The 72,089-nt window shown below is 38.6% G+C and overlaps 3 protein-coding genes across 3 annotated transcripts in view; 1 reads left to right on the top strand and 2 right to left on the bottom strand.

Annotated features, from left to right (window-relative positions):
* The window catches only part of LOC121385064 (atrial natriuretic peptide receptor 1-like), an 18,049-nt gene extending 4,240 nt beyond the window's left edge, over positions 1-13,809 (bottom strand). Inside the window, exons 1-4 of the mRNA XM_041515600.1 lie at positions 13,653-13,809; positions 12,085-12,262; positions 5,493-5,633; positions 4,477-4,600 (exon numbers count right to left, since the gene is read on the bottom strand). Of these exons, the coding sequence (XP_041371534.1) occupies positions 4,477-4,600; positions 5,493-5,633; positions 12,085-12,262; positions 13,653-13,809 (600 nt within the window). The remainder of the gene's footprint in view (positions 1-4,476; positions 4,601-5,492; positions 5,634-12,084; positions 12,263-13,652) is intronic.
* A 15,522-nt stretch (positions 13,810-29,331) lies between these two features.
* Positions 29,332-29,853, top strand: LOC121385063 (tigger transposable element-derived protein 6-like). Its single transcript, XM_041515598.1, has one exon. It carries the CDS (start codon positions 29,332-29,334, stop codon positions 29,851-29,853), a length of 522 nt encoding a protein of 173 aa, XP_041371532.1.
* A 1,865-nt stretch (positions 29,854-31,718) lies between these two features.
* LOC121385062 (atrial natriuretic peptide receptor 3-like) lies at positions 31,719-59,117 on the bottom strand. The gene is made up of 10 exons (XM_041515597.1): positions 59,105-59,117; positions 55,155-55,408; positions 54,265-54,361; positions 41,169-41,339; positions 38,473-38,576; positions 37,834-37,969; positions 36,030-36,138; positions 32,766-32,851; positions 32,258-32,339; positions 31,719-31,728 (listed from the first exon to the last, which is right to left on the bottom strand). Exons 1-10 carry the CDS (start codon positions 59,115-59,117, stop codon positions 31,719-31,721), a joined length of 1,062 nt encoding a protein of 353 aa, XP_041371531.1.
* Between the last annotated feature and the right edge of the window lie 12,972 nt (positions 59,118-72,089).

The following is a 72,089-nucleotide window of genomic DNA, read 5'->3' as shown; positions in this document are numbered from 1 at the left end:
ACATCACACACAACGTGGTTAAAACACACCAATAATCACCATCAATACATCACACACAACATGGTTAAAACATACCAATAATCACCATCAATACATTACACACAATGTGGTTAAAACATACCACTAATCACCATCAATACATTACAATGTGGTTAAAACACACCAATAATCACCATCAATACATTACACACAATGTGGTTAAAACACACCACTAATCACCATCAATACATTACACATAATGTGGATAAAACACATGACTAATCACCATCAATACATTACACACAACGTGGGTAAAACACACCACTAATCACCATCAATATATCACACACAACGTGGTTAAAACAGACCACTAATCACCATCAATACATTACACACAATGTGGGTAAAACACATGACTAATCACCATCAATACATTACACACAACGTGGTTAAAACACACCACTAATCACCATCAATACATTACACACAACGTGGGTAAAACACACCACTAATCACCATCAATATATCACACACAACGTGGTTAAAACAGACCAATAATCACCATCAATACATTACACACAACGTGGGTAAAACACACCACTAATCACCATCAATATATCACACACAACGTGGTTAAAACACACCACTAATCACCATCAATACATCACACACAATGTGGTTAAAACACACCAATAATCACCATCAATACATTACACACAACGTGGTTAAAACACACCAATAATCACCATCAATACATCACACACAACGTGGGTAAAACACACCACTAATCACCATCAATATATCACACACAACGTGGTTAAAACAGACCACTAATCACCATCAATACATCACACACAACGTGGTTAAAACACACCACTAATCACCATCAATACATCACACACAACATATTTAAAACACACCACTAACTACCATCAATACATCACACACGTGGTTAAAACACACCACTAATCACCATCAATACATTACACACAACATGGTTAAAACACACCACTAATCACCATCAATACATCACACACAATGTGATTAAAGCACACCACTAATCACCATCAATACATCACACACAACGTAGTTAAAACACACCACTAACTACCATCAATACATCACACACGTGGTTAAAACACACCACTAATCACCATCAATACATTACACACAACATGGTTAAAACACACCACTAATCACCATCAATACATCACACACAATGTGATTAAAGCACACCACTAATCACCATCAATACATCACACACAACGTAGTTAAAACACACCACTAACTACCATCAATACATCACACACGTGGTTAAAACACACCACTAATCACCATGAATACATCACACACAACCTGGTTAAAACACACCACTAATCACCACCATGTGGTTAAAACACACCACTCATCACTAACAAACCATATGAATCACCTTCTAAAGTACAACATACACAATGTACTTAAAACATCCTAATTATTACTTATTACATAAAATACACCATATACAAAGTCGTAAAAAGAGAACATTTGTATATATTGGTTGCACCCATTTTCATTTCATTTAAACTTATTTTCGTGCTTATATCCAATTAAGGTTCAATCACGCTGTCCTGGGTACACACCTCAGCTATCTGGGCCACCTGTCCAGGACAGTGAATTAGTTAGTGGTTACACCCAATGGGGATTGAATTGCATTACGTCAATATACATTTGTATTTACACACTACACAATAATGTGTAGACAAGGAGTTTAACCTGTAGTATTTTAACTAGTACGTTTGTGCTGTTCTCTGGACATTGTAAGATGTTTCCGAAAAATAAAATATTTCTACGATTAAACTTACATATTAAATATATTTTCTTGTTTAGAATATCAGTGTCTGTACATTCAATGTGTTTCTGGTCGTCTTAATATTTGTAAGAAGCCCAAACTGGATTTTGTCTTCAAATAATTTTGTACGTACGAAAAAATATATTTTAGGAAATAAAATGAAATTTAACCTAGTACAAATAGTAGAACGATCAGAGACACGTTTAATATACAGCCACTAATATTTTATGCAGAAAAATATATTTGATATGTAATTACAATCGTTAAAAAGTCTCCGTTAGTCGATAACATCTTAAAAATTACAGCAAACTCAGGAATGTCCCTTTAAATGAATAACAGAAGTTACACATTGTTGATGTGGTTTCTATTTCACTTTCCAACATGAAGCACGATTTACAAGTTGGCAACATGGTGATACAGATAATATAAGTCTAATCTCTTATAAATCCATAAATCCAAACCTAAACTTGTGGATTGCATTCGGTGGTGAAAAGCATCAGCAAATGCTTCACATCAGTCGACTCCATCAGAGCATTGGCCCAGAATGCTGCCTTGCATTGCCAATGTTCCATGCCATGTCAGGTTGTGATACTACGAGTGGACTGAAGAACAAGGGAAAACGTATTTGCTGGAACACCTGGAACAAACACCCTGAGGTTACAGAAACATTTGTGAAGATCTCACAGCACCCCTTCCAGGTTTTGTTAGGTGATGACTTCGCTTCCGTGGAGGACTTTGTGTGTCGACTCTACGACAACACATCGACTACGTCTGAGGTCAATGTTCTGAGAATGAATATGTTCTGTCAAAGAAGTCCAGACTTCCAGCGGATTCCACCAACACAGGACGCACTAATGCTTCACCTTCGACGAGCTGTGTACCAGGCATCAATCTAGTACACAAGTCATCAGCCAGTGCTCCCAGAAGAGGACCCATGTTCTTTCGGCTGGCAATAATCCAACAACAACCTAACATCCAGGTGGACCTCGCATGGCACGGCCACTGAAGTGTTCAAACTGACAGTAAAACGTGGTTGCCGTAAACCCTGTACCGCCTCCTGCTATTGCAAAAAAGAACATCTTGACTGTACACCACTGTGCAAATGTTCCTGCTTAAAGTGATCTAGAGGCCACATAGTTAACCACAAGACATTTAACCAGCAGCAAGTTGTTTTGAGGAGAGCTTTCATTTGATACCATAAGCGACAATCCTAAAGCCGCTGCTTGATGTTCTCGGACTTTTGACCTTACATGGCCTTTCATGACCTATAGGGGTCAAACGGTTGATAGCACCACTTATACTCTGAAGTGTAAGTGTTTTATTTTGATGAGAGCTTTCATTTGACACCATACACGATCATTATAGTATCATCTTTTGGGGTATTGTTTTTTTTTAAACAAAAACAACCAATATTGACCTTTATTGACCCCTAGAGGCCACGTTGTTGACCCTATCAATTTACATCACTGAATGAAAGTTTTTTGGTTTGACCAGAGCTTTCATTTAACACCAATATGACCTTTGTATGACTATCCATTATTGATAGTTTTTTTTTTTACCCTATTTGACCTCTATGACCTTTCAAGGTCACCAAAACTGACCTTACTCGGGATCAAATTTTTGTGGCACCTTCAGATATTTGTTCCTTGGGTCGAGTCCTATAAGATCCCATTGAAAAAGTAACATGGTAACGAACATGGTTTCGACCCCACTATTAGATAAACGATAGAGTTGACTCCAAGGGAAGGAACAGCAGACTTGTCCTCCTTGGGTCCCCGCTTTGGTTCTCTCTGGGTTTTTCCTTGCTGTTTTTCTCATGGTCTATTTTATAGGAATCGGCTCAAATGGTCTTAATGTGCTTTTGGAATTTATTTCTGTTCAGTAGTGATGCCCTAGGCAACATACTTAGGCTAAGACCTTTTTTTGTAAAGTGTGTCGTTAGTCGGAACATAACGATTATTTTGTCAAATGATAAATTGCAATCTGCAAAGGCTGGTACGCTTATTATTGGTAGAATGGGTATCAGCTGGGGGCAACAATTAAATATCCTTAGTGTCCTTGATTGCTGTAATTTAGTTTCACACTAATTGGTCTGATTGCTAGCCCTTAAGAAACTAAAGTGTAAGTTAATTAATAATTAATTAGCAGGTGACACCATAACAAGTAATTGAATTTATATGCACAGGTAAAATATAAATTACTTTTGAATATAGTTGTAAATGTTCCACTATGACAGTATGAAAATGTGCTGGCAAAGGCTCAGACGCTAGTTTCAGCCTGTGAAAATAGACACTATGTTTGGTCAAACCAATAACACATCTGGATAAAGTTATAATATAGTGAATCAAAAGTCTGTGGTGTTTAAATCGAGAAATACTGTCTAAAGTAGACTAGAGCTTGGCTAGATAACCGTTATCTCTACGAGGAACGTGTGTTTTTAGACTTATAAAATATATTCATCGGGGTATTACATAAAGCAGAATAACCAGAAGCACTTCGGATGTACTGATACGTATATTCTGAACAATAAAATGGAAGTAACTTCTAATGAAAATTGAAAAATACGTCGTGGTGTTTAATAACTAGGGTATGTCACTTTAAGATCAAACATTACCTGTGACAATCTGAAAATTTAAAAGTTTTATTATATTTAAAATCTACACTACCTGGTGTGGTGTACTTTCTGCTGCAATCTGGGTAAAACCGATCACGTCAGAGAAGAAAACAGTGACACACGTAAATGATTCGGGTTCAACAGTCTTTCCAGATTTCAGTATCTCTGATACTGCTCTATAACAATAACAATAATAATAATAATGATACTACTACTACTACTAATGATAATGATGATAATGGTGATGATAATAATGGTGATAATAATAATAATAATGATGATGGTGGTAATGATGATGATAATAGGAATGATTATGATGATGATGATGAAAATAATGATAATAATACTGATAATAATAATGATGATAATAATAATAATAATGATAATAATTATAATAATGATACTCATAATAATAATAATAATAATGATGATAATAATTATGATGACAATAATAATGATGATGATAATAATAATAATAATAATGATAATGATGATAATAATAATAATAATAGTAATAATGATATTAATGATGATGATGATAATGGTGATGATAATGATAATAATAATGATGGTAATGATGATGGTAATGATGATGATGACAATATGAATGATTATGATGATGATAATGAAAATAATATTAAAGATGATGATAATAACACTGATAATAATTATAATGATACTGATAAAAATAATGATGATAATAATTATGCTGATAACGATGATGATGATGAGGATAATAATAATAATAATAATAATAATAATAATAATAACCTCCCCCTGCTCAAGCAAATTTCCTTTCTTATCAACACATGTCTCGAACCCCCACAAACTTCGCTCGCCGCAATCTAGACCCCATTTGAAAATTCCTTCAGATGCACCTGGATGATGATGATAATGATAATGATAATGTGCTATCCTGACTGTTGAATGGTGCATATATAAAAGATATCTTGCTACTAATGGAAATAGGTAGTGGGTTTCCTCTTTCTATATATGACTATATATATCGGAATTATCAAATGTTTGACAACCAATAGCCGATGATTAAGAAATCTTTTATAAACTTACTTAGGTAGAAGGTAGCAAAAGACTTCTTCAGATCTCTTCTTCTCTTCCACCAGTTCTGTGGTTCTCTCCTCTATCATCTCCTCGAGGTGGTCCGAATACTTGGACATCATGTGTATCACGTGGTCCATGATGTTCTTATTTCTGCTTAAAATATAAGAAAAGGACCCGTAACTCAGTGTATTCGATCATCTTTTCGAAGGAAGGAACTGTTTTATTTAACGACGCACTCAACACATTTTATTTACGGTTATATGGCGTCGGACATATGGTTAAGGACCACACAGATATTGAGCGAGGAAACCGGCTGTCGCCATTTCAAGGGCTACTCTTTTCTATTAGCAGCAAGGGATCTTTTATATGCACCATCCCATAGACAGGATAGTACATACCACGGCCTTTGATGTACCAGTCGTGATGCACTGGCTGGAACGAGAAAAAACCCAATGGGCCCACTGACAGGGATTGATCCCAAACCGACAGCGCATCAAGCGAGCGCTTTGTCACTGGGCTATGTCTCGCTCCATCATCTTTTCGAGGTCGGGATCGATCCCCGTCGGTGGGCCAGTGCACCAAAGTTTGATTTGTTTAATGACACCACTGGAGCACATTGATTAATTAATCATCGGCTACTGGATGTCAAACAGTTTTTAATTCGTAGACATCAGAGGAAACCCGCTACATTTTTCCTAATGCAGCAAGGAATCTTTTATATGCACTTTCCCACAGATAGGAAAGCACATACCACGGCCCTTGACCAAATGTGGTGCATTGTGTGGAACGAGAAAAAACCCTAATCAATTGAACTGAGGTGGTTCGATCCTGTGACGCAAGCACCTCAAGCGCGCACTCAACCGACAGTACATCACGACTAGTATACCAAAGGCCGTGCTATGTACTATCCTGTCTGTGGGATGGTGTATATAAAAGACCCCTGCTACTAATGAAAAATTTTACCAGGTTTTTTTTATAAGACTCTATGGCAAATATTATTAAATTTTTGGCAAATATTATTAAATGTTTGACATCCAATAGCCGATAATTAATAAATCAATGTTCTCTAGTGGTGTCGTTAAACAAAACAAACTTTTACTCTTCGAGGTGGTCCGAATACTTGGACATGGTGTAAACCTCACGATCCTGGTCATGATCCACATGTTTGCATTTTTTGATAGTTCTCATTTAAAGTATTCATAAATAAAATGTGTTAAGTGCGTCGTTAAATAACGCATTTCCTTAATTTAAAGCACCAAAGAAGTGGCAGTCCTCTTACAAAGTACTAAACGTATATTGTTTAGGTAGTGACAGTCCTCCTAAAAGTACCAACGGTGTATTGTTCAGGCAGTGGCAGTTCTACAAAGTACCAAAGATGTATTGTCCAGGGAGTGGCAGTTCTACAAAGTACCAAAAATGTATTGTCCATAGAGTGGCAGTTCTACAAAGTACCAAAGATGTATTGTCCAGGGAGTGGCAGTTCTACAAAATACCAAAGATGTATTGCCCAGGGAGTGGCAGTTCTACAAAGTACCAAAGATGTATTATCCAGAGAGTGGCAGTTCTACAAAGTACCAAAGATGTATTGTCCAGAGAGTGGCAGTTCTACAGAGTACCAAAGATGTATTGTCCAGGGAGTGGCAGTTCTACAGAGTACCAAAGATGTATTGCCCAGGGAGTGGCAGTTCTACAGAGTACCAAAGATGTATTGCCCATAGAGTGGCAGTCCTACAGAGTACCAAAGATGTATTGCCCAGAGAGTGGCAGTCCTACACAGTACCAAAGATGTATTGCCCAGAGAGTGGCAGTCCTACACAGTACCAAAGATGTATTGTCCAGGGAGTGGCAGTTCTACAAAGTACCAGAGATGTATTGTCCAGGGAGTGGCAGTTCTACAAAGTACCAGAGATGTATTGTCCAGGGAGTGGCAGTTCTACAAAGTACCAAAAATGTATTGTCCAGAGAGTGGCAGTCCTACAAAGTACCAAAAATGTATTGTCCAGAGAGTGGCAGTCCTACAAAGTACCAAAGATGTATTGTCCAGAGAGTGGCAGTTCTACAAAGTACCAAAGATGTATTGTCCAGCGAGTGGCAGTCCTACAAAGTACCAAAGATGTATTGCCCAGGGAGTGGCAGTCCTACAAAGTACCAGAGATGTAGTGGCAGTTCTACAAAGTACCAAAGATGTATTGTCCAGGGAGTGGCAGTCCTACAAAGTACCAGAGATGTATTGCCCAGGGAGTGGCAGTCCTACAAAGTACCAGAAATGTATTGTCCAGGGAGTGGCAGTTCTACAAAGTACCAGAGATGTACTGTCCAGGGAGTGGCAGTTCTACAAAGTACCAGAGATGTATTGTCCAGGGAGTGGCAGTCCTACAAAGTACCAGAGATGTATTGTCCAGGGAGTGGCAGTCCTACAAAGTACCAGAGATGTATTGTCCAGGGAGTGGCAGTCCTACAAAGTACCAGAGATGTATTGTCCAGAGAGTGGCAGTTCTACAAAGTACCAGAGATGTATTGTCCAGAGAGTGGCAGTCCTACAAAGTACCAAACATGTATTGTCCAGAGAGTGGCAGTCCTACAAAATACCAGAGATGTATTGTCCAGAGAGTGGCAGTCCTACAAAGTACCAGAGATGTATTGTCCAGGGAGTGGCAGTTCTACAAAGTACCAGAGATGTACTGTCCAGGGAGTGGCAGTTCTACAAAGTACCAAAGATGTATTGTCCAGGGAGTGGCAGTTCTAGAAAGTACCAGAGATGTATTGTCCAGGGAGTGGCAGTCCTACAAAGTACCAGAGATGTATTGTCCAGGGAGTGGCAGTCCTACAAAGTACCAGAGATGTATTGTCCAGGGAGTGGCAGTTCTACAAAGTACCAGAGATGTATTGTCCAGGGAGTGGCAGTCCTACAAAGTACCAGAGATGTATTGTCCAGGGAGTGGCAGTCCTACAAAGTACCAGAGATGTATTGTCCAGAGAGTGGCAGTCCTACAAAGTACCAGAGATGTATTGTCAATAGAGTGGCAGTTCTACAAAGTACCAAAGATGTATTGCCCAGGGAGTGGCAGTCCTACAAAGTACCAAAGATGTATTGTCCAGGGAGTGGCAGTTCTACAAAGTACCAAAGATGTATTGTCCAGGGAGTGGCAGTTCTACAAAGTACCAAAGATGTATTGTCCAGGGAGTGGCAGTCCTACAAAGTACCAAAGATGTATTGTCCAGAGACTGGCAGTCCTACAAAGTACCAAAGATGTATTGTCCAGAGAGTGGCAGTTCTACAAAGTACCAAAGATGTATTGCCCAGGGAGTGGCAGTTCTACAAAGTACCAAAGATGTATTGTCCAGGGAGTGGCAGTTCTACAAAGTACCAGAGATGTATTGTCCAGAGAGTGGCAGTTCTACAAAGTACCAGAGATGTATTGCCCAGGGAGTGGCAGTCCTACACAGTACCAGAGATGTATTGTCCAGGGAGTGGCAGTCCTACAAAGTACCAGAGATGTATTGTCCAGAGAGTGGCAGTCCTACAAAGTACCAGAGATGTATTGTCCAGGGAGTGGCAGTTCTTCAAAGTATGAAAGATGTATTGTACAGCGAGTGGCAGTTCTACAAAGTACCAAAGATGTATTGTCCAGAGAGTGACAGTTCTACAAAGTACCAAAGATGTATTGCCCAGGGAGTAGCAGTTCTACAATGTACCAAAGTTGTATTGTTCAAGGAGTGGCAGTTCTACACATTACCAAAGATGTATTGTTGTCCAGGGAGTGGCAGTTCTACAAAGTACCAAAGATGTATTGTCCAGAGAGTGGCAGTTCTACAAAGTACCAAGGATGTATTGTCCAGAGAGTGGCAGTTCTACAAAGTACCAAAGATGTTTTGTCCAGAGAGTGGCAGTTCTACAAAGTACCAAAGATGTATTGTCCAGAGAGTGGCAGTTCTACAAAGTACCAAAGATGTATTGTCCAGGGAGTGGCAGTTCTACAAAGTACCAAAGATGTATTGTCCGTAGAGTGGCAGTTCTACAAAGTACCAAAGATGTATTGTCCAGAGAGTGGCAGTTCTACAGAGTACCAAAGATGTATTGTCCATGGAGTGGCAGTTCTACAAAGTACCAAAGATGTATTGTCCAGAGAGTGGCAGTTCTACATAGTACCAAAGATGTATTGTCTGGGGAGTGGCAGTTCTACAAAGTACCAGAGATGTATTGTCCAGAGAGTGGCAGTCCTACAAAGTACCAGAGATGTATTGCCCAGGGAGTGGCAGTTCTACAAAGTACCAAAGATGTATTGCCCAGGGAGTGGCAGTCCTACAAAGTACCAAAGATGTATTGTCCAGGGAGTGGCAGTTCTACAAAGTACCAAAGATGTATTGTCCAGGGAGTGGCAGTTCTAGAAAGTACCAAAGATGTATTGCCCAGGGAGTGGCAGTTCTACAAAGTACCAAAGATGTATTGTCCAGAGAGTGGCAGTTCTACAAAGTACCACAGATGTATTGCCCAGGGAGTGGCAGTCCTACAAAGTACCAGAGATGTATTGTCCAGGGAGTGGCAGTACTACAAAGTACCAGAGATGTATTGTCCAGGGAGTGGCAGTTCTACAAAGTACCAGAGATGTATTGTCCAGGGAGTGGCAGTTCTACAAAGTACCAGAGATGTATTGCCCAGGGAGTGGCAGTCCTACAAAGTACCAAAGATGTATTGTCCAGGGAGTGGCAGTTCTTCAAAGTATGAAAGATGTATTGTACAGCGAGTGGCAGTTCTACAAAGTACCAAAGATGTATTGTCCAGGGAGTGGCAGTCATATAAAGTACCAAAGATGTATTGTCCAGAGAGTGACAGTTCTACAAAGTACCAAAGATGTATTGCCCAGTGAGTGGCAGTCCTCATACACACTAGTAAAGATGTATTTTTTCAGAGAGTGACAGTTCTACAATGTACCAAAGTTGTATTGTTCAAGGAGTGGCAGTTCTACACATTACCAAAGATGTATTGTTGTCCAGGGAGTGGCAGTTCTACAAAGTACCAAAGATGTATTGTCCAGAGAGTGGCAGTTCTACAAAGTACCAAGGATGTATTGTCCAGAGAGTGGCAGTTCTACAAAGTACCAAAGATGTATTGTCCAGAGAGTGGCAGTTCTACAAAGTACCAAAGATGTATTGTCCAGAGAGTGGCAGTTCTACAAAGTACCAAAGATGTATTGTCCAGGGAGTGGCAGTTCTACAAAGTACCAAAGATGTATTGTCCAGAGAGTGGCAGTTCTACAAAGTACCAAAGATGTATTGTCCAGAGAGTGGCAGTTCTACAGAGTACCAAAGATGTATTGTCCATGGAGTGGCAGTTCTACAAAGTACCAAAGATGTATTGTCCAGAGAGTGGCAGTTCTATATAGTACCAAAGATGTATTGTCTTGGGAGTGGCAGTTCTACAAAGTACCAAAGATGTATTGTGCAGAGAGTGGCAGTTCTACAAAGTACCAAAGATGTATTGCCCAGGGAGTGGCAGTCCTACAAAGTACCAGAGATGTATTGCCCAGGGAGTGGCAGTTCTACAAAGTACCAAAGATGTATTGCCCAGGGAGTGGCAGTCCTACAAAGTACCAGAGATGTATTTTCCAGAGAGTGACAGTTCTACAATGTACCAAAGATGTATTGTTCAAGGAGTGGCAGTTCTACACATTACCAAAGATGTATTGTTGTCCAGGGAGTGGCAGTTCTACAAAGTACCAAAGATGTATTGTCCAGAGAGTGGCAGTTCTACAAAGTACCAAAGATGTATTGCCCAGAGAGTGGCAGTTCTACAAAGTACCAAAGATGTATTGTCAATAGAGTGGCAGTCCTCTTATATACTAGTAAAGATGTATTGTGTAGGGTACGTGGCAGTGGCCCGGATGCACGCTTTCTTGACAAATCGGCAAAAAGCATGCAGCTACGCACGTGCTCACGGTTGACCAAATTTTAACCAAAGATTCTACAGTACAATGATGTAGCTATGTGTCAAATGATACTACATTTGGTATACGGATAAAAAAGTATTTTACCAAAACTGAACTTGCGTTTGTTTTTCTGTCAGTATATATATATATATATATATATATATATATATATATATATATATATATATATATATATATATATATATATATATGTAACCAGGTGTTAAATTAGTAATTATCAAGGATTTCAATTAAATATTAATTATAATATATTAAGTATTTTTAAAAACTAATTTGTAGGAGTCGATCTTTAAATATAAAATAGTTAAAGAAAGGTGTGTTGTCTATTTCATCTTTTGTGTTAGCAGTAGTCATTGTTTATTGTGTTGGGTTTGTTAGTAGTTGTTAATTCACGTGCGATGATGACAGTTCACGCAAGACTAATGACTCGACACCGAGACATGCACTGCATGCTTTTGGACTACGCCCTTTATAACTAGATTTTTCCTAATTGTCAGATTACGATCAGCTTTCATCAGAAGCAGACAGTCCATACTACTGTATCAAATTATTCTACAGAGAATAAGTGGTTAATTATTATATCTATTTTTTAAACACTGCTGCATTTCAGGTGTCTGATCAAATAGACATTGTGGATGTCTGGAATTATTTACCTTCCCTTTTTCACCTTCCTGAGCAGGACGAGAATGTTATCAAACATGGGTCTACTTGATGGAAGTTCATGCCAACACAGTCGCATGATTTCACCCACAAACTGTTCTCCCAGCTGATACTGCGGCACGTGAGGTCGAAATGGTGGAATCTGAACGTTCTTCAGTTTTTCCAGGATTCCTGGTGTTAAAAATACAGTGAAAATAATTCAGTTATGAAGTGAAGGCCCCAGACTCACAGGACTCGTACTTAGCCAAAAACTAACTAGCGGTGTGTGGTGGTAAAAATAGTTATTGCACAATAATATAGTGTTATCTACAGGAGAAAAAAAAGAGGAAAAAAACAACTGATAACTCTCCCCCCCACCCCCCCAAAAAAAGAAGACCATACAACAACAAAATATCACAAACAAAAAGCAACACCCCCCCCCCCCCCCCCCCCACACACACACCTATATCAAAATATAATACTATTAATATAGATGTTACAACCCGTTGGTGGTTGGGGTATTACACCATAATAAATAGATAGACTATCTCTGGCGTAAAAACCCATTAATGAATCATACTCCCTACACGTATATAATTTGGAATAGGCACGTTACTCTGGTCCATAAACACACTAAATAAAGGTACCAGGCTACAACACACTGTGTGCCAGACTATAACAAAAATACAACCATATGTACCATATACCCTGCCGAACCATAATAACGTCACCCCATAACATCAGCTCAACTCCTCAAGGGCTCCTGATCACATAAATCTAGACCGCCGACAATTTAATTCCACACGGGCCGCCACACTTGGTGCTCTCATCTCCCAATCACATATAAATCTTCAAACCGCTACCTCAGTGACCTCACGTAAACTTTCAAACCGCTGACCCATTGACGTAACTAACTTTGATAACGGTCGGTTAAGCTATATATCCCAGAAGTGGACGTGACAGAAAAAACCTTGTCGTAATGATGGCTCACAACGTTCTAGGCGCTAATTGTCCTAAGTTGCGTTTGTTTAATTAACATATCTGGTAATTAGTAATCCCATTCCTGGTGTTAGATAAGGATATGATGCATCCAATTAAACTGTCAGCCGTGACGAATACAGCTATCAAAACAGTAATTATTAACAACTAAAGGTAAACATGTATTTAAAGGATAACTCTTGTGCAAGGCCCAAATAAGCAATAATTTACTTGATTAACTAATTAGTACAACTTAACTACAACTCCCAACTAATTTCCTTTTGCCAAATTACTCTACAGTGGGGATTGGCATAAAGTACATATAAAAATATATTAAGAAAATAAACTAGGAAGTTATACAATTTAGCTAAAATCAAATACTGGTATTCCTAAACTCAGAACGATTCCCTTACATGTATCACACTCACTCACTCATTCCCTCCCAAAACAAACCCACCCACCCACCCACCCACCCACCCACCCACTCACCCACTCACCTCACTCACTCACTCACTCACTCACTCACTCACTCACTCACTCACTCACTCACTCACTCACTTCATTCATTCATAGACAGACATTATTTCTCAGACACTACACCTACCCTGGATTGCTTCGTCGTCGCAGCGGTCGTGCAAGATGTTGTCGTAGGGCCAGTTCCTGGTGGTGATCTCCTCGATGATGATGCCAAACGAGTACACGTCGGCCATCTTTAGGTCTTTAGCGTCTAGAACCACGCCTCGAAGTACCTCCGGAGCCATCCACAGGTATCCTGTATAGAGAGAACGATACATAGAGAATAGGTAAGATCATAGGTTTTAACTAGCCCGAGTACTCTGACTGTAAGAGAGCTAGACGGACATTTGGACGGTTATGACGCTCCCATTATGGCCAGAGACCAAGCTATGTATTTTTTTCACAATCGCTGTCCATCAAACAATAGTCAAAGATTTCCGCTCTTATATCACAACAATCCTATGTTTGACGTAAAATACCTTTACATCGATCATTTTCGAGTTCCTTGATTAAAAAAAAAATCCACATATTACTCACTATTACACACACTACAGAAAGAAACCCGATTGCACCCACATTCAGCTAAACTTCGGGAAACTCCGATAGCAGTTTACTAAGGTCGCTGACCAATATCGTGATTTAGCGTCACATGATCGCCCACTCGGTGATTCCGTCCAAATCTCCGTCTAGCTCTCCTACAGCCGGGCTAAGGTTTTAACATGCATATTCAGAACAAGCTGTTGTAGCAAACGCTTATCATGGGTGTAGGTGTCGACTTTCGCTGGCTCATCCGTACAGGACAGGAAAATAAAGATTAACTTGTTACCATCTTAAGATATCAGCTTTATTATATCCTGCGAAGGTTAGAATGGTGAATGGCGCGAGGTTCTGCAGGATAAAAGATATACCCGGTGAGTCGCTCCATCGCTTCAAACCTTATGCGTAAATAACACTTTATTTTACCTGAAACACCATGGTCTAGTCACTGCATCATCGAAGCCAGTAATTGATAATACATCACCGCTGCTTGCACAATTTCGCACATATCATACATTAGTGGTTAGTTTGATATGATTCAAAAAGAAACGGGGACATCAACTGACTTTATTTTTAAATATTTCTGTTTGAATCCCATAATTGTTTTATGTTCGTTAAAATTATCAGTCTTGTGAACCCATTCACACCCTTTTTGGTCTAGTCACTGTACCGCCGTAACCAGGTAGTAGATCATGACTGCTTACATAACTACGAACTTCTCATATATTAATTGCTGCTTTCTGATTTTGAGATAAGATGGGGTGGTGTTTTACATCCGTTGTTATTTACCACATCTGCATACTTACTGAAAAAATGTGACCTCTCTCCATCCTTCTCATTCTCCCCATCTCTTGTGACTGGCATATTCATATCTCCCACCCTGCACCCCCAGTGATTATTTACGAAAACGTTGGTCGATTTGAGCCGGCCGTGATTCCCCACAATTGAACTGTGAATGTATGCCATACCCTGAAAAACATACACACACATACACATATTAAAGTGACAGACCCTAGTTTTACACTCCAAAAACTGACACACACATACACATATTAAAGTGACAGACCCTAGTTTTACACTCCAAAAACATTACACACACATACACATATTAAAGTGACAAACCCTAGTTTTATACTCCAAAAAATTACACACACATACACATATTAAAGTGACAGAGCCTAGTTTTACACTCCAAAAAATTACACACACATATACATATTAAAGTGACAGAGCCTAGTTTTACACTCCAAAAACATTACACACACATACACATATTAAAGTGACAGAGCCTAGTTTTATACTCCAAAAACATTACACACACATACACATATTAAAGTGACAAACCCGAGTTTTATACTCCAAAAAATTACACACACATACACATATTAAAGTGACAGACCCTAGTTTTATACTCCAAAAACATTACACACACATACACATATTAAAGTGACACACCCTAGTTTTATACTCCAAAACATTACACACACATACACATATTAAAATGACAGAGCCTAGTTTTACACTCCAAGCAATTACACACACATACACATATTAATGTGACAGAGCCTAGTTTTATACTCCAAAACATTACACACACACACACACACACATATTAAAGTGACAGAGCCTAGTTTTATACTCCAAAAAATTACACACACACATATTAAAGTGACAGAGCCTAGTTTTATACTCCAAATACATTACACACACATACACATATTAAAGTGACAGAGCCTAGTTTTATAGTCCAATATTTTTTTTTAGATACGTTTCTTTAATATACAAACCTATAACACAATTGGATAAAGTTAAGATAGAGTGAAACAAGAGTATGTGGTGTTAAAATGGGAAAATATTCTCTAAAATATGGACTAGAACTCGTTTCCATAATCATTACTTCTCAGAGGTATGTGCGTTTTTAGAATTATGAAGATTACATTTCGTAGTATCACAAACAGCATGATGATCAAAAACACTTCGGATGTTTGGGAATGGATAATCTAAGCAAATAAAATGAGAGTAATGTTTAAGTACAATCATCAAAAACAGGCTTAGTAGTGAAACATAGGTGGTAGAGTTTAAAGGGACAGACCCTAGTTTCAACCCGTGAAAATTAACACTAAGTTTAGTTAATCTACAAACCTGCAATACATTTGGATAAAGTTTCAATCCGTGAAAATTAACACTAAGTTTAGTTAATCTACAAACCTGTAATACATTTGGATAAAGTTTCAACCCGTGAAAATTAACACTAAGTTTAGTTAATCTACAAACCTGTAATACATTTGGATAAAGTTTCAACCCGTGAAAATTAACACTAAGTTTAGTTAATCTACAAACCTGTAATACATTTGGATAAAGTTTCAACCCGTGAAAATTAACACTAAGTTTAGTTAATCTACAAACCTGTAATACATTTGGATAAAGTTTAAATCCGTGAAAATTAACACTAAGTTTAGTTAATCTACAAACCTGTAATACATTTGGATAAAGTTTCAACCCGTGAAAATTAACACTAAGTTTAGTTAATCTACAAACCTGTAATACATTTGGATAAAGTTTAAATCCGTGAAAATTAACACTAAGTTTAGTTAATCTACAAACCTGTAATACATTTGGATAAAGTTTCAATCCGTGAAAATTAACACTAAGTTTAGTTAATCTACAAACCTGTAATACATTTGGATAAAGTTTCAATCCGTGAAAATTAACACTAAGTTTAGTTAATCTACAAACCTGTAATACATTTGGATAAAGTTTCAATCCGTGAAAATTAACACTAAGTTTAGTTAATCTACAAACCTGTAATACATTTGGATAAAGTTTCAACCCGTGAAAATTAACACTAAGTTTAGTTAATCTACAAACCTGTAATACATTTGGATAAAGTTTCAATCCGTGAAAATTAACACTAAGTTTAGTTAATCTACAAACCTGTAATACATTTGGATAAAGTTTCAATCCGTGAAAATTAACACTAAGTTTAGTTAATCTACAAACCTGTAATACATTTGGATAAAGTTTCAACCCGTGAAAATTAACACTAAGTTTAGTTAATCTACAAACCTGTAATACATTTGGATAAAGTTTCAATCCGTGAAAATTAACACTAAGTTTAGTTAATCTACAAACCTGTAATACATTTGGATAAAGTTACAATTCAGTAAAACATGAGTCTGTTACTTTGAAATGGTGAAATACTCTCGAAAAACAGACTAAAACCATAACTCCATAACTGTTACTTCCCAGACGCAAGTGCGTTTTTAAAAATATGAGAAATGCATTTTGGGATATTAAAAACACTAGGATGTATGGAAATGGATAAACTAAACAATAAAATCTAAGTAAAGTATAATTTCAGTTATCAAAAACAGTTGTAATAGTAAAAAATAGGCTTTAGTGTTTAAAAACTAGGGTATGCCCATTTAAGAACTAGGGTGTGCGAATTTTATTGATAAATCAATCATTTTATTCATGTTTTCAAAAATATAACAAACATAATCTTTGTGTGATCTTACACACCATGGATTCAAATGAAAGAGCTGTGCATGTGTGTGCATCAAGATGGGGACACAAAAGTCTTAAGGTCAATTTATACTTTGATTGTCGACCTCATGCGCAACAGAAATTTAATTTTTTATTAGGTAAACTAAAAATCGTTGACGATCGCGCACGAAAATTATTTAATGTGAACTGTGCTAAAATCATACTGAATTGACTAAAAAAAAAGAGAATTAGGTTCGAACCGAAGCAGAACTGGGTGAGTCACCTACTGCTCAACAAGAGTCTGCGGTGAAGTATACATCTAGCTTTATTCAGAGATTTTCTCTGTTAAATGTACCACATAAACGTACAAATGGTATGCACAATTAGTTGCACGTATGAGAAGGGGACACAAGTCCTATCCACACAGATTTTCTCTGTTAAAGTTACCACATGAACATACAAGTGGTATGCACAGTTATTTGCACGTTTGAAGTAGGGGAGACAAGACCTATTCACACACATTTTCTCTGTTAAAGTTACATGCATGAACGAATTAGTAGTATGCACAGTTATTTGCACGCTTGAAGGAGAGGAAACAAGTCCGATTCACACACATTTTCTCTGTTAAAGTTTCCGTATAAATGTACAAGTGGTACGCACAGTTATTTGTACGCTTGAAAGGGAGACAAATCCTATTCACACAGATTTTCTCTATTAAATTTACCACATGAACGAAGGAGCGATATGCACAGTTATTTGCATGCTTGAAGGAGGGGAGACAAGTCCTATTCACACTGTTGTTCTCTGTTAAAGTTATGGCATAAACGAACGAGTGGCATGCACAGTTATTTATAAGCTTGAAGGAGGGGAGACAAGTCCTATTCACACACATTTTCTCTGTTAAAGTTACCCCAAGAAGGTACAAGTGGTATACACAGTTATTTGCACGCTTGAAGGAGGGGAGACAAGTCCTATTCACACATTTTCTCTGTTACAGTTACCACATAAACGTACGAGTGGTATGCAGAGTTATTTGCACGCTTTGTGGGCCGAATTTACGAAGCCTGTTTATGACTTACACACGTGTAACTACATGTATTTACAATGCTTAAACACATAGGTGGTATGCGCTCCTGTTTTTGTAAGGGGTCAGGCTGGCTTTTGCCCTAATTAAACAAAAATACCTGAATCTGGAATTTAAAAAAAAATCATATTAGCATTACTACCAAACAGCTATATAGGGATGTAAACGAATCACTACGCATTTTACTTGTATTACAACTAATTTTGAGTGTAGAATGATGGAAATACATGGTAAAAAGGTCTCAGGTTAGCACATTTTGCCTCAATATCTCTATCATTTTTGCCAGAATTTGGGGTTTTACAGTTGCCCCCCCTCCTCTGCCACATGTCTCGTACCCTTATGCTTCAACACCTGCGTTTAAGCAAAATAGGCTTCATAAATTAAGCCCTAAATGTTTTGATTGACAGCAGATAGTGGGAGGGGGGGGGCCCTAAATTTTGCGATAGTTGTAATTTTATTATATATTAATTAAAAGCAATTTTACGATCCCCTCTAAACCTCCCAGGGGTGTGTGTGTGGGAGGGGGGGGGGGTCGGGGGTTCGGACGACCTTTGGTCCACTTTCAGAACTAAAACATACAGGTTTATACATATGGAGTTTCTGGTGGTGCAAAAACAAAATAGAAAAGGTCCACTTGGTTCATATTCGAACCCCCCCCCCCCCCAGGTCCAGCTCACGCTATGCCCCTGCCTCCCCCAAAGTTCCTCATGTCACTGCCCCCCCCCCCCCCCCCCCCCCCCCCCCCCCACGCATTCCACAAGTACGTTTATGCCGTAACTGGGGCCTATTTCACTGAACATCTTGGACTAGCAGTTATACCGGCCGTGAGTTTACTAGTGTTTGACATCTATTTCACGCAGAAAATTACATCATTACAGAAGCTGGAGTATTTTAAGGACAAAAGAAAAGGAGATATGTGTTCTTCAAACTATATTAGTTGAACTATAATAATAAGAAGAATTGTGGTTTAGTCGTAGATTTACGTTTACGTGCAAAACTAGGCTTATGATGTTTAGTGAAATTAGGCTCAGACTTCTACCACACCCAAATAGTGACGTTGCATGACGCGATAAAGAAGTTTAATCTCGGTGAGAGAATAGGGTTTAAAGAAGAATTGTACGGTTTATACAGAGTTATTGCATACTTTTGTCAATTGGGAAAACAACCTTAGCGTAGCACAATAAAATGTATCCTTACACATTTGCTGTAAACTCAGGTGTATGTGCACGAATTTTAGCGGGTGTAATAGACTGTAGCGACCAGAATTTATAGAAGGGGGTGGGATCGAGTCATGTTCAACCGGAAAATACAGAAAAAAGAGAAAAGATTTGTTTGAGCAGGGAGGGGTTTTGACCCCCCATACCTCCCCTCTGCACACACGCGCCTGAAACCATGCAAATATTCGCATCCTTTATCCATTTGTCACTTTTACACATGATCCATAAATCACACAACCATCCCACATCCCCAAATGAGAAATCGTCTGAATTTCAAAGTTACTAACCTCTGCTATATCGAAACTAAAGGAGACATTGAAAGTCACTGGGATATAACTAGGATGAGGTGTAAAGAAGAAGGAAAAGAAGCAGAAAGAATGAAAAAAAAGAGAGGAAAATAAAACAAAAGATTTAAAGATGCAGTCCCTAGTTTCAGTCCGTGAAATAGACACTAACTTTAGTTAATCTACAAACTTGCAACACACATTTTAAAGTCTAAAATAACTAGAGCTTGTCTGGATAACTATTATTTCTCGAAAGAACATGCGTTTTTAGAAACTAGGGTCTGTCAGTTTAAAATGGCGGAACAAGAGGATGAGGATAATGAAGAGTATAAACATGATGATGACGAATAACAAGACGAAGAACAAAGAGATGACTAGGAACAAGCTGTAGAATATAAAAAAGAATATAGATATTAAGGGTTTTTTTAAATCCAAAAGCTACTAACCTCTGCTATATCTGAAATAAAGGAGACTTTGAAAATCCAGTCCAGTTTGATGTCATCATTGAGTAGCACGTCCTGGAGACTGCCCCTGGTGCACTGAACCCAAACGAGACCGTTCCTCCCTGGTTCTATGAAGGCGCCGATGAAGATGTTCACGTTCGGGTGGGACAACAGACGAATCTGCCGAGATAGCAAAAACATTATAAAGTAATCGAAAATACATAATTGTAGACCATCATCCAAAACAAAATAGACAGCATCAATATTATAAGGTAATCAAAAATACATAAGAGTAGACCATCATCCTAAACAGAACAGATAGCATCATCATTATAAAGTAATCGTAAATACACGAGTAGACCATCATCCTAAACAGAACAGATAGCATCAATATTATAAAGTAATCGTAAATACATGAGTAGACCATCATCCTAAACAGAACAGATAGCATCAACATTATAAAGTAATCGTAAATACATGAGTAGACCATCATCCTAAACAGAACAGATAGCATCATCATTATAAAGTAATCGTAAATACACGAGTAGACCATCATCCTAAACAGAACAGATAGCATCAATATTATAAAGTAATCGTAAATACATGAGTAGACCATCATCCTAAACAGAACAGATAGCATCATCATTATAAAGTAATCGTAAATACATGAGTAGACCATCATCCTAAACAGAACAGATAGCATCAACATTATAAAGTAATCGTAAATACACGAGTAGACCATCATCCTATAACAGAACAGATAGCATCATCATTATAAAGTAATCGTAAATACATGAGTAGACCATCATCCTAAACAGAACAGATAGCATCATCATTATAAAGTAATCGTAAATACATGAGTAGACCATCATCCTAAACAGAACAGATAGCATCATCATTATAAAGTAATCGTAAATACATGAGTAGACCATCATCCTAAACAGAACAGATAGCATCAATATTATAAGGTAATCAAAAATACATAAGAGTAGAACATCATCCTAAACAGAACAGATAGCATCAATATTATAAGGTAATCAAAAATACATAAGAGTAGAACATCATCCTAAACAGAACAGATAGCATCAATATTATAAAGTAATCGTAAATACACAAGAGTAGACCATCATCCTAAACAGAACAGATAGCATCATCATTATAAAGTAATCGTAAATACATGAGTAGACCATCATCCTAAACAGAACAGATAGCATCAATATTATAAAGTAATCGTAAATACACCAGTAGACCATCATCCTAAACAGAACAGATAGCATCAATATTATAAAGTAATCGTAAATACATAAGAGTAGACCATCATCCTAAACAGAACAGATAGCATCAACATTATAAAGTAATCGTAAATACATAAGAGTAGACCATCATCCTAAACAGAACAGATAGCATCAACATTATAAAGTAATCGTAAATACATGAGTAGACCATCATCCTAAACAGAACAGATAGCATCAACATTATAAAGTAATCGTAAATACATAAGAGTAGACCATCATCCTAAACAGAACAGATAGCATCAACATTATAAAGTAATCGTAAATACATGAGTAGACCATCATCCTAAACAGAACAGATAGCATCAACATTATAAAGTAATCGTAAATACACGAGTAGACCATCATCCTAAACAGAACAGATAGCATCAATATTATAAAGTAATCGTAAATACACGAGTAGACCATCATCCTAAAAGAACAGATAGCATCAACATTATAAAGTAATCGTAAATACATAAGAGTAGACCATCATCCTAAACAGAACAGATAGCATCAATATTATAAAGTAATCGTAAATACACGAGTAGACCATCATCCTAAACAGAACAGATAGCATCATCATTATAAAGTAATCGTAAATACATGAGTAGACCATCATCCTAAACAGAACAGATAGCATCATCATTATAAAGTAATCGTAAATACATGAGTAGACCATCATCCTAAACAGAACAGATAGCATCAACATTATAAAGTAATCGTAAATACATGAGTAGACCATCATCCTAAACAGAACAGATAGCATCAACATTATAAAGTAATCGTAAATACATGAGTAGACCATCATCCTAAACAGAACAGATAGCATCAACATTATAAAGTAATCGTAAATACACGAGTAGACCATCATCCTATAACAGAACAGATAGCATCAACATTATAAAGTAATCGTAAATACACGAGTAGACCATCATCCTAAACAGAACAGATAGCATAAATATTATAAAGTAATCGTAAATACACAAGAGTAGACCATCGTCCTAAACAGAACAGATAGCATCAATATTATAAAATAATCATAAATACACGAGTAGACCATCATCCTAAACAGAACAGATAGCATAAATAGTGTGTACTGTTTGGAGGTTGCTGTTTATATTCTGATGATTGGCAGCTTATATCTATTACCCATATACGTAAAACTATTTTGGTACATATCAAAATTATACTCCCACTAGAACGCCAAGTGGGACGTAATACTTCAACGTCATCGTGACGTCAACCAAACAAGTTGAGTGATATAAATTAAGATCGATTATGGGTAATAAATAGGATATTAAACTCGCTACCATTTCGTATCATGTTTATGTCCCTCGTGAAATAATTTTGATTGTCACTCGCTAAAGTTCGTGATAAATAAAATGATTTCACTCGGGACATAAACATGACATGAAATGGAACCTCGTTTAATAGCCTATAAATAAATTAGTTAATTAACATATACACACACACACACACACACACACACACACACACACACACACACACACACACACACACACATATACATCCTTTCCAACTGTGCATCACGTTTGGGTGGGACAACAAACGAATCTGCAGGTACATAATCATTATAAATAAAAATAATAAATAAAGAGGTACAAAAACAAAAGGCAAATATTTAAAGTCAAAGTATGTTTTGTTTAACGACACCACTAGAGCACATTGCTTTGTTTCTCATCGGCTGCTGGGTGTGGCTTTACCACTGGGTTACGTCCCAGAATAAGATAAGTTATTTTCAGTCACTATTAATTTTAGCAAGCTAATATGATAATTAGATAAATTTCTATATCTTCAGTCACGGATCCTTTAATCGGTTGAATCAAATGAAATGAAATCAATTTATTCATAAATATATGAATAGTATAAATGAGTTGTACCAGTTATGACCATCAAAAGAATGTCATATTGTTCCAGTTGATGGTTTCCATTTGTAAAAAAAAGTTTTAAATTAATTATGTCCTATTTTATTTTGGTGTTTAGATATCGTAGGCGACAAAGAAAGAAATGTTTTATTTAACGACGCATTCAACACATTTTATTTACGGTTATATGGCGTCAGACATATGGTTATGGACCACACAGATTTTGAGAGGAAACCCGCTGTCGCCTCTTTATGGGTTACTCTTTCCAATTAGCAGCAAGGGATCTTTTATTTGCGCTTCCCACAGGCAGAATAGCACAAACCATGGCCTTTGTTGAACCAGTTATGGATCACTGGTCGGTGCAAGTGGTTTACACCTACCCATTGAACCTTACGGAGCACTCACTCAGGGTTTGGAGTCGGTATCTGGATTAAAAATCCCATGCCTCGACTGGGATCCAAACCCAGTACCTACCAGCCTGTAGACCGGTTCGTAGGCGACAAGGTATACAGCATGTATGGACCTTCTACTCCGGAAAACAGCAACGTGGTTCATTTCGTTAATGTTTTATATTGGTAAAATGAAAGAACCGGTTACTGTCGTAAGGTTTTGGCTATATCACGCTCAGATGAAAAATTAAATGTTTTGTTTAATGACACCACTAGAGCACATTGATTTATTAATCATCGGCTATTGGATGTAAAAAAAAAAGAGGGCAATTTTGATATATAGTCTTAAAGAGGAAACCCGGTTCATTTTCCCATTAGTAACAAGGCATCTTTTATATGCACCATCTCGCAGACAAGATAGCACATACGACTACCTTTGATATATCACTCGTGGTGTACTGGCTGGAACGAGAAATAGCTCAATGGACCAAACAATGGGGATCAATCCTCGACCGACCACGCAACAAGCGATCTCTTTACCACTGAGCGATAGTTCCGGTCAGTGCACCACGACTGGTGTATCAAAGGCTGTGGCATGTGTTATTCTGTCTGTGGAATGGTGCATATAAAAGATCCCTTGCTACTAATGAAAAAAATGTAGCGGGCTTCCTTTCTAAGACTGAATGTCAAACTTAATTACCAAATGTTTGACATCCAATAACCAATGTGCTCTAGTGGTATTGTTAAACAAAACAATTTTACCACAAAGCTATGTCCCGCCCAACAATGGACGTTCATCTCCACAACTAGTTCCTTGGTGATTACGATTCTCGATTTGAGAATGGGTTCAACAATAGACTTACTGCATTCATCTCCACAACTAGTTCCTTGGTGATTACGATTCTCGATTTGAGAATGGGTTCAACAATAGACTTACTGCATTCATCTCCACAACTAGTTCCTTGGTGATTCTTGATTTGAGAATGGGTTCAACAATAGACTTACTGCATTCATCTCCACAACTAGTTCCTTGGTGATTACGATTCTCGATTTGCGAATGGGTTCAACAATAGACTTACTGCATTCATCTCCACAACTAGTTCCTTGGTGATTCTTGATTTGAGAATGGGTTCAACAATAGACTTACTGCATTCATCTCCACAACTAGTTCCTTGGTGATTACGATTCTCGATTTGCGAATGGGTTCAACAATAGACTTACTGCATTCATCTCCACAACTAGTTCCTTGGTGATTACGATTCTCGATTTGAGAATGGGTTCAACAATAGACTTACTGCATTCATCTCCACAACTAGTTCCTTGGTGATTACGATTCTCAATTTGAGAATGGGTTCAACAATAGACTTACTGCATTCATCTCCACAACTAGTTCCTTGGTGATTACGATTCTCGATTTGAGAATGGGTTCAACAATAGACTTACTGCATTCATCTCCACAACTAGTTCCTTGGTGATTACGATTCTCGATTTGAGAATGGGTTCAACAATAGACTTACTGCATTCATCTCCACAACTAGTTCCTTGGTGATTACGATTCTCGATTTGAGAATGGGTTCAACAATAGACTTACTGCATTCATCTCCACAACTAGTTCCTTGGTGATTACGATTCTCGATTTGAGAATGGGTTCAACAATAGACTTACTGCTTTCATCTCCACAACTAGTTCCTTGGTCATAACGATTCTCGATTTGCGAATGGGTTCAACAATAAACTTACTGCATTCATCTCCACAAACCGGCCTCGGGGGCGTGGTGGTAGGCCATCGGTCTACAGGCTGGTAGGTACTGGGTTCGGATCCCAGTCGAGGCATGGTATTTTTAATCCAGATACCGACTCCAAACCCTGAGTGAGTGCTCCGCAAGGCTCAATGGGTAGGTGTAAACCACTTGCACCGACCAGTGATCCATAACTGGTTCAACAAAGGCCATGGTTTGTGCTATCCTGCCTGTGGGAAGCACAAATAAAAGATCCCTTGCTGCTAATCGGAAGAGTAGCCCATGTAGTGGCGACAGCGGGTTTCCTCTCAAAATCTGTGTGGTCCATAACCATATGTCTGACGCCATATAACCGTAAATAAAATGTGTTGAGTGCGTCGTTAAATAAAACATTTCTTTCTTTCTTTTTCTTTCATCTCCACAACTAGTTCCTTGGTGATTACGATTCTCGATTTGCGAATGGGTTCAACAATAGACTTACTGCATTCATCTCCACAACTAGTTCCTTGGTGATAACGATTCTCGATTTGCGAATGGGTTTAACGATCACAACTTGCGAGTCGTACACTGCGAGTCCCTGCGACACAAGACCACTGCCCACAGCGCTGTCATGTTGAACAGCCAGCTTCCGGCCCAGGATGAAGCTAGAATGTCCACTCACTGTTGATCCCCTGCTTCCCATTATGGGTGCCTGACAAAAGGAAAAAGTTAAAGTTTGTTTTGTTTAACGACACCACTAGAGCACATTGATTTATTAATCATCAGCTTCCAATAGGAAAAGAAAGGAATGTAAAATAAAAGTCAGTAGGTGGCCAACATTACTGCTACATATACAGACTTTACGGCTACATATATAGACTTTACTGATGCAGATACACACATTACTGCTACATATCCAGACCTGACTGCTACATATCCAGACCTGAGTGCTACATATACAGACCTGACTGCTACATATGCAGACCTGAGTGCTACATATGCAGACCTTACTGCTACATATGCAGACCTGACTGCTACATATCCAGACCTGACTGCTACATATGCAGACCTGACTGCTACATATGCAGACCTGAGTGCTACATATGCAGACCTTACTGCTACATATGCAGACCTGACTGCTACATATGCAGACCTTACTGCTACATATGCAGACCTGAGTGCTACATATGCAGACCTGAGTGCTACATATGCAGACCTGACTGCTACATATGCAGACCTGACTGCTACATACGCAGACCTGACTGCTACATATCCAGACCTGACTGCTACATACGCAGACCTGACCGCTACATACGCAGACCTTACTGCTACATACGCAGACCTGACCGCTACATACGCAGACCTGACCGCTACATACGCAGACCTGACCGCTACATACGCAGACCTGACCGCTACATACACAGACCTTGCTGCTACATACACAGACCCTTACTGCTACATACACAGCCATTACTGCTACATACACATACATTACTGCTACATATACAGACATTACTGCTACATACACAGACATTACTGCTACATATACAGACCTTACTGCTACATATACAGACCTTACTACTACATATACAGTGAAACCTCTGAAAACCGGACCCTCTGTATAATGAAATTCCCCCAAAACCGGACATTTTTCATGATCCTTTTTTTAAATTAGTATAGAACTTAACCTCTCTAAACCGGATACCTCTTAAAACCGGAGATTGTTCGGTTTAGGAACTTAACCTCTCTAAACCGGATACCTCTTAAAACCGGACATTGTACTTGGTCCTGAGGGTGTTCGGTTTAGAGGGGTTTCATTGTACATACCTTACTGTTATATATACATACCTTAGTGCTACATATACAGACCTTACTGCTTTGAGTGGACATAATACTGCTCATAGCTGCGAGATCATCGGGGTTGATTCGCCAGTCTTCACGATTCATCAGAATTTGTAGCATATTTTGCCTAAGTAAAGAAATAACAAATTTTAACAATATATATATATGTATCTGTAGATATATATATATATATATGTAGATGTAGATGTAGATGTAGATGTATTTATCATATAATATCTTACATTTTCAGTGCAATCAAAGTATGTGATATTTTTCATATCACATACTTTAAGAATTTGATAACTTTGCAAATTAGATGTAAATTAGTCGAGGTCTCGGCACCAGGTTTATTGACATTTAAGCAAACTTTTATACTGTACTTGGGTGACTCAAATAAAAACATTTCAATGGCAATTTGATACTGAAAGCTGTCCAGCGTTCAGAAAACAAAAAACGTTAGGCATAACTTTATTTTGATGTAAGGACATCCAAAATGACGTCATTCGAGTTTGACGTCATTTCCATTCAAAAATACACCGCGCCACATATTCTTACGTCATTTGAATATCTAGTAATGGCGGACTGGAATTAAAGTTGCGTGTACAATTTACAAAAAGACGTTGTATTAAGCTTGAGCTTATATGATAAAGAGATTATTACCCTCGTGTATTTCGGTATCTTCAATATCATATATTAGGAATAAAAATAATCTCTCTCTCTCTGTCTCTCCGTCTCTCTCTCTCTCTCTCTCTCTCTCTCTCTCTCTCTCTCTCTCTCTCTCTCTCTCTCTCTATACAGTCAAACCTGTCTTAAGCGGTCATACAAGGGAGTAGATAAAAGTGGCCGCTTAAGACAGGTGGCTGCTGATTACACACACATATATATATATATCTATATATACACATGTACATATGTCAGGTATATATATATATATATATATATATATATACAGTCAAACCTGCCTTCGCGGCCACCTCCATATGGCGGCCACCTGTCCACGCCAACCACCTGCTCAACGCGGCCAGCGGCCACACTTTTGTCATAAAAAAGCGAAAATTAACCTGCTATCGCGGCCACAATTGTTTTTTAGTGCAAGTTATAAAGAAATGTCGGCAATCGTAAACAAAAACGTAAGATGTTTTTGTTGATATAACCAATTGGCTTGATAAACAGCGGTCCTTTAAAGGTCGTCGGTCACTTAGCTGTGTTCGTTAATTAACAAGTGTTTTTAATCTGGATTAACGGTGCGATGTACTAGTCATCAGCGGTGGTGATTAAACGCAGTTGATAAGCGGGTATCTAGCCTAAAACAACTGGAGTTAAACGTGTCAACTCTAGAAGGAATTAAATACTGCTGCAGTTTATTTCTGATATTTATTTTCAAAATGCCACCTAAACCCAGTAAGCCGATCGCATTAACGTTGGAACAGAGAGTAGAGGTCATTAAAAAATCAGAGAAAGACAAATTGAGTGCTAGAAAAATTGCTGAACATTTCGGGGTGGGTAGAACTTTTAAAGAGAAAAGCGGAGGTGTTGGCAGATTATGATAACAACCAGCTCTCTGACAGAAAAAGGCAGAGAAAACTTACAGGCAATGAGGATATTAACATGTTGGTTTGGAAATGGTTCCAAGATGCCACTGCTCGTAGAATAAATGTCAGCGGTCCACTGATTAAGGAGAAGGCGTTAAAATTTGCCGAAGATTTGGGAATAGCGAGTTTCAAAGCGTCAAATGGGTGGCTGGATTCATTCAGGCATAGGCACAACGTCGTCGCAGGTACACTAAGTGGGGAGCGAGGTGACGTAAGTGACACTGCAGTTGAGGACTGGAAGTCAAAGTTGCCAGTGGTGTGTGACGGGTATGCTCCTAAGGACATTTTCAATATGGACGAGACCGGTCTGTTTTACAGGGATACAACAAAGGCAACCCTTAAAGTGAAAGGTGATGAATGTGCTGGCGGTAAGCGCTCTAAGGAGAGACTGACCGTGGCACTATGTGCAAGTATGACCGGAGAAAAATGTGTTCCTCTAGTCATAGGAAAGTGCAAGAAACCACGCTGTTTTAAAAACATAACACCAGAATCTCTACCAGTAACATACACCAACAACAAGAAACCACGCTGTTTTTAAAAATAACACCAGAATCTCTACCAGTAACATACACCAACAACAAGAAAGCATGGATGAACACCGGATTGTTTGAGTGGTGGCTGCAGAGATTTAACCGCAAGATGAGACGACAAGGAAGAAAAGTGTAACTGTTTGTCGATAACGCCCCATCTCACCCTGTAATGTGAAATTAGTATTTCTGCCAGCAAATACCAATTCCAAATTGCAACCGATGGACCAAGGCATCATACAAACAATGAAGCTCAAATACCGGAAAAGACAACTACAGCATGTGATCTCTGCCATGGAAAAGGATACAAGCAAGTGTGGTTCACAGCTTCTGAAAGAAATCAACATTCTGCAGGCCATCTACTGGATCCACAATGCATGGAAACAGGTGGAAGCATCCACCATCCAGAAGTGCTTCGCAAAATGTGGGTTCAAAGATTCTGAAGTAGCTATTAGTGCAGCCAGTGACGTCGACACTGACGACGATGATGACGACAACTTGCCTCTAGTTATATTGGCCAAGTCAAAGCAGCTGTTCAACTGTACATTTCAAGAGTTGGCCGACTCAGATGCCGGCGTTCCAACCTGTGAGGAAGGATCTTTGAACTGGACCAGACCAACTTCGGAACTTCGGAAGAACTTGGAGCCATCCCAATCATCAGAAGATGTTAGCAGTGACGAAGAAAGTGTGGATACTACCACCGTGTGTTCTCTGTCAGACGCCGAACAATATGTTCGAAAGTTAAAAGAATTTGGACTCTTCCACGGTAAATGTGATATCGTAATTTCTGTGATGGAACTTCAGGAAAGTGTGTAAAACATGCGAGTTGAAAATACGTGCAAACAAAGCAAGATACGTGACTTCTTTAGCAAGTGAACATTAAAAGATAATCAGTGACTTTAATGCGCAGAACAGTGCTCCATTATTCTGTTGTTTGTTAAATATTCTCTTTTTCACTTAATAAAATTTCATATATATGATAATTTTTTGTCTTGTTTTTAATTACGTTTTTGCACATGTATATGCCTCCTTAATAGTTCTATTGCAACATACGTGTAATTGTTTTTTAAAATTCGGACTTATATATGACCTGCATACGGCGGCCACCTCTCTATGGCGGCCACTTTTGTCATGTCTCACGAGTGGCCGCCATAGACAGGTTCGACTGTATATACATATATACACATATACATACATATATATATATATATATATATATATATATATATATATATATATATATATATATATTCAAACCTGTATATAGCGGCCACCCAAGATACCTGACAAAAGTGGTCGTTATAGAGAGGTGACCCTTATATACAAGTTCAAAATTAGAACCCATATATTAAAGAATATCACAAGTGTCATAAAAAAAAAAACATTCCCACACTAGCTGTTTATGTCATTGCCTGTTGCTTTCTTCTGCCTTTTTCTTTTGGCTGAAATATTATTGTCAAAATCGGCCAGGACATCTGCTTTCCTTTTTAAAATAGAATTAATCTGAAAACATCCTACACCAAAATGATCAGCGATCTTTCACGCACTTAAATTGCCTTTCTCAGATTTGTTAATAACGTCGATTCTCTCTTCTAACGTTAAAGCAGTACTAGTTTTCGGTGGCATTTTGCATACAAATGTATTCGTTAATATATTTCGCAAACGCTAACATTGACTTGCAGAAGATATTTTGTGTAATTGAAGGTTATTACCCATGTGGCATGTTTGACTCATTTGTTTGTTTCATGTCACCGCTAATCCTTCAGTGGAGTATGATCGTTGATTACAGCTGAATAAAATCAGGAGTCGCTTAAAAATCCGAACACAGGACATCTGCAATGACCGCCGCCTTCAGCTATTCATGTTTATTTACCAATCATGTCTGGCTAGAAACAAGGAAACACCTAACATAATACCTCATTTGTTTGGTTTCTCGAGACTTAATAGACTATTCTTACACACAATTAACCACCTATAGTGAAGCACTGTTTATGGCGTATAAACATATCTAAGGGAAGAAATGTAGTTTTTTCTATCCCTAGGGAAAGATCACCTTTCTTTCCCCACTTCTCTCTGCCCATATGGGTAATAAATGACATCTCTTGGCCCAAGATGTCGCATATAATGGACATCTTGGGCCAGTGGCGTATCTACGGAAAATAACGCCTATGGAAAGCTCTGAAACTGCGCCCGTCCAAACATCTGTCACCCATCTTTAGATAATGTCTGACTTTAATAGAAACTACTCAGTGGCGCCCCCCCCCCCCCCCCTTCAAGTGGCGCCCAGGAAAAGGTGCCATACCTGCCATACCCTGGGTACCACACTGTCTTGGGCAGTGGGAACATTATGGGCTTCTACAGTCCCCCCACTCCACTTTTAAACCCGGATCGACGCCATGCAATGATATCACGTACCTCCAGACCCAGTAGATGAGAAATCCGAGAAGGACTGCCACAATCAGAAGTGCCAATACCGAACCAATCACCGTAAGCGTAACTGAAACACAGAGAGATATAAATTGAAAGAACAGGGCCTAATTCATAATGAATGCGCACGTAAAACGCTATGACCTGACCTGACCTGACCTGACCTAATTCATAATTTTCAAGCCCTCTTAAGGGTTGCACACCACCATTACACCCCCCCTCCCCATGCATGCCAATGTCGTAGTATACAACTCCTACCACCGATTAGTGTTTGTGTGTGTGGGGGGGGGGGGGAGGAGGGGTTACAACGCAACTGTCGAACTGACCAACTCCATCGTGACAGTTATAGTCTGAGATAGCATAAGACAGCATTTATCTTACAAAAAGCGAAAATAAAAATAATAAAATAAAAAAGTGGGAGGTGTTATATGACCCGTCAATCATATGCAATTCCCGCCCTAACCGTCATGTTGACAGCGTTCATTCCTCCACCCACAGCTTGGTTCACCCAATGGGATCTTGGTGCTGCCTCCTGGCCACACGATATCCGTGGTGCCCTCGATGATTTGGAAACCAACGCCCCTGTAGAAAATTTACAAAAGAAACACATTAGACGTTACTACTGTTTTCAGTCTGATTAAAATCAGCTCCACAGGCCTATAAATACTTCCTTGTAGGTTGTACTAAACCAAATAACTTCCGGCTGGGTCATAGTTCGAAGTGCCAGAAGTTAACACCGCAAGTCCTGTGATTGGATATAAATGCGAGTGTGTTGGTTGCAAAACAAATTAGTTTCATTTGGGTTAAATGTATGCAATTTTATTTCATCTAGTACCACTGTGTCAAATAGCCTTGTGCTTGAAACATGTATGGAATACCTATAAAAAAGTACTCAAATTTTGTGCGAAACTAGGGGTGTTGTAAAAATATCTGGTTATACCGAAACTGAACCATGAAAGGTACCATTTTCCTTTTTTATTTCTTTGAGTGTCACGGGGATCCTATAATACCCGTAACTGAATAAAACACGATTATCAAAATATCTCTCATAACTGTATATCTATTAGATCTCTCTGTAACGGGCGGTTATACCCGCGTGGCTCGTCTGGGTATGTTCAGAGATAAGATCTTATATAAAGTATATATTATTATAGCACGTTTAGTTCACTAGAAAACACAACAAAACACAATACACTTTGGAATCTGTATTAATACTACGCTGACAAATGTACTGCCGCAATAGTTAATTAACAACAACAAATAATAACAACCCAGAACTGATCACTAAATTAGTTAATCTCTAGGTGTCTAGTTTACACAATATTGTAATCACTTCACCGTGACACAACACCCACACGTGTTATAATTGAGAAACGCTGCCAGGGGAACTTAATTAATAAAGGAATTACACCCCTATTCCTAACTGGCTAATTTTTAATTAACCCTTACTACTCATTCAGTAACCTTGTAACACAGAATTAATACTGGTACCTATCACAATAAAGACAATAACCTACAGTTTACCTAGGTCCTCTAGGATGACTGGCTAAGCCTTAATAATTATTTAGAACAGTGAGCCTACAGTTTACTGCGTCAGATGACCGGCAGCACCGTCTAAATAAGATTGGTATAATACAGTATTAAAATATTTAAAGTCACATCAATCACATCAAGGTTATACACCAGAGCAAAAAATATATAATTACCAAGTCCAGCCGGACTAACGATCCCCGGGTCCGTCCAATTTGTTTCTCCCTGATATCTCTAAAACCCTAGCTATTTATCATAAAACATCCGAATATTGCCTGGGGGTACAACGCGGTCCTCCCCCTATCAAGTGATATTACCACAGCGACCAAGCCGGCATATTTTTCTTAGATCGCCAGACTTGCTGACGCCTAGTCCGCCAGCAATACCCCGATCGTACCGAACTAGCGGAGGTATTACGTAACTACTGGCCACATGGCCTCCACACCTGGACTGAGTGTGTATTAGAGAGAGCTCGACGACCGTCGCGCAGAGGTATTACGTAACAAAGTGCCCACCTGGGCCTAAGTGCATATTGGAACTGCACACAACCCTCTAAAACAATTAATATCGCCACAGGCGAAAACAAAATTAAGAGCATGTTCCGTCACATTGAGGTAGGGGTTGTAGTACTGATATTTATCCGTCATAGTTTGGTTGATAATTTGTATATAGTGTTTTAAACACACACGTTAACATGGTCGCCTATGGGATTTTATTTGGTATAGTACAACCTGTAGACCAGTAGGACTGACTTTAGTCTTTGGTAATGTCACAGTGTTACATTTACAACTATATTAAAATGTAATTTACATTTTAGCCGTGTATGTACGATTCAGTTAATTGTTATTGTGTCACCTGCCAATTATGCAATAACTTAGTCTTTTAGTTAATTAGGAACTAGCAATCAGACCAATTAGTCTGAAACTAACATACAGCAATCAAGAATATTGGATTTTGATTGTTGTCCCCAGTTGCTACCCAATCTGCCAACAAACGTAGGGCCTACCTATTTATTAATATGTCAGACTCGGCATCAGTATAATGGGGAGGGGGCGGGATGTAGTCCAGTGGTCAAGCGTTCGCTTGATGTGCGGTCGGTTTAGGATCGATCCCCGTCGGTAGGCCCATTGGGCTATTTCTCGTTCCAGCCAGTGCACCATGACTGGTATACCAAAGGCCGTGGTATGTGCTATCCTGTCTGTGGAATGGTGCATTTAAAAGATCCCTGGCTGCATTAGAAAAAAATATTGTGTGTTTCCTCTGATGACTATAATATGTCAAAATTACCAAATATTTGACATCCAATAGCCGATGATCAATAAATAAATGTGGTCTAGTGGTGTCGTTAAACAAACCAAATTTCTTCTTCTTCTTCTTCAGTATAATGGGTATGTGCCGACTAACGAAACAATTCACAATTGAGGTCTTAGCCGAGTATGTTGCCAAGGGAAACACTGTTGACAAGAAATAAATTCCCAAAGCACATTAACACGTAACTATTTGAGGCGGGTCCTGTAAAATAAACCCATATAGACACAGGGGAATCGAAAGATACAGACCCAGATAGGACCAAGATGAGATCCAAGGGGAGACCCTTGAGGGTCTCAGTCACAATTTCATCTCTATCGGGAGACCCGTGTGTGTCATTCACCCAAGAGCTGGTACTTATATATTATCTATATCACCATTTTGTTAATCATGTTTAATGTTGGAAAGTGAAACAGAAACTACATCACCAACTTGTGACTTCTGTTATTCATTTAACATTCCGGTAAAACAACACATCGAAAAACCTATACAGTGCAACAAAGAAAACCTACACTGTGTTTCCTCTCTCAATATCTGTGTGGTCCTTAACCATATGTCTGACGCCATATAACCGTAAATAAAATGTGTTGAGTGCGTCGTTAAATAAAAATATTTCCTTCCTTCCTTCCTTCCTTGTCTATGAGAATACGGGGCGAAACGTTTTTTGCTCGAATGCAAAGATTTCGTCCAACACTGGGGAAGTAGAGGAAGGGGGCAGCTGACCCTCTAACACCCACCCCAGTCTTGTACAGTTATGGTCAAACATCGCTATAAAAAAAACCTCCCTCCATAAATTGTTCCACCCAATCATCTGATGAATGAACTATTTGTGACTGTTAGTAGGTTTCGCAATAGTTACCATGGTATTTCAATTTTGCCTCCCTAATTTTGTTTTAAAAAAACACGTTTTTTTTGGTCTCACCCATCTTTCGTTCTGGCAACAGGGACGTATCTATCTCCGTGTATCGAATGCAGCATGTAGGAAGTGTGGCGACTTCCGTCGTAATCAACAGCTAGGGAGCCTGTCACTCCTGCAGAAACAAAACAGATAAAATATATCAGGCTGGGTAGATTTAGGGGTTAACCTTCCTACTTCAAACAAATTGTCTATTTTAAAAAATATATTTTCCAAGGTAGCATGACTCAAACCCATGCCTAAAACCTCGCCTTTCGCATTACAGACCTCAGGGATTCTGAAATGCGGAGGCTGGGGGCCCAAATGCAATAGGTTTTTAGACTCGAGCAACCAAATAATTACTTAAGCTGAGCCCGTTGGCAAATTTTAAAAAAAAAGAAAAAGAAAAGAACTTCTTCCCTGAAAAAAGGTAACATAGATGATCTATTGCCAATCTATAATATAATACGCAAAGCCTTTTTAACAGTTTCTAATCGTTCTGATCGCTTCTTATTTTTTTTATCTACACTGCCGGAAACCTTCTTTGTACTAACCGAAGCCACATTTCACAAGTATCTTTCTACGCTCGGTCCAGTGGTAAAACGCTCGCTTGATGCGCGGTCGGTCAGTGATCGATTCCCGTCAGTGGGCCCATTGGGCTATTTCTCGCTCCAGCCAGTGCACGGTGACTGATACATCGAAGGCTGTGATATGTGATATCCTATTTATGGGATGGTGCATATAAAAGATACCTTACTGCTAATCGAAAAGAGTATCCCATGAAATGGCGACAGCAGGTTTCATTCCTCAATATCTGCGTGGTCCTTATCCATATGTCCGACGCCATATAACCGTAAATAAAATGTGTTGAGTGCGTCATAAAATAAAACATTTCACATGGGCTACTCTTTTCGATTAGCAGCAAAGGATCTTTTATATGCACCATCCCACAGACAGGATATTACATAACACATCCTTTGTTTCACCAGTTGTGGAGCACTGGCTTGAATGAGAAATAGCCCAATGGGCCCATCGACAAGAATCGATCCTAGATCGATCGCGCATCAGGCGAGCGCTGTACCACTGAGCTACGTCCCGCCCCCGTGTAAACCGAAAATGATAGTATAATTTCATTATGACAGCAGGTTTCCTTGTTTTTATGAAATATAAAAAGCATTTCTTGCGGTATTTTGCCGTTTACGTGACGTCAAACAACAGAAGTCACATGGCCTTATTCCGAATGGGCTGACGTCACGGAATACGCCTGTCTTGCATGTCTAGGGATGGGAGAATAGCCCTGTCCCACATGGACACATATGAAGGATTTTTAAAGTATCCCCCTCCATTTTCGCTATGACTACGATTACTATATTAGCGCCACGCTGCTCCGAAATCAAACAAACCTAGCCCATGATTTTTATTACAGTAACTTTTAAAAATATGTCTCGTATGTTTCGTGGAAAGCTCAGACCTAACTGAAACATTTTCGTGCGTAACACTGGTTAGTTAGAAAGTTTGTTTTGTTTAACGACACCACTAGAGCACATTGATTTATTAATCATCGGCTATTAGATGTCAAACATTTGGTCATTTAGACATGTAGTCTTAGAGAAGAAACCCGCTATATTTTTCCATTAGTAGCAAGGGATCTTTAATATGCACCAACCCACAGAAAGGATAGCACATATCACAGCCTTTGTAGCACTAGTTATATCTAATGACTAAATAATGGAAATGTATCCGATACATAAAAAGATTAAAAAAAGAAAGAAAAAAAGAAAAAAAGAAGAAAGAAATGTATCCGATACTGTAGCTTTAATTTCTTACTAACCTGTTTCTGTCGACCCGTAGAGGTAGTTGACGATATCTCTACCCAGGGGACACAACCCACCATCTCGGATGCAGTTGTTGAGAGCCAGTATGTACAGATAGATCGCGTCAACAACTAAAGCCACGCGGATTCCGAACTGAAAAAAAAGAAGAAAAAATCCAAAATTAAATCAATCGATTAATCGATCAATCAATCAATCGATCGAACGCCCGATCAGCCGATCCATCAATGAATCAGTCGATTAGTATATCAGTCAATCCATTGGGTCCGTCACTATATGAATTTAAAAAAGAAACAAAGAAAGAAATGTTTTGTTTAACGACGCACTCAACACATTTTATTTACGGTTATATGGCGTCAGACATATGGTTAAGGACCACACAGATATTGAGAGAGGAAACCCGCTGTCGCCACTTCATGGGCTACTCTTTTCGATTAGCAGCAAGGGATCTTTTATATGCACCATCCCACAGACAGGGTAGTACATACCACGGCATTTGATATACCAGTCGTGGTGCACTGGCTGGAACGAGAAATAGCTCAAAAGGCCCACCAACGGAGATCGATCCCAGACCAACCACGCATCGAGCGAGCGCTTTACCACTGGGCTACGTCCGACCCTTATATGAATTCAAATACCTCATAGCTGGTATTGTTTGTGGCTTTGAACGTGTCCATGTCTTTCATAAATTCGGCGAATTCCGGTTCTTCTGGTCGTACATCAACCGTTATGTCCAGCATGCCTGCAACAACAACAACATTTTTTTTTTTTTTATTATTTAACGACGCACTCAACACATTTTATTTACGGTTATATGGGGTCAGACATATGGTTAAGGACCACACAGATTTTGAGAGGAAACCCGCTGTCGCCACTACATGGGCTACTCTTTCCGATTAGCAGCAAGGGATCTTTTATTTGCGCTTCCCACAGGCAGGTTAGCACAAACAATGACTTTTGTTGAACCAGTGATGGATCACTGGTCGGTGCAAGTGGTTTACACCTACCCATTGAGCCTTGCGGAGCACTCACTCAGGGTTTGGAGTCGATATCTGGATTAAAAATCCAATGCCTCGACTGGGATCCGAACCCAGTACCTACTAGCCTGTAGACCGATCGCCTAACCACGACGCCACCGAGGCCGGTACCTAACAAATGACATCTACACTTTTTTTGTACGTGACGCGCTATTCTTCGCTTTTGTTACGAATAATATTTACTTATACAGACTGGATGCCTCAGACTCCTTTAAAGGTACATTCCCGAGTTTGCTGCATTGTAAGATGTTTCCCACTAATAAAATATTTATATGATTAAACTTACATATTAAATATATTTTCTTGTTTAGAATATCAGTGTCTAAATATTCAATGTTTTTCTGGTCATCTTAATATTTGTAAGAAGCCCAAACTGGATTTTATTCTAAAATATTTTCGTACGTACAAAAAATTTTTTTTTTAGGAAATAAAATGAAATTTAACCTAATACAAATATTAGAACGATCAGAAACATGTTTAATATACAGCCACTAATATTTTATGCAGAAAAATATATTTGATATGTAATTACAATCGTTATAAAGTCTCTGTTAGTTGATAACATCTTAGAAATTGCAGCAAACTCAGGAATGTCCCTTTAATCAGACCCCTCCAAACAAAAATCATATTCTCTATCAAGATAAACATCTGGCTTGTGCCCCCACCATCTATGGTATGGTATGGTATAGGGATTAACGTGCACATTCAGAGCAAGATCTTTTAGCGCAAACCTATCACGGTCACAGGTGCTGGGGTCGGTAACAGGTTTGGTGATTTTTGGTGTTATGGAATTTGGAATGCCCCGTAGGATTAATGCTAAAGGAAAAAAGGTGCGCAATTTGAATGAAGGAAATTTGGCGCATTTTTTATCGGTCCTCCGAATTGGAAAGGGGGAGCTATATATATTTTGCCCCCAATCTAGATACTGTGCCCCCTTTATAGGGTCTTCCCCCCACACACACCTCGGGTATGGTTCCTACGAGCCTGCTAGTTATTCAGTGATTTACAAACTGACGACAAACCTCACTGGTATAGTAGTTAAACCATCTGAAACTAGCAGCTTGAAGGGGCAGTCTTGAGTTTACGACCTTTAGAGCCTTTTCACGAATTAAAGTAAAAACTGATTGCTAAAAACATTAGTATACGACCTCAAACGCATTCGATATACAGACACTGGTATTCTAAAAAAAAAAATGTATTTATTATGAAATAGTAGTCGCCAACAAGAGTCTGTTATCGCAAACATCTTACAATGACTACAAACTCAGGACAGTCCCTTTAACGCCCAATTTGTTTTGATTTACTTTAAAGGTGCTATGTCAAAGATGCAATAATGGCGGTTCCCGCCAAACATATAAATTATATTTTTCCTTTGAAACATAAAGTTTATACCTTCAGCTATATGCCTACACAAACATTGCAACCAAATAATTCCATTTACTAGCAGAACAAAATTATTTTATGAGAGAAATATTGAAAGTGTGTCACACGCATTAACTAGTGACGTCACTATTGTATGAATGAATGAATGAATGAATGAATGAGTGTTTAACGACATCCCAGCAAGAAAAATACATCGGCTATTTGGTGTCAAACTATGGTAATGCAAATAAATAAAGTGATGGATCAACATTAATATAAAAATTCAAGATTTAAATAAAAACAGTGTAAAGAACTGTGCAAAAACACAAATATCACAGATAGATACTGAATTTTACTCAAAACTTCAATTTTGTGCTGTATTGGCCATTCTCAAAGGCAATGTTACACCCCTGCACCACGGTGAGGTTACAGCACGCGCAGGGGTCACTATTGTATGCGTACGCATTCAACACACTAAGTTTACGCCGAGGTTTTTGGGGTGAACTGACAAAAGATACAGAGATGATGGCCATGATTTAGTCATTTCTTAGTTTTATTACAAATGAATGTGAAACTAACGAAATATTGTAGTTTCATTTTTGACATAGGGCCTTTAAGAGCGTAATCGCTGCGTGTCGCAATTTTATAACTTAGCCACATTTGCTAATGGATGTCAAATATTTGGTAATTTTGACAGAGAGGACCCCCCCCCCCCCCCAATACATTTCTCCATTAGTAGGGAGGGATCTGTTATATGCACCATCCCACAGACATGATAACACATACCACGGCCTTTGATATACCAGTCTTGTTGGTGCACTGGCTGAAACGAGAAATAGGGGATCGATCCCAAAGCAACCGCGCATCAGGCAAGCGCTTTATCACCGGGCTACGTCACTCCCTCAAACAATCATTTGACAGGACGAAGTAGATACCTCCAAAGACGTCTTCAAGTGGCACTATTGAGTTATAAGTTTCTGGAAAAATCTTCGCCATGTTGGCGTAGTCGATGGCGACGAAAGCGTAATCACCGTTCATCAGTCCTAGTTCGTAAGCCGTGAGCATGAAGTGGATGATGTCTTGTCCATAGGCACACAGGACGAAAACTAGGAAAAATAACAAAGAAACAAGAAGAAGGAAATGTTTTATTTTACCACGCACTCAACACATTTTATTTACGGTTATATGGCGTCAAACATCTGGTTAAGGACCACACAGATATTGAGAGAGGAAACCTGCTGTCGCCACTTAATGTGTTACTGTTTTCAATTAGCAGCAAGGGATCTTTTGTATGCATCATCCCACAGACAGGATAGTACATACCATGGCCTTTGTTACACCAGTTGTGGAGCACTGGCTGAAATGAGAAATAGCCCAATGGGTCCACCAACGGGGATCGATCCTAAACCGACCGCGCATCAAGCGAACGCTTTACTACTGGGCTACGTACCGCCCTCCAAACCGATCAATTCTCTATTAAAATCGATCATTGGAACATCACTACTTATATTATAGAGAATACTACATGAGTGGCCGTTAGATACCATTTATCTTACGCGTTGTTTATATAGAGAATACTACATGAGTGGCCGTTTGATACCATGTATCTTACGAGTTGTTTATATAGAGAATACTACATGAGTGGTCGTTAGATACCATTTATCTTACGAGTTGTTTATATAGAGAATACTACATGAGTGGCCGTTAGATTCCATTTATCTTACGAGTTGTTTATATAGAGAATAAAGAAAGAAATGTTTTATTTAACGACGCACTCAACACATTTTATTTACGGTTATATGGCGTCAGACATATGGTTAAGGACCACACAGATTCTAAGAGGAAACTTGCTGTCGCCACTACATGGGCTACTCTTCCGATTAGCAGCAAGGGATCTTTTATTTGCGCTTCCCACAGGCAGGATAGCACAAACCATGGCCTTTGTTGAACCAGTTATGGATCACTGGTCGGTGCAAGTGGTTTATATCATCCCATTGAGCCTTGCGGAGCACTCACTCAGGGTTTGGAGTCGGTATCTGGATTAAAAATCCCATGCCTCGACGGGGATCCGAACCCAGTACCTACCAGCCTGTAGACCGATGGCCTGCCACGACGCCACCGAGGCCGGTATATAGAGAATTGTGACGGAACACGCTCTTAATTTTGTTTTCGCCTGTGGCGATATTAATTGCGTTAGAGGGCCGTGTGCAGTTTCATTGCACTTAACCCAGGTGGGCAACTTGTTACGTAATACTTCTGCGCGACGGTCCTCGAGCTATACTTTCTAATACACACCCAGCCAGGTGCGGAGGCCATGTGGCGAGTAGTTACGTAATACCTCCGCGAGTGCGCTTTTTACAACCGTGATTTGGCGACGATGGCGACAGCCAGTCTGACGATCAGAGAAAAATATACCGACTCTGGGAGAGGTGGAATATCAGATGATAGGTGAGGTACCGCGTTGTACCCCCAGGCGATATTCGCTGTCTCTGAGAGTTTTTGAAATAAATAGCTAGGTTTAGAGATATCTAAGAGAACCCATAGGAAGGTATCCCGGGGGAACGTTGTCCGTTTGGACTTTGGTAAATAGATTATTTCTGCTCTGTTGTATAACCTTGATGTGATTGATGTGACTTTACATATTTTAATACTGTATTATACCAATATTCTTTAGACAGTGTCTTCGGTCATCTGACGAAGTAAATCGTAGTCTTACTGTTCTATATTTTATACGAGTATTTGGTAATATAAAGCTTAGCCAGTCATCCTAGAAGACCTAGGTAAACTGTAGGTTATTGTCTTTATTGTGATAGGTACCAGTATTAATTCTGTGTTACAAGGTTACTGAATGAGTAGTTAAGGGTTAATTAAAATTAACCAGTTAGGAATAGTGTTGTAATTCCTTTATTAATTAAGTTCTCCTGGGGGAGCTCGTCCCGGATCTGAAAACGGGACATGCATATTTAAAAAAAAGTATTGTTTGTAAATGGGGGCTTTATAATTATTTTCACAATTTACTAGAAGTAGCAACGTTGTTCACAAGAAAATTAATTAATAATAAGTGCGTCATATCTAAACATGGATAAATAATTTGCTGGATAGGCCTACGCTCAGTGTAGTGGAGATTACAGCGAGCACGTAAGGCCGAATTAGTTGAAATCGCGGATGAGCGAGAAATTGATTTAACATCAGCTAAAACCTTACGTGATATAAAGACAATTATGCGCATTCAGGAAGTTTTTGGTGATAGTCCTGTTATGGTCCTGAAGACAGTTGAGATTGTTCCATAGATAGAAATAAATTGCTGGAGAAGGGGGCTGATCCAAATTTGTTGGCAGATCGCACTACATGTCCGTTAACTGAGAGAGTTTTTTTGAATAAAAGAGTTAGAGATACGGGATTGCCGGCGCACCGAACTATCCAGGAATCTGTATTTTCCTTGATGGCTGCAAAATAAAATCAGGCAATGGTAGGAAGCTACCACTCAAAAATTTAAATCAGGGGATGTTTTGCTGATTTACCGACGCCTCACACGGGGTTTTTTACAGAACAGGTATTTCGGGCCCTCTCCTGTGCACAAAGGGGTTAATGAGACAGGGTATGTGATAAACACTCCTGATAGCGTTAGGAAAAGCAGCTATTGTCGCATCAATTTGCTAATGGTTATTTTGACAGACTGCCGATGGTTCCAGCTCAACCTTTCCAAATTGAGAGACACTCAATTTCAAGCAGAGGTCTTTTATACTGCAGAGATCAAATTACCAACAGACAGATGGTAGCAGACTTGAACCCCCAGCGAGCAAAGTTGACTACGTTGAAAGAAGACAATGTTTCCATTTGTCAGATCCTTCCATTCGTGTGCCAACACCACCTAAGCCAGGATGTGCGCTTGGAACCCAACGCTAAACCGATGCCCCAGCATGCCTATCGCCGAAAAACGGGGAGCGATGCGACACTGAAAAAGAGAGAAACCGAGTTCCAGCGGTCAGGTGATGCGAGAAGTCATTGTACCGTCTGAAGCAGATGCGCTCCTCGTCTCCCGTGATGGCAGCACCAGACTACCGAATGCCTTTCAAGCTAGCTGTGGATACCAGTGACGTGGGAGCCGCGTAATTTTTTATTTCCAGGAAGACGAAAATGGACTGGACCATCCTGTAAGTTTTATCTCCTAACCGAACCACAAACACCAGTGAACTATTCCCTATCAGAGAAGGAAGCTATGGCGTCGGATATAAGCTATGAGGCATTTTCAGATATACGTGAAATCGGCAGTACCCCAAGTGCTGGTCTTTACTGACCACTTTCCGCTTACCTTCATCACAGAATGAAAGCCACCAACCAGAGTAGTTTTGAGGTGGAGTCTTCTTCTGCATAATGCCCAATTACCATTGAACATATCAGGAAACATCCAATGTAATCGCACATGCCTTGTCCCGAAGTTGACCAGTCCTGGTAATGAGTTTACATTCTGGATTTCAGTTTTGTTTTATATATTTTATTTGTATACCAAGGCCTCACCGACGGGGTGTGATTACTGGTAGTCACCTTATCATTACATGTGTTTATAAATGCCCGTATGCGTCGGTTATCGCACCTTTTTGTTTTAATGTAGTATAATGCCCTCTTCCTAGACCAGAGGAAATATCCTTTTTGAGGCTGGGGGTGTGTGACGGAACATGCTCTTAATTTTGTTTTCGCCTGTGGCGATATTAATTGTGTTAGAGGGCCGTGTGCAATTTCATTGCACTTAGCTCAGGTGGGCAACTTGTTACGTAATACTTCTGCGCGACGGTCCTCGATCTATACTTTCTAATACACACCCATCCAGGTGCGGAGGCCATGTGGCGAGTAGTTACGTAATACCTCCGCGAGTGCGGTTATTACAACCGTGATTTGGGACGATGGCACAGCCAGTCTGACGATCAGAGAAAATATACGAAAAAATAACATATGAAAGGTACCGCGTTGTAAGCGATTTTCGCTGTCTCTGATGTTTTGAATTAGCTAGGGTTTAAATATCTAAAGTGCCATACGAAGGTATCCCGGGGAACGTTTGTCACTAGAATGCACACTTTCTGCTCTGTTGTACCGGTGTGATCGATGGCGTTACATAGTTTTAATACTGTATTATACCAATATTCTTTAGACAGTGTCATCGGTCACTGACGACGTAGGCTTACTGGTATATAGTAGGTAATATAAAGCTTCGCAGTCCCGATACCTAGGTAAACTGTAGTCTTTATGTGATAGGTACCACTGTGTTACAAGGTTACTGTTACTTAAGGGTTAATTAAAAATTAGCAGTTAGAATAGGTTGTACTACCTTTATTAATTAAGTTCCTGGCAGCGTCTGTCATCATCGCCACGTTATTGAACCAGTAGTAAGGGTTAACTAACAACTAAACCAGTGGAATAGTGTTGTAATTCCTTTATTACAGACAGCCTCAGTGTGGGTGTTGTGTCACGGTGAACTGATTAGCATGTGTAAACTAGACAGCTAGAGATTAAATTCTGGGTTGTTATTATTGTTGTTATTAATTAACTACTGCGGCAGTACATTTGTCAGCGTAGGTTAATACAGATTCCAAAGTGTATTGTGTTTTTGTTATGTTTTTCTAGAATGACGTGCTATAATAATATACTACTTATTATAAGATCTTATCTCTGATCATACCTAGAGACGAACAGCGGGTTACAGGATAACAGAGAGATCTAATAGATGTACAGTTACGATAACCAGTGTTTCATTCAGTTACGGGTATTAAACAAGAATACTACATGATCACATTAGATACCATTTAATAAATAGCTTATATTGATATTAAATGAGTGGCCGTTAGACCATTTATCTTAAAAGTACATTATATAGAGAATACTACATAAGTAGTCGCTAGATTCCATGTATAGAGAAATACTACATGAGTGATCGTTAGATACCATTTATCTTACATACCGGCTGTTTATATAGAGTGGTCGTTAGAGACTTACAACGAGTACTACATGAGTGGCCATTAGATACCATTATCTAACAACCAGCTGTTTATGTAGAGAATACTACATGAGTGGTCGTTAGATTCCATGTATCTTACAACGAGTTGTTTATATAGAGAATACTACATGATTGGCTGTTAGATACCATTTATCTTACATATAGTTACATGTTTATAGATTCCACGTAGAACGAGTTGTTTAATAGAAAGACTAATGTTTTAGATTTTATCTTACAAGTTGTTTATAAAGAGCAAAGAAAGAAATGTTTTATTTAACGACGCACTCAACACATTTTATTTACGGTTATATGGCGTCAGACATATGGTTAAGGACCACACAGATTCTAAGAGGAAACTTGCTGTCGCCACTACATGGGCTACTCTTCCGATTAGCAGCAAGGGATCTTTTATTTGCGCTTCCCACAGGCAGGATAGCACAAACCATGGCCTTTGTTGAACCAGTTATGGATCACTGGTCGGTGCAAGTGGTTTATATCATCCCATTGAGCCTTGCGGAGCACTCACTCAGGGTTTGGAGTCGGTATCTGGATTAAAAATCCCATGCCTCGACGGGGATCCGAACCCAGTACCTACCAGCCTGTAGACCGATGGCCTGCCACGACGCCACCGAGGCCGGTATATAGAGAATTGTGACGGAACACGCTCTTAATTTTGTTTTCGCCTGTGGCGATATTAATTGCGTTAGAGGGCCGTGTGCAGTTTCATTGCACTTAACCCAGGTGGGCAACTTGTTACGTAATACTTCTGCGCGACGGTCCTCGAGCTATACTTTCTAATACACACCCAGCCAGGTGCGGAGGCCATGTGGCGAGTAGTTACGTAATACCTCCGCGAGTGCGCTTTTTACAACCGTGATTTGGCGACGATGGCGACAGCCAGTCTGACGATCAGAGAAAAATATACCGACTCTGGGAGAGGTGGAATATCAGATGATAGGTGAGGTACCGCGTTGTACCCCCAGGCGATATTCGCTGTCTCTGAGAGTTTTGAATAAATAGCTAGGGTTTAGAGATATCTAAGAGAACCATAGGAAGGTATCCCGGGGGAACGTTGTCCGTTTGGACTTTGGTAAATAGATTATTTCTGCTCTGTTGTATAACCTTGATGTGATTGATGTGACTTTACATATTTTAATACTGTATTATACCAATATTCTTTAGACAGTGTCTTCGGTCATCTGACGAAGTAAATCGTAGTCTTACTGTTCTATATTTATACGAGTATTTGGTAATATAAAGCTTAGCCAGTCATCCTAGAAGACCTAGGTAAACTGTAGGTTATTGTCTTTATTGTGATAGGTACCAGTATTAATTCTGTGTTACAAGGTTACTGAATGAGTAGTTAAGGGTTAATTAAAAATTAACCAGTTAGGAATAGTGTTGTAATTCCTTTATTAATTAAGTTCTCCTGGGGGAGCTCGTCCCGGATCTGAAACGGGACATGCATATTTAAAAAAAAGTATTGTTTGTAAATGGGGGCTTTATAAATTATTTTCACAATTTACTAGAAGTAGCAACGTTGTTCACAAGAAAATTAATTAATAATAAGTGCGTCATATCTAAACATGGATAAGAATTTGCTGGATAGGCCTACGCTCAGTGTAGTGGAGATTAAGCGAGCACGTAAGGCCGAATTAGTTGAAATCGCGGATGAGCGAGAAATTGATTTAACATCAGCTAAAACCTTACGTGATATAAAGACAATTATTATTCAGGAAGTTTTTGGTGATAGTCCTGTTATGGAAGACAGTGAGATTGTTCCATAGATAGAAATAAATGAGTTAAGTGTGGAACAACAATTAGCTTTTAAAAAACTTGAGTACGAAAGAGAAGAACGTGCATTAGATAGAGAAGAGAGAGAGAGAGATAGAGGTAGAGATAGAGAAAAATAAGATAGGGATAGAGAGAGAGAGAGAGAGAGAGAGAGAGAGAGAGAGAGAGAGAGAGAGAGAGAGAGAGAGAGAGAGAGAGAGAGAGAGAGAGAGAGAGAGAGAAAGAGAAGAGAGAGATAGAGAATATAGACATAGAGATAGAGAAAGAGAAGAGAGGGAGAGAGAGAGAGAGAGAGAGAGAGAGAGAGAGAGAGAGAGAGAGAGAGAGAGAGAGAGAGAGAGAGAGAGAGAGAGAGAAGAGAGGGATAGAGAATTCCAGTTATAAAAATTAAAAGTGGAACATGAGTTAAAGTTGAATACTGAAGAAGTTAGACGAGAGGCAGGAAATGGTTTATAGATCAGTGCCGGTATTTGATGACCAGGAGGTAGATAAAGCAGCTAAATTGGCCGCAGTCTAAGTGGACATTGTTAGCCGTGTCTAAGTTTAAGGGGAAGGCTAGTGTAGCTTATAATTCAATGTGTGATGAGCGAGCAAGTCAGTACGACCTAGTTAAGGCGGCAGTGTTGAGGGCGTATGAATTACGACCTGAGGATTATCGTTTACGGTATAGCGAGTTGAGAAAAACGCAGGGTCAGTCTTATAGTGAGTTTGTGGCTAAGAAGGCAGGGATGTTTGATAAATGGGTGGTGTCTCATCAGGTAGAGTCATATACCGAGCTACGGGAGTTGTTGATCTTACAAGACATTAAAAATGGATTACCAGTTAGCTTACGTATTCATTTAGAGGATCGTGATGTCAAAAGGATAGAGGAGGCAGGCATAGTGGCAGATGACTACGTGTTAATACACAAGGCTCAGGCAGTACAGGGTAGCTCCTTACAACAGGGTGATAAGAAGAAATTTCAGCCAGGTTTTTTCCCGGGAAAGTAACTATCGGGGAGAGTCATCTAGTTGGTGAGCTAGTCAGGCAAGGAATGCACCTGGTGGGCAAGGTAAGGATAGGCCTGCATTATCAGCCAATGCACGAACTTTTCGTCCACATTGCAGTTACTGTGAAAAGAATAACCATCTTGTCGGGGACTGTTTTAAAAGGAAACGCGATAATGCGCAAGTGGTCGGTTTAGTGAGGTCAGCTCCGTTAGCGAGAGAGTTAATGGTTAGTCCCATGGCAGAAAAAGTAAACCCGTATGTGTCCACTGGTATGGTTTGTGATGAGAAACAAGAATTGAGTCCTAAGGCAATATCAATCTATAGAGATACCGGATGTAGTCAGTCGGTTATCACGTCAAAGTGTTTAGCTGGTATAGAAAATTCAGATACAGGACGTAGTTTGGCTTTAACCTCGGTTACTGGAGAAAAAATGGTTGTCCGGTTACATAACGTTTTGTTGTGTTCGAAGATTGTGACGGGACCAGTCATTATGGGTGTCGTGAAGGACTTGCCTGTTGAAAACAGGAGTTTTGTTGGGTAATGATTTGACTAGTGAGTGTTGTCAGCCGAAATGTGACCAATTGTTAATCAAAGACATCCCTGTACCAATAGAAGAGTGTGAGGTTGATGAGATTAAATATCCTGCGTGTATAAAGACTAGGACTATGGCCAGAAGGGTAAAACGAGACCCAGAGGATATTTGTGATTTGTCTGATACGTGTGTGAGCCATGAAATTGGAGTGGATGAGGTTATCAGTAAAATGGTAGATAAGTCAACTGAGGAATTAAATGTGGTGGAACCTGTTGATCTCCCGCAGAGGGGAATTGAACCAGTTGTGTTTGATAGAGGGGACTCACCTTGTAATAGACAAGAGTTAATGCTGGAGCAGGGGGCTGATCCAAATTTGTTGGCAGTTCGCACTACATTGTTAACTGAGAGAGTATTGATGAATAAAAGAGTTAGAGATAGGAGGTTGCCGGCGACCGAACTAGCTAGGAAGCAACTGAGCCATGATCGGAGCAAAATAAAATCAGTGTTTGGTAGGAAGGCTAGGAGTCAGGAATTTAAATCAGGGGATAAGGTGCTGCTGTACCTTCCCATTAAACGGGGTTCATTACAGAACAGGTATTTCGGGCCCTATGTTGTGCACAAACGGGTTAATGAGACAGGGTATGTGATAAACACTCCTGATAGGGTTAGGAAAAGCAGGTATTGTCACATCAATTTGCTAAAAGGTTATTTTGACAGACTGCCGATAGTTCCAGTACAACCTGTCCAAATTGAGAGACACTCAATTTCCTGTGATGACGTCAAGACTGCAGAGATCAAATTAACCAACCGCCAGATTCTAGCAGACTTGAACCCCCAGCGAGCAAAGTTGACTACGTTGAAAGAAGACAATGTTTCCATTTGTCAGATCCTTCCAACGATTACCAACACCTTAAGCCAGGATGTGCGCTTGGAACCCAACGCTAAACCGATTCGACAGCATGCCTATCGGAGAAAAACTGGAAAACGTGCGACACTGAAAAAGAGAGAAACGAAGTTCCAGTGGTCAGGTGAATGCGAGAAGTCATTCAACCGTCTCAAGCAGATGCGCTCCTCGTCTCCCGTGATGGCAGCACCAGACTACCGAATGCCTTTCAAGCTAGCTGTGGATGCCAGTGACGTGGGAGCTGGAGCTGTGCTGTTTCCAGGAAGACGAAAATGGACTGGACCATCCTGTAAGTTTCTTCTCCAAAACGTTTGACAAACACCAGGTGAACTATTCCACTATAGAGAAGGAAGCTTTGGCCATGGTACAAGCTCTGAAGCATTTTCAGATCTACGTGAAATCGGCAGTGCATCAAGTGGTGGTCTTTACTGACCATAATCCGCTTACCTTCATTCACAGAATGAAAGCCACCAACCAGAGAGTTTTGAGGTGGAGTCTTCTTCTGCAAGAATACCCAATTACCATTGAACATATCAAGGGCACATCCAATGTAATCGCTGATGCCCTGTCCCGAAGTTGAACGTTATGATAATGAGTTTACATTCTTGATTTCTGTTTTGTTTTATATATTTTATTTGTATACCAGGGACTCAGAGACTCAGTGTGATTACTGGTAGTCACCTTATTATTACATGTGTTATAAATGCCCGTATGCGTCGGTTAACGCACCTTTTTGTTTTAATGTAGTATATTTCCCTCTTCCTAGAGTAGAGGAAATATCCTTTTTGAGGTGGGGGTGTGTGACGGAACATGCTCTTAATTTTGTTTTCGCCTGTGGCGATATTAATTGTGTTAGAGGGCCGTGTGCAGTTTCATTGCACTTAGCTCAGGTGGGCAACTTGTTACGTAATACTTCTGCGCGACGGTCCTCGAGCTATACTTTCTAATACACACCCAGCCAGGTGCGGAGGCCATGTGGCGAGTAGTTACGTAATACCTCCGCGAGTGCGGTTTTTACAACCGTGATTTGGCGACGATGGCGACAGCCAGTCTGACGATCAGAGAAAAATATACCGACTCTGGGAGAGGTGGAATATCAGATGATAGGTGAGGTACCGCGTTGTACCCCCAGGCGATATTCGCTGTCTCTGAGAGTTTTGAATAAATAGCTAGGGTTTAGAGATATCTAAGAGAACCATACGAAGGTATCCCGGGGGAACGTTGTCCGTTTGGACTTTGGTAAATATATTATTTCTGCTCTGTTGTATAACCTTGATGTGATTGATGTGACTTTACATATTTTAATACTGTATTATACCAATATTCTTTAGACAGTGTCTTCGGTCATCTGACGAAGTAAATCGTAGTCTTACTGTTCTATATTTATACGAGTATTTGGTAATATAAAGCTTAGCCAGTCATCCTAGAAGACCTAGGTAAACTGTAGGTTATTGTCTTTATTGTGATAGGTACCAGTATTAATTCTGTGTTACAAGGTTACTGAATGAGTAGTTAAGGGTTAATTAAAAATTAACCAGTTAGGAATAGTGTTGTAATTCCTTTATTAATTAAGTTCTCCTGGCAGCGTTTGTCAATTATCACACGTTATTGAACGAGTAGTAAGGGTTAATTAAAAATTAACCAGTTAGGAATAGTGTTGTAATTCCTTTATTAATTAAGTTCCCCTAGAAGCTTTTCTCAATTATCACACGTGTGGGTGTTGTGTCACGGTGAAGTGATTAGCATATTGTGTAAACTAGACACCTAGAGATTAACTAATTAAGTGATCAGTTCTGGGTTGTTATTATTGTTGTTATTAATTAACTACTGCGGCAGTACATTTGTCAGCGTAGGTTAATACAGATTCCAAAGTGTATTGTGTTTTTGTTATGTTTTCTAGGAACTAAACGTGCTATAATAATATATACTTTATATAAGATCTTATCTCTGATCATACCTAGAGACGAGCCACAGCGGGTAATACTGCTCGATACAGAGAGATCTAATAGATGTACAGTTAAGAGAGACATTTTGATAACCATGTTTCATTCAGTTACGGGTATTATAGAATCCCCGTGACAAGAATACTACATGAGTGGACATTAGATACCATTTATCTTACAACGAGTTGCTTATATTGAGAATACTACATGAGTGGCCGTTAGATACCATTTATCTTAAAAGTTGTTTATATAGAGAATACTACATGAGTGGTCGTTAGATTCCATGTATCTTACAACGAGTTGTTTATATAGAGAATACTACATGAGTGGCCGTTAAATACCATTTATCTTACAACCAGCTGTTTATATAGAGAATACTACATGAGTGGTCGTTAGATTCCATGTATCTTACAACGAGTTGTTTATATAGACAATACTACATAAGTGGCCGTTAGATACCATTTATCTTACAACCAGCTATTTATATAGAGAATACTACATGAGTGATCGTTAGATACCATTTATCTTACATACCGGCTGTTTATATAGAGAATACTACATGAGTGGCCATTAGATACCATTTATCTAACAACCAGCTGTTTATGTAGAGAATACTACATGAGTGGTCGTTAGATTCCATGTATCTTACAACGAGTTGTCTATATAGAGAATACTACATGAGTGGCTGTTAGATACCCTTTATCTTACAACCAGCTGTTTATATAGAGAATACTACATGAGTGGTCGTTAGATTCCACGTATCTTACAACGAGTTGTTTATATAGAGAATACTACATGATTGGCCGTTAGATACCATTTATCTTACAAGTTGTTTATAAAGAGAATACTACATGAGTGGCTGTTAAATACCATGTATCTTACGAGTTGTTTATATAGAGAATACTACATGAGTGGCCGTTACATACCATTTATCTTACAACGAGTTGTTTATATAGAGAATACTACATGAGTGGCCGTTAGATACCATTTATCTTACGAGTTGTTTATATAGAGAATACTACATGAGTGGCCGTTAGATACCATTTTTCTTACAACGAGTTGTTTATATAGAGAATACAACATGAGTGGCCGTTAGATACCATTTATCTTACAACGAGTTATTTATATGAAGAATTCTACATGAGTGGTCGTTAGATTCCATGTATATATACAGAATACTACATGAGTGGTCGTTAGATTCCATGCATCTTACAACGAGTTGTTTATATAGAGAATACTACATGAGTGGCCGTTAGATACCATTTATCTTACAACGAGTTGTTTATATAGAGAATACTACACGAGTGATCGTTAGATACCATTTATCTTACGAGTTGTTTATATAGAGAATACTACACGAGTGGCCGTTATATACCATTTATCTTACGAGTTGTTTATATAGAGAATACTACATTCGTGTCCGTTAGATACCATGTACCTTACGAGTTGTTTATATAGAGAATACTACATGAGTGGCCGTTAGATACCATTTATCTTACAACGAGTTGTTTATATAGAGAATACTACATGAGTGGTCGTTAGATTCCATTTATCTCACAATGAGTTGTTTTAAAATGTATCTAAGGAGTGAGTTGTAAGATAAATGGTATCTAACGGACACGAATGTAGTATTCTATTTCTTATATATCCTGAAAACCCAGGTTTTAAGCCAATTTTAACATCTTGCATCACAGACAAAATATTTCAGGTTAACTACATGTGTATACGTCACATTGTATTCGATTTCGACCGTGCTGCTTTTTCATTGTATGTATGGCATTGGTGACATAGGAGCAGCCAGTCGTATGTCTTGTTAACAAATGTGTATGTGTTAACAAGTATGTGTAAGAAGTTGATGTCTAATCTACGAAAAATCTCACTTCTGCACTGTTGTGCCTCAACGAATAACGTTTCGTTCAGTTTGTCATTGTCCAATGTCAGTCGTCGCGCTACGATTCCAACGTTCCTGAAATCAATCTGCAAAAAGAAAACGTTACGGTTTGTTTTGTTTAACGACAATGAGCACATTGATTTATTAATCATCGGCTATTGGATGTGAAACATTTGGTCATTTTTGACATATAGTCTTAGAGAGGAATCCCGTTACATTTCCCCCACAGACAGGATAACACATACCACGGACTTTGGTACCATTGCTCCCTTTTGCTTCTGTCAATGCTAAGGATAAGGATTTTGGTTACTGTTCCGCATTCCTGTTATTTCTTTTCATTAGTATATTATCAAATAAAAAAAATAAAGAGTTTGTTTTGCTTAACGACACCACTAAAGCACATTGATTTATTAATCATCGGCTATTGGATGTCAGACGTTTGGTAATTTTGACATATAGTCTTAGAGAGGAAACCCGCTACATTTTTCCATTAGCAGCAAGGGATCTTTTATATGCACCATCCCACAGACAGGATAACACATACCACGGTATTTGATATACCAGTCGTGGTGCACTGGCTGGAACGAGAAATAGGTCAATGGGCCCTAGACCGACCGCGCATTAGGCGGACGCTTTACCACTGGACTACGTCCCTCCCTTATCAAATCAATTCAAATCGATCAAAGAGCTAACAGTATTATTCCTTCTGCGGACCACAATGGTATAAAGACTATTTCTGATAAACAACAATAAACAATAAATAAATAATCCCCCCCCCCCCCCCCCCCTTCCCCCCAAAAAAAAAATCAAAAAAAAATCATTAAAACAATCACTACAGTTCCCAGGTTTCAAAACAAAATGGCTTAAACGAAATCTTACCGATATGTTGACCACTGCCGAGAGCCACGCTGCCTGTGGCCCGGTTACCAAGGTTACGCGTTTCCAGCTGAAGAATTTCATGATATTCCTCACGAAGGTGCCGATCTCACCAAAACTTCCTGTCGTTCTGAGAAGCGTTGCGAATTCGTCCCGATTGGACAAGATGTCGCTCCAGCACCCGAAACTGATAACGGGAAGATGCCACCGACTAGCTAACAACCCAACCGATTCGCAAACGTCATCACAAGATGGACCTGGTGAAAATATAATTTCACAACCATTCTGAGAGTACTGCTAAAATAATACATATCCAGGCATGGTGCTTATAAAATTCGAGACTCTAACAGTCTGAGACGTGAACGTCATGGCAACGCCATCCAAATTGTATGTGTGTGACGTCATTAGAGATTGAGTCTGGAGTTTTATAAGCACGAGTCCAAGTCGAACAAATCATCATATATCCTAAGTTCAAGGGCTTAAAAAAAGTCCGGAAAACTAATTTTTGTATCTCCTAACTTCAAGTGCCAAAACTCTGTCACAAATGTGTAAATCACCACAAAATTTCAGCTCAATATATCAAAGCATTGTGAAAAAAACCCATCCGGAAAACTTTAAGTGGGACAGATGGACGGAAGAACAGACAGACAGACAGAAGGATAAAGATGAAACCTATGGTCACTTCCGGCTGGACCAGTATAGGACTAATAACTGAAGACTGAAACGGAAAGATTCCACCGACTAGCTAGTAACCCAACCGATTCACAGACATCATCATAAGATAGGGACGGGACGTAGCCAAGTAGTAAAGTGCCCGCCTGATGCGCGGTCGGTCCAGGACCGATCCCCGTCGGTGGACCCACTGGGCTATTTCTTGTTCCAGCCAGTGCACAATAACTGGTGTATCAAAGGCCGTGGTATGTGCTATCTTGTCTATGGGATGGTGCATATAAAAGACCCCTTGGAAAAATGTAGAGGGTGATTAACAAATCAATGTTTTCTAGAGGTGTCGTTATACAAAACAAACTTTCATCATAACATGGAATTGATTGAATAATTAAAATCTATTTTGAAAAAAATAAAGGAACCCGGTCGACACCTGAAAACTATAGACCAATAACGTTGCTATGCTTTAGATCTAAATCATTTACTACTATTTTAAAGGGACATTCCTGAGTTTGCTGCATTGTAAGATGTTTCCGACTAATAAAATATTTCTACGATTAAACTTACATATTAAATATATTTTCTTGTTTAGAATACTGTATCAGTGTCTGTATATTCAATGTGTTTCTGGTCATTTTAATATTTGTAAGAAGCCCAAACTGAATGTTGTCTTGAAATATGTTCGTACGTATGAAAAAACAATATTTTAGGAAATAAGATGAAATTTAACCTAGTACAAATATTAGAACGATCAGAAACACGTTTAATATACAGCCACTAATATTTCATGCAGAAAAATATATTTGATGTGTAATTACAATCGTTAAACAGTCTCTGTTAGTCGATAACATCTTAAAAAGTGCAGCAAACTCAGTAATGTCCCTTTAAACATAAGACACAATGAATGTATCGACGAACACAACATACTGAGCGAAACTCAAACGGGCTTCCAAAAACACTATTCTACTACCGACCTTCACTCCTTGATAGAAATTTAAAACAACAGAAAAAACCCCAACAACTATTCTGTGCTTTTGTTGATTTCCGAAAGGCATTTGACATTATCCCCCGAACTTGTCTGTGACATTACTAGACAATAACATAAACGGAATTAATAAGAAAAATATTCACCAAATATATTAAAGTATTAAATACAAGATTTAATACTTTAATATATTTGGTGAATATTTTTCTTTCGTACTAACAACGTAAACTCGGAACTATTTCCATGTAACATTGGAAACAGTTTGTTTTGTTTAACGACACCACTGGAGCACATTGATTACTAATCATCGGCTATTGGATATCAAACATTTGGTAATTTTGACATATAGTCTAATAGAGGAAACCTGCTATATTTTCCCATTTGTAGCAAGGGATCTTTTATATGCACCATCCCACAGACAGGATAGCACATACCATGACCTTTAATATACCAGTCGTGGTGCACTGGCTGGAACGAGAAATAGCCCAATTGGCCCACTGACGGGGATTGATCTTAAACCGACCGCGCATCAAGTGAGCGCTTTACCACTGGGCTACGTCCCGCGCTTGTATCATTGGAGTACGACAAGGTGAAACTTTGTCACCTGTTCTATTTTCTCTTTACTTAAATGACCTAGACACGTATCTTTTTAGTCCAAACTGTACTGGAGTTTCCTCTGCCACTGGCGATCTCGCCATCTTGTTGAATGCTGGCATCCGCCTGCTTTGGCTGCTATATGCAGACGACACAGCCCTACTAGCAACGAACGCACGAGACTTACATAAAAAAAAGTAACATGTTTACCACTACTGTAACGCATGGAAACTTAATGGGACATTCCTGAGTTTGCTGCATTGTAAGATGCTTCAGACTAATCAAATATTTCTACGATTAAACTTGCATATGAAATATATTTTCTGATTTAAAATATCATTGTCTGTATATTCAATGTGTTTCTGGTCGTCTTAATATTTGTAAGAAGCCCAAACTGGATTATGTCTTCAAAAAAATGTTTTGGAAACAAAACGAAATTTAACCTAGTACAAATATTAGCACGATCAGAAAAACGTTTAATATACAGCTACTAATATTTTATACCGAACAATATTTTGATATGTAATTACAATCGTTAAAAAGTCTTTGTTAGTCGATAACATCTTAAAAAATGCAGCAAACTCAGGAATGTCCCTATAGTAAAAATAAAACAAAAATATTAATATTTAATGGTATAACCAATGATTATAAGAACAAATTTATTATAGAAAATAAAGTTCTCGAAAATGTCAAAGAATATAAATATTTAGGTTTAACTGAATAAGCAAAGCAAATTCAATACAAGAAGAAAATTATGAATTTAGGTTACACGACTCTTCCCTAAATGGATACAACTATATTTGGATCCAACAATTATTGAACAGCCTAGATATGACAGATATATGGATGTTTTATGGATTCTCACCACCTCCCAACCCCACCCCCCCACCCCCAACCCCCCAAGTTCTTAAACAAATCAAATTAAGACAGCATGGCCAGTATCTTCAAACGTGGAACAATAATATTGCAATTTCGTCTAGATGGAAAATGTACTTAATTTTTAAAGAAAACTTAACACTAGAAAAATACCTCCCCATAATGCCAGAAAAACTGTGGATCACCATATTTAAATTAGAGCAACGAATCACTACCTCCCAATTAAATCAAAAGTTGATGAGTGGCTACAAAAGCAGGACAGACTTAGTTATCAAAGCTCAGAGAGACATGATATGCGCACTGGTGTTTTTCATAAAACAAGGTCATTGGTTGCAAGTTCTATTATATGTGAGAAAAGTAGGCAGAAACAGGAAAAGGTATTGACTGCATCTTTTGAAAAGAAACAAAAATTAGAACGGCAAAAATTAAAACTACATTTAAAAGAACAAGAATGAGAGCTGCAGACTGAGTTAGCTGTTACTGTTGCCAAAACAAAAGTGTTGGATCAGTATGGTGAGGGAAATGTTTCAAGTAAATGTTCGGATAGGTGTGTTGATAAAGTTCAAAAAACTATGGTTGAAACTGTTTTGGTGACACATTCAAATGTGGTGAGTGACACTATTATTAAACAAAACATTACATCAGCATATGTTGACAGTTATAATGCTAACTTTATGTTGAATGCTGAAGCTAATGCATTTGTACCTCCTGATGTTAAGTATACCCAGCGCTCTCAATAGTTTAAGAAGTAGCAGGCTACAACAGTGATGATAGCAGGGGGCAAAGCGGGGGGTCTGGGGGCCCTCCCCAAGAAACATTTGAAAAATCGAACCTCTGAGATGCATTCTCATGGCCTCTGTTAGCGCAAATCAAGACAAATAAATAACTATTTTGGCACCTTGTTTGGATCCCTTTTGTAGGAGACTTTATTAAAGAAGAGAAAGCACTTTTTGTTTTACCATCAACGAAAAGTAGGCGGCGGCAAAAGCTGTTTCAGGCGACGATTTGCCGCCGGAGACCGGGTACTTTTGAGGGCTCTGAGTATACCCCCAGCCCATCATTGATAGTTGTTCTAATGGTAACATGGTTGACATAATGGAAACTTGTGAACAGAGCAATGATGATGTAATTATGTTGAAAATACCAATTCCAGAAATAATTAACTTTAGTGGTGATCCATTGACCTACAAACAGTTCATGCGTCAGTTTCGAACAAAATTGGTTAACAAACTGATAGTGTAGATGAGAGAATGAGCTATCTAGAACAGTTCACATCTGGTGATGCTAACAAAGTGGTAAAAGGTTATAGCTACTTGGATGCAGAACAGGGCTATCCGGCAGCTTTGAAAGAACTGGAGGAAAGATATGGTAATGAAGAGAAAATAGCACAAGCTTTTGTCAAAAGAGCAATGGACTGGCCTGACATAAAACCTGATAATGCCAAAGCATTGGATAACTTTGGGATTTTCTTAGCTGAATGTGAAAATGCAGTTAAATGTATAGAGAGTGTGAAAGTACTTGAATACCCAGACAACATGAAAAAGTTGGTGTTGAAGTTGCCTTTCTACCTTCATGATAAGTGGAGAAATATAGTGTGTCAATCAAAACACAGAATTACATTCCATGATCTAACAGTGTTCGTAAAGACGGAGGCTAAAAAAGCTGTTCACCCGATTTATGGAAAAGATGCAATGTACAAAGATAAAAAGGTACAGTCCAAACATATGCAGTCTTTAAAAATAAAATGTGCATTTGCTACTAGTTTGTGTGATGGCAAAAATGTTCAGAAAGAAAAAAGAAGTGTTTTATTTAACGACGCACTCAACACATTTTATTTACGGTTATATGGCGTCAGACATATGGTTCAGGACCACACAGATTTTGAGAGGAAACCCGCTGTCGCCACTACATGGGCTACTCTTCCGATTGGCAGCAAGGGATCTTTTATTTGCGCTTCCCACAGGCAGGATAGCACAAACCATGGCCTTTGTTGAACCAGTTATGGATCACTGGTCGGTGCAAGTGGTTTACACCTACCCATTGAGCCTTGCGGAGCACTCACTCAGGGTTTGGAGTCGGTATCTGGATTAAAAATCCCATGCCTCGACTGGGATCCGAACCCAGTACCTACCAGCCTGTAGACCGATGGCCTGCCACGACGCCACCGAGGCCGGTGTGTTCAGAAAGAAATCAAATGTGATCGCTTGAGTGAACAGGTAGGCATTGTTAGAGAAATTAATGAAACAAAAATAGCTCCAGTAAAAGACATCAAATGCCTTATGTGTGATTCATTATATTGTCTTAGTGAATGTGATAAATTTGGTGCACTTACAATTGAGAACAATTTGGGATTTCTAAAATCGAAAGGTGCGTGTTTTAGATGTTTCAAACGCGGCCACATGTGCAAATACTGTAAAGGTCATGTCGTGTGTTCAATTTGTTAAGGAAGACATCAGACACTTGTTGACATTAAAAGAAAGGAAGATTTAAAACCTGAGGTTATGACAAGTGCATGTTCCGGTTGTCTAACCAGTGATATGAGGGCTGGTGACGGAGAATGTACTATGCCCATTATTCCAGTGAAAGTGAAAATGAAGAATGGTTTAACGGCTATAGATACATATGCATTCTTAGATCCAGGTTCAAGTGTCTCCTTCTGTACCGAAGCCATAATGAATAAGCTTGTGCCAGTGGTAAAAAGATGAAAATTACTCTGAATACAATGGGTGAACCGTACACAATGACCACTTATGCTATAAGTGGAATTGAGATTTGCAATCTGAACTGTGAAAATGTTGTCAGTTTGCCCAAGGTGTACACAAAAGATAAGATGCCTGTTACCACACGTCATATTCCTACAAAGAAAGATATTTCTTGTTGGGCGCATCTTCATGAAGTTGAGCTGCCACAGATAGATGGAGAGGTAGGTTTACTGATAGGTAATAATGTGCCAGATGCCTACTCGCCAATCGAAGTAAACACTGGACCCGAGTGCAGTCCACTTGCTATTAAGACACGACTTGGTTGGGTATTGTGGAATGTTATCCGTGGTACCAACTACAAGGTGAATGAAGAGCAGTTGCGCTGTTGCGTGAAAAGAGTTGATATCCTTGCTATAGAGGAAATGGAACAGTTAACGCGATTGGATGTAATGGTACGCCAATCAATAAACTTCGATTTTCCAGAAAAAGGAAAGATGATAAAAAGGAATATTCTCAAGAAGATAAGAAATTTGTTCAAAAAGTGAACAAATCTATAAAATTTATTGATGGGCATTATGAAATAGATCTTCCCTTCAGAGATGATAATGTAAAGCTACCTAACAATCATGATCAAGCCAAAGAACGTATGATGGGTTTGAAAAAAGAAAATTGAAAGAAATTCAAAGTTTCATGCAGATTATAAAGTCTTCATGGACAATATTCTGGATAAAGGCTATGCTGAACGAGTTCCAGATGATGAGCTGTCCAAAGATGATGGATGGGTGTGGTATATACCTCATCACGGAATATACCACCCACGTAAACCTGAAAAAGATAAGAGTAGTGTTTGACTGTACTGCCAATTACAGAGGTGTTTCACTGAATAGTTTGTTGTTGCCAGGACCAGATTTGACTAACAATTTGATAGGTGTTCTGTTGAGATTCAGACAAGAGTCAGTTGCTATGATGGGCGACATAGAAGCAATGTTTTATCAAGTAAAAGTTCCCAAAAAGGATTGTGACTGTCTCAGTTTCTACTAGTGGCTGAATGGTGATTGCACACAAGAACCAGTTACATACAGCATGTTAGTTCATCTGTTTGGCGCTGTATCATCACCTGTTCAGACTGCTGTTGATAATGAAAACAAGTTTGACAAAGATATCATAGAAGTTGTTAGCCAACGAAGAAAATGTGATTGACAAAATTTAGAAAGTCACCACGTTGTGTCAAAAGGGTGAATTTCATGTCACTAAATGGATTGATAACAGTCACAAGGTTTTAGAGAGAATTCCAAAAGAAAAGCGAGCTAAGACTGTTAAAGACTTGAATTTGGAATGTGAAAGGTTACCAAATGAGAGAGCTTTAGGTGGGGGTTTTTGGACAGTAGAGTCTGATTTATTCAGGTTTAAGATTGGCATACGCGGAGAAAAGAATACTAGACGAGGAATTTTGTCTACAGTCAGTTCTTTGTATTATCCGTTGGGATTTGCCTGTCCATTGGTTCTTCATGTCAAAATCATTTTGCAAGATTTATGTCGACAAGAACTGAGTTGGGATGAAGAGATTACAGGTAATAATCTTGTGAATTGGCAACATCGACTTGAAGATCTTCCAAAGATTGAGAATGTGAAATTCAATAGATGTTACAAACCAGACAACTTTGGTATGGTCATTTCCTGTGAATTACACATATTTTCTGATGCCAGTAATAAGGGTTATGGTGTAACAGCTTATTTACGTTTAGTGAATGAACATGGTAACATTCATTGTTCTCTCGTCATGGCGAAAGCGCGAGTTGCACCTTTGAAAAGAGTAACTGTACCAAGAATGGAATTGACAGCCGCATGTGTGGTAGTTAACTTGAGTCAAATGATTGAAACAAGCTTCAGTATACTTTCAGTGACATAGTTTTCTGGACAGACAGTATGGCAGTTATCAGATACATTAAAAATGAAACGTCACGTTTTCATACTTTTGTTGCTAATCGAGTAGCTATGATTCGTGATTTCACTGAGATAAACCAATGGAGGTATGTTCCGACAGAACTTAATCCGGCAGATGCAGCTTCAAGAGGAATGAAACTTGAAGCACTCATTCATGCACATTTTGGTTTGAAGGGCCTGACTTTCTGGGGAAAACTACCGATTGTTGGCCTACAATGGATAACGATCCGGAAGTGAAAAAGACTGTAAATGTATCTGTGGTAAACCAATCATCAGAAATTATGGATAGATTCATTAATCACTTTTCTTCATGGATGATCGAGGCTCAAAAAGATAATTGGGTTGGTTACTAATAGCTAAAGACAATCTTACATTTTGAGCTAACAAAAGAAACCAGTTCATGAAAGAAATAAAGCTAGCTGAAGAAGATTATGTTAAGCAAAAGACATTGGTTGACAAGAAAATCAAGAGTTTGAAGCAAAGCAATGACATTGAATCGAAAGTCTTAACGCCAAGAATTCTACAGAAAGCTGAAACTCTACTTATACAATATGTTCAACGACAACACTTTTCTGTTATTCTGAAGTCGCTTAGTAAGAATAAAAATGCAACAAAACTACCTAGATCTGTACAGAAGTTGGATCCTTTTCTCGTTGAAGGTGTTATCCGTGTGGGGGTCGTTTAGATAGAGCAGACATGCCATATGATTCCAAACATCTGGTTTTGTTACCTAAAGATTCTCGTGTGTCTTCACTTATACTTCATGACAGTCATAACATTGTGGGCCACGTGTGGAAAAATGCGATACTGGCAGATGTAACCCAAAGGTTTTGGATAATAAGTGGAGGAGCACTAGCCAAGCAACTTGTTTCCAAATGTGTAGTGTGTCGGAAATATAGAGTTAAAGTCAAAGAACAGAAAATGGCAAATCTTCCCACTGATCGATTGACACCTGGTGAACCACCATTCACTCGAGTGGTGTAGACTATTTTGTACCTTTCATGATCAAACAAGGACGCAGTGTTGTAAAACGCTACGGTGTTGTATTTACATGTTTATCTATTCGGGCTGTTCACCTAGAGGTTGCATGTTCTTTGGATACTGATTCTTGTATAAACGCCATTCGTTGGTTTATTGTCAGAAGGGGATGTCCAAAGATTCTACGATCTAATAATGGTTCTAATCTTGTTGGATGTAACAAAGAATTACAAGACGAGTTATTGAGATGGAATCAACAACAACTGCATGCAATATGTCTGCAAAAGAATATTCAGTGGATTTTTAATCCTCCAAGTGGGTCCCACCATGGAAGCGTGTGGGAAAGGATGATTAGATCAGTCAGAAAGGTTTTCTATGGATTACTTCAGCAACAAGTAATACGGCTTGACGATGAAGGTCTTCAGACACGTTTTATGTGAAGTAGAGAGTATATTGAATGGACGACCAATTACTGATATTTCGAGTAACACGAGTGACTTGTCTCCTTTAACACCGAATCATTTGCTGCTGCTTCATTCTGGTGGAAGGTTCCCTCCGGGATTATTTCATGCAAAAGACAACTATGTGAAAAGACGAAGAAGACAAATTCAGTATCTCGCAGATTTATTCTGGAAACGATGGTTTAGATAATATCTTTCATCACTACAAGAGAGACGAAAATGGCTTCATTCTCACAAAAATGTATGTGTAGGTGATATTGTGGTAATGTATGATAGTTCACCAAGAAATGCATGGTGTCTAGGTCGTGTTGTTGAGGTTTTATCAGACCGAAAGGGTTTTATGCGGATTGTCAAAGTTCGAACTGAAACCTCTACGTTGATGCGTCCTATTAACAAATTGTGTGCGATTCTGGAAGTTGATATTGATGAAGTTAAAACAGTGTAGTAACAGTGATATTGCTTTAGATGTGATTTACTGGATGTTGTGGTGTATTAAACTTTACTGGATGTTGTGGTGTATTGAACGTTACTAGATAAGCAATGGGTTAGATTATGTTTATTGCCTTATATTTAAAGTTATTATGATGGTTTAATTACAATTCTTATGTTTAAGCTGATAACAATTGGAAGGCCGGAATGTTACAGTTAGAGACGTAGTTTAGTAGCTTCTTTGGATGGTTATGAATATGCATAATGTGTGACGACACATCCGTCACCTCGTGCATTATTAGATTACGAAAAATGGCTTGGACACGAGGACAGATCGAGAAATTGAAGCTATGGGGGATATACAAAACGGTATGCATATCATTAGATAATAACTCATCGATTCACTAAGTATTAATCAATATTGATGCAATATAAACAAAGTAGCACAATTTTATAAGTTAAGGTATTTGTTTTAAAGAAACCATGTGCTTGCATTGTACTATTTATAGGGTAGACGAGCATGACTGAGAAAGCATGTGCGGTGTCGGGAGTTTGTAATGTTAAGATTTGTACAAGATATAAGACTAAATATGTTTATATTTTATTACGAAAACATTTTAGAATAATTAGATACAAGTCTTGATATTAAAAACTTTATTGACAAAGTTTATTAAAAAGAAAACAAAAAGACAATAGTTTGCGTCTCATACAATAGTTTATTTTGAATCTTTACACAATATGTTTGTTTATATATAGAATATTTACTTAACAAATGTTTTTATATTTGATACAGACAATCGAATTCAAAATAAAGAATTGTATCAAGATGATGAATTGATGTTGTGTCCCAGTACACATACCTTATTTTACTTTTTACAAATCGGTTTTTAATTTAACGTCATAAATACATTTTCTTAAATCTATGATCAATTCTCCTTTCATGGATTTACTTAACGTTAAGAATTATACTCTGCGCCAATCTTGTGTAATGTTTCAAATACGATGTGACGTAATTTGTAAATCAAACATGGCGTCAGTAACAAAACGGCGCTAAGTTGCGGTCCAGATCGCACATATTTTTTATACAAGATACATTTATCACACGGTTTAAAAATGTCTTTATCATAATAGTACGATTGAATGGGTATATAATAAAGTAGTTTACCTATGACAACGTGTATTGTATTGGAACCAGCATTCATCCGATGGGTGACCATTTCTGTAAATTCATAAAGTCCGACGCCCTGTTGCATTGTGAGTCTCTCACGATGTAATCGATGGTGTGTCCGGTACGTAACAGAGCTGAAACAATTAAAGAAACACCCAACGACAAAACTATTAAAGTGACAGGCCCTAGGTTTTAAGCACTATACTATCTTTTTTCACTATTAGAGCCGTTTATGATCACTGAAATCAAACATTACTTATATTTTATTCTTTAGATTAACCGAAGTGTTTCTGGTAATCTTGGTGTTTGTAGTACCAAAAATTTCATTTTTCATATTTAAAAAAACCCCCCACGTACGTTTGAGAAGTAAGTGTTTATTGAATCGGGTTCTGGTCTATTGTTAAGGATATTTCCTGTTTTAACGTCACAGTCTCTTCTTTCACTCTATTGTAACTTTATCGAAATGAGTTACAGGTTTGTAAATTAACCAAACGTAGTGTCCATTTCTTACGGATTAAAACTAGGGTCTGCGCCTTTAAAGGAACACACCTTGTATATATATTTATACATCGATAAATTCCGAAAAAATGAGAAACAATTCTTATAATTACAAACAGTACAAGAAGTGTACCTTAAAACATTCAAAAATAATTTCTTTCGTTCTTACCGTCAACCATGTTCTGTAAATAAGCGTAGGAATACATGTATACATACTATTGGAAATTGTCCGCTAAAAATAAAAATAAGTATTGAATCAACAAAAACAGTGTATATATCTTTATTATAACTTCTTTTTAAAAAATGAAACAATTTTATGTGCAGATTTGTCTTGTGTTTTTCTATCGCAAAGTGACCTTGATATTAACTTTTGTTTACGTGTAGTGACTGTTGGTGTTGTGCGGTTATTTCGATCTTGGTCTTTCGTGATGACGTATTTTTATGAGGTTTATGGAAGGATAACGCTTGGTTTTTTAGTGACGTCAGCCAATCAGAATACAGTAAATCGTATAAATTCGGAAAGTTTGTAATTATATATATATATATATATATATATATATATATATATATATATATATATATATATATATATATATATATATATATGTGATTTCCCTAGAAATTAGGCAAGGCATGGTAGACCAAACACTTTGGAGCATTTTCACAATTTTCGGGGCACTTGTTTTTCATTAAACATACACAAAAATTAATTAAAATAAACATTACTGTAATATATGTGTTTGCTTTAATAAACAAATGGCAAAAGATATAAAAGGCATATTTTATAAATTAATAATACATTTTTGGGTGTTTTATAAAGGCAATTTTAGAAATAATTACTGAAAAAGGCTTGTTTAATCTCAGGCAGCATGGCGCTGATTGAGGCAAGATGGTGCTAGACTATTGAGGCATGGTGCTGTACCATGCTAAAACAAGCTAGGGAAAACACTATATATATATGAGACAATTAAACAATTCCACTTGTTTTAAACTTGTGCTCGCATCGGTCATACGTACTTGACCCATTCATTTATCTTGAAGAAAGATCCTCCACCTCAGTGTGAGCAAAGTCAGTGTATTCTGACAGTACGCCACATTTTGGTGGATGTGAGTGCCATCATCTCAAACAAACTAGAAAATGATATATTTGGTCAAAGAAATGTGATGGAACCCTTTCGATTCTTTTACTACAATTTCTACGTGATACTGACTTTTATTCACAATTTTTATTATACCTATCTGTGATATTTGTATTTTTTGCATAGTTCTTTACACTGTGTTTTTATTTAACTCTTGAATTTTTATATTGATGTTGATCACCACTTAATGTTTACCATAATTTGACACACAACAGCCGATGTATTTTTCGTGCTGGGGTGTCGTTAAACATCTATTCTATTCTATTCTTGTCTTAAACAGAAAGTTACATGATCGTTAGGAAGAAGAAAAGAAAATGTTTTATTTAACGACCAACTCAACACATTTTATTTTACGGTTATATGGCGTCAGACATGGTTAAGGACCACACAGATATCGAGAGAGGAAATCCGCTGTCGCCATTTCATGAGCTACTCTTTTCAATTAGCAGCAAGGGATCTTTTATATGCACCATCTCACAGAACAGAATAGCACATACCAGTCGTGGTGCACTGACTGAAACGAGAAATAGCCCAATGGGCCAACGACGGGGATCGACCCCAGACCGACCGCGCATCAAGCGGGCGCTTTACCACTGGGCTACGTCCCGCCCCCCCTCCCCCCCCCCCCCCCCCCCCCCCCCATGATCGTTAGGAGGTACAGAATTGTTTGTTAAAGGGACATTCCTGAGTTGGCTGCATTGTCAGATGTTTCCGACTAGTAAAATATTTCTACGATTAAACTTACATATTAAATATATGTTCTGGTTTAGAATATCAGTGTCTGTATATTCAATGTGTTTCTGGTCGTCTTAATACTTGTAAGAAGCCCAAACAGGATTTTGTATTATATTTGTGGAAATAAAATGAAATTTAAGCCAGTACAAATATTAGAACGACCAGAAACACGTTTAATTGACAGCCACTAATATTTTATGCAGAAAAATATAGTTGATATGTAATTACAATCGTTAAAAAGTCTGTGTTAGTCGATAACATCTTAAAAAGTGGAGCAAACTCAGGAATGTCCCTTTAATAATGGATATAAATAGCCCAGCAGGTCATTGTGACGTGCATACCTTTAAGGGATGGGTCCTTTGATAATTTGGCAATGGTGATGTTGACCGCTGTCCGTACGTCGCTGATGCTCATTCTTCTAGGTCCGCTGAGAGGAACTACGATAGCCATGGTGAATGTGTAGGGTGACACGCACGGGAATGACAGAAGCAGGATCCAGGAAACTCCAAGAAACATGTCTGTAACCATAGAAACATATTCAAACATAACATTAATAATTAAACACAAAATATTCAGACACATAGTTATTGTATTGCAATAAGCCGGTTGACCTTTGAGCACATTCATGTCTGCTAAAACTTAAGATCTTCAAGCACATACACAACATGATATTCATACACATCATTGCAAACAAAATATATATTTTATTATTCAAATGCTATGGACAGAATCAGGATTTTCTAAAGAATGTGTAAGGTGAGACGCAGGGAAGTAAAAGCAGGATCCAGGAATCTCCAAGAAACATGTCTGCAAAAACACATGCTTTTCAGACACATGCAACATGATATTCATATACATCACTGAACGCAAACTATCAAAACGATGTTATTCGAATACCAGGAACAGAACCAGAATTGCATTTTTGCAAAAGGTACATAACAAAATTCTAAAAAAAAGGGTAAGTTGGAATTTGCCAAGGGCAATAGGAGCGATAACTTTAAAGGGGTTCGCGGAGATAGATAGATAGATAGAGAGAGAGAGAGAGAGAGAGAGAGAGAGAGAGAGAGAGAGAGAGAGAGAGAGAGAGAGAGAGAGAGAGAGAGAGAGAGAGAGAGAGAGAGAGAGAGAGAGAGAGAGAGTGAGAGAGAAAGAGAGAGAGAGATACAGAGAACGTGAGAGAGTGAGAGACAAAGAGAGAGAGAGATACAAAAAGACAGAGATAGAGAGAGAGAGAGAGAGAGAGAGAGAGAGAGAGAGATAGAGAGAACGAGAGAGAGAGAGAAAGAGAGAGAGAGAGAGAGAGAGAGAGAGAGAGAGAGAGAGAGAGAGAGAGAGAGAGAGAGAGAGAGAGAGAGAGAGAGAGAGAAAGTGATAGAGATATACATATATATAAATAGAGAGTGATAGAAAGAGAGAGAGAGAGAGATACAGAGAGAGAGACACACAGAGACAGATAGAGAGAAAGAATGGAGAGAGAGAAAAGAGAAATGTATTAAAAAGAAAAGTCATAAGCCAGCATACATATAATTGACAATTTCCATGCATACTAATAAACCTATTTATAATAACTCACCTGGACAGTGCGTATGAAAATGTTCTGTCTTTGTCTCCTAGCGTTAACAACACATTATATATCCACGACGACGATGCTACAGATACTAGTCTGTGTTGGCAATGATCGGTCTACAGGTTAATTAACTTTAAATGATCACCTGAGCGGCTGACGACGTGCTAGCTTACATAATGGACTTTATAGTTCAACGCCAACTCATATGGCAGATAGTGTAATGCACTGGATAATAAATACGTATATATAATATAAATGATTTCTTTCATATTTTTTTATTTCTTGAGTTTTTGGTAGCTCAAACATAATTTCACTTAGAATGTTTGTTTTCCGTCCCAACTAGTGCCCTATAGCTAGTGTATCAAAATGCGTGGTATATACTGACATGTCTATGGAAAGATACATAATAATAAAATATTTCAAGTTGCTTTTTGGGGAGGAATAGCCTCTGACGGGAATGAGTATCTCCTTTCTAGTTTTCTCAGATTCTGTCTTCCTTGCAGTCCATCTCTCTGTCTGTATGTCTGTCTGTCTCTCTGTCTCTGTCTCTCTCTCTCTCTCTCTCTCTCTCTCTCTCTCTCTCTCTCTCTCTCTCTCTCTCTCTCTCTCTCTCTCTCTCTCTCTCTCTCTCTCTCTCTCTCTCTCTCTCTCTCTCTCTCTCTCTCTCTCTGCCTGCTTTTCACTGGGTTATTAAAATGTACCAAAACGAAGTGAAATGTTAAATTAACAAATGTTAGACACCAACATTGCCGTAAAATTTAACATGCGCTAACCTCTATTTTCCCCATATCAATAAAGATAAAGCTATGACTATGTCATGTTGAAATGCAGGGCGGCGTGCTTGAACCTAAATTGCATATAACACGGTGGCGTAGTGGTTGTCTTCAGGCATACAGCTGGTAGGTAAGTGGGTTCAAATCCATGTACTGACTCGCGAGACGCGTTTTCAAGTTGTGAATGATAAATGTAACCACCTTTGGATCCGCCAATAAAATGAACTAAAAGTCAGCTGAATCGATCTGAACTGAACTAAGATTACTTAAAACACGTTTTATGGATGTTATGTTTCATACACGCCCAACTCAAACTCTATATGTAGCAAACATATAACGAATTTTTTTTACTATATCATAAGCTATTTTTATATACTACTGATATTTATCTTATATCATATTTACTAATTTTCGCAATTGCATTATATCTCAACTACTACCAATATTATAATTCTACTATTTTTGCTCCTGTAAACCATGTCCTACCATGGGACACATGTCCTCATATGCCGTAGAATACGGTCTGAGTGTAATGAATTTTTGTGTTTTCTTGTCTTGTCTTGTTAGTCAAGGGAACTATGAAATCCCGTGGGAAATAAATGATTAGAAGATCACACCTATTTAGATACCTTCTATACACGCTAAAGAGCAAGAAAAATCATGATGGCAAACTTTGAGGGGTGGCCGATAGCGGCCATCTTGAATTTCAAAATGGCTGCCATTTACACTCATTTTTCAACAATAATTCCGGTTGTGGGGGGGGGGGGGGGGTGGACGCCCTTTTGGAAAATCATGGAATCTTCAAATGTCCTGTAAATTTAGCAATGTTTCTTGATTGATGAATTATTGCCAGATATTGCCTATTGTTCATATTGTCAATACTAATTCCAGTATCTTCATCTTCATCACTCTCATCCTCATCATCTGTTAAGACAGTTTCTTCCCAATTTTCACACGGTTCATCATCAGAACAGTTACATAAGTCTGTACAGTGAAGTCCATTTTTTCTGCATTTGCAACGGTTATTTGCACACCGTGTCTATGCTCATGAACACTTCACCAGATGAGTCACTGCATCAGGAGCAGGAGGCAAGGAAGTCATCACTGGTTGGAAGTGTCCATCAACTAAATCCCAACCATAATGCTGAGGTTCTGGAAGCTCGGGGTTGGCGACTACATCATTGTACCAAACCATAGCCTGGCAATGAGCTCTCAAAATTGCAGGTATCAGTGCAGCCCTAGTTGGAGGTAGACTCTCAGATTCAGCTTGCTTTTTTTTTGAACAGCCACCACCTCACATCTGCTACATTCGTCAGTTCTGTGAGAGGCAAATACAGCTTGCAGACATATGCTTCTAGAGCGGGAATTAAGGCTTCGGATGGTTTCTCCGATACACCAAGCTGTGCAAATGCCTGCACTATAT

Source organism: Gigantopelta aegis, chromosome 11 (assembly GCF_016097555.1).
Source record: "Gigantopelta aegis isolate Gae_Host chromosome 11, Gae_host_genome, whole genome shotgun sequence".
Classification (NCBI taxonomy): Eukaryota; Metazoa; Mollusca; class Gastropoda; order Neomphalida; family Peltospiridae; genus Gigantopelta; species Gigantopelta aegis.
This window is presented reverse-complemented; position numbering and strand designations above follow the sequence as displayed.

Excerpts from the sequence above, each read along its gene's own strand:
- LOC121385063 (XM_041515598.1), top strand. The coding sequence starts at position 29,332 with ATGTTGGTTTGGAAATGGTTCCAAGATGCCACTGCTCGTAGAATAAAT.
- LOC121385062 (XM_041515597.1), bottom strand. Across the intron at positions 38,577-41,168 it reads ACTTGAAGACGTCTTTGGAG|GCATGCTGGACATAACGGTT; the intron begins GTATCTACTTCG and ends TTGTTGTTGCAG. Across the intron at positions 32,340-32,765 it reads CCCATTGGGTGAACCAAGCT|TTACGCTTACGGTGATTGGT; the intron begins GTGGGTGGAGGA and ends TCTGTGTTTCAG.